The sequence below is a fragment of the Melanostigma gelatinosum genome (assembly GCF_949748355.1).
Source record: "Melanostigma gelatinosum genome assembly, chromosome: 18".
NCBI classification, from domain to species: Eukaryota; Metazoa; Chordata; class Actinopteri; order Perciformes; family Zoarcidae; genus Melanostigma; species Melanostigma gelatinosum.
Genome location: NC_136651.1, coordinates 14,971,167 through 15,040,934, shown reverse-complemented (window position 1 = coordinate 15,040,934; position 69,768 = coordinate 14,971,167). Strand labels below are relative to the sequence as shown.

The following is a 69,768-nucleotide window of genomic DNA, read 5'->3' as shown; positions in this document are numbered from 1 at the left end:
CATTTATCAGACTAATTTAAGGAATATTTGGTTTGCGGTTATTCCTTAGTTTTAGTAATAGAGCAAAAAATGTATGCAAAGTGTTCCAACAGATACGGACACATGATATGACCAGAAGTTGTGCGTTCATTTTGTAATTTATCCGACGAAATGGCGCAAAATGGGATCGACGCCAAGCTAACATATTAAATATATTTGAAAGAAATGGAGAATGTGGAACCATTACAAAGAAACAGTCCTTACTAAATTGAGAACATCTGAAACCAACATTCCTGAAAAGTGAAGGACAACTGGATTTAGTAGCATTGTCAATAACTAATAAGTATACATTTAATTCACAAGCAAATGTATATACTGCTTTTGCGACATTATGGGAAATACTCTTATTGGCTTATTTTCCAAGAGTTAGATGAGAGGATTGATATCAATCTCATGTCTGTGTCTTAAGGGGTTGGTCGGCACATTTTTTTCACTTGAGACAGAATCTAGCCTTTTCCCCCTGCTTACACTTTTTATGCTGAGCTAGGCTAAACATATTCCGACTACAGCTCTGCACTTCACTCACAGGCATTGGATTGCTATTGATCCTCTCATCTGACTCTTGGAAATAAAACATATAACTGTATTTCATAATGTTGGACTATTCCTTTAAGCGACATACGACGAAAAAAATGAAATATCATCTTACTTGTATAGAAAACTTTATTCACATTATAAAATGTCCTAAGCTGTACATACGTTTATCTGTGAGTTCTCTACATTGCAGGACACATTAACTACACATGGCATACTCTGAGTCATATACATGCCAAAACAAATAATGTATCAACTTAGACATCACCACTCTAGATTACATTAAAGAAAGAGAACAAACTTCACAAACACACATTTACAAATTACAATACACTTACATTCAATGGGGAAATGGCTCCAGTGAAGTGCTTTGGATGAATTCAATTCGTTTTTAGTGTTTGGGTTTTTCAATTCTTCTGTTTCTGTATGTGGAACATAAAAAGCCCATAAAAAGGAAAACTTAAGCTGAAAGTTGAAAATAAATCAGGGAATACTGCTCATGACATGCTGGACATTCGTGTACAACATGACTAAAAGCCCTGCTCGTGAAATATCAAAGGCGGTAAATGCGAACTTCAGAGCATATCTATTGGCTCTCAACGGCTCTCAACATGACTTCGGCTGAGCCGGTGGCTCGCAGCTAACGGCGCTAACGGTGCAAACAGCGGTAACAGTGCTGACAGGGATAACAGTGTTTATCTGAGGGGGGACCGGAGGCTATCAGATGAAACCGCTGCACGAGTCCAGTGCGGAGCTGCGGCAGCTATAGCCAGTGGGGCACGCTCACAAGCACGACAAGGCACGGGCGGCTGGTCCGGCTATGTCAACAAAGCATATATAATTATAATAGTAATTATGGCTTTACATAGCAAACTGTTGTTAGCGGCTATATCTATGCTCGGAATGTCGTATGGAGAACTTTTAAAGTGTTGGACAGAATGAACAACATACTGACGATTCAGCATTTTTTCACGAGTATTGGAGTCAACAAAATATTACAATTATAAAGCAATTTTACAAGGAAAAGTATTGATTATATGACGCTAAAGTCAAAGAGAGTTCATTTTGAGAACATATGTGTTGTGACTGGGTAAATTAGATTAGATGCCCTCACATGTTTACTATGATGGAGTATTAAAAGAAACATCTCATAATTTACAACATTGTTTTTCTCTTTCGTCCCTCACAGTGACTCTGATGCTCTGCTGACATTGGAACGACTAACTGACCAACATCATCACACATCATCGTCGCTGTCTGGGAGCTGAAAGGCTGACAGTATATGCTTAGATTATCTATAAGATTTTTTTTTTGGCATAACGTTTATTTTTACACACCTACAGTTGGATTAATTAAAAATCTTTTTTTTTTTAACAGCAAAAAGAAAAGCAATAATTATAGGAGCCAATTAAGTGCACGCATCATGACACTGTATATGAATTGCTTTGTCAACGGGGTTTCACCCCACACAGGCAAGTAGAGACTCACCTGGCAAGAGCCTCTACTGAATGATGATGAGTTGAATTACATCAGGAGGTCGTTGGGACTAAAGCGTGTCACATTGTGACACATTCAAACATGGAGGTGTGACGCAAGCACAGCTGAAAACCAAAAATGCCAGTGCATAGCCTGAATATGTACATTTGTATTCTTCCACAATAAAAAATGGCACAAAACAGAAAACAATAAGTTGGAATGGCTGCATAAGTAAGAAGGAAAAAGAAAGAAAATGCAAAGATGACTCACCTGAAAAAGAACCAGTGAACAAAATAGAGTTCTGCACAGTATTATATTTTTGATGCATTTGATCCATTACTGACAGTTAGCTCGCGAGGCTAATGCAACACTTTGGCTTCACTATTTCTCCCTCTCCACTGGGGATCGTATATGAACCATCTACTCGGAATATTTATGAATAAAATACATTTGAAAATAACCAAACCCAAACTAGATATACGCCCGAAATTCTATGCCACTAAAGGGACCGAACCGGAAAGAGCTGAGTCGCAGAACGCGAGACCCGAATGACCGACCAGCTAAAAAAAAAGTTACCATCAAGATGAAAAAGACAAATGTCATAGAATTAGATAACAGTTACTACAAGATTACAATTTCAGCTATTATGGGGGAAAATACTCGAACTGAATAAAATAATAGAATGAAATGAGATGACTGAATCTCTTATTCATGTGTTGCCTGTTGTGCTGCCTTCAGGCGCTCAGCCGGACACCATGCAGCACAGCCCAGGGAAGCGTCTCTTCCTCTGTCTGATCAGCGGGTGTGGAGTCAGATTCAACAAGCTGCTGTCGTCTGGAACACAGAGCAGGTTGACATGATGACGACCGATTACAAAGAGACAAAGTCAGGAAGACGGGGGTAGTTAGCAGTTCTGTATATATTATAATAATTAGTTGCTTTGTTTGTAATTTGTATTTTTACATAAAGACTGGAAGCAGGGTGAAACAGATAGCCTGGTTCTTATAGGATGGAAGACTCCACCTACCAGCACCTCTGATTAACACCTTCCATACAAAACCCGAAATGTAAACAGGTCAGGATGTTGTTTTGTCCTCACGGCATCCAGCCAAGATATAGATCCAGCTTGTTGCACTCACATTTCGGTTTGTAAATGGATTAAACAAATGAGATATAATCACTGGTAAGCCTTAGAGGTGGATTTTGTTTCCTATGAACCAGGCTAGCGGCTTCCCTGTTTCCAGTCTTTATGCTAAGCTAAGGTAGCATGGCTGTATTCATATATTTACAGACATGAGTGATATCAACTCTCATCAAAAAAATGGGAGTAAGTGGATTTTCATGATTTTCAGAGGCCTGAAGATGTAAAATGATCGTTTGTCACAATAGAAACAAAGTCATCAGTAACCTGATTTTGTGTAGAACTTTATAATTTCCTACCCTGATGAACATATGACAACCCCATAGAATAACCTCATGACTGCTTTTGAGGGTCCAGGCTGGGAGCCACTGCATCAGCTTTCAGTTCTCAGTATATTTCCTCATAGAGGGTTTCTTTAACCAGCAATGCTTAAGATAAATGAGTGCTGTATCTACTACTTCACTGGCCAGTAAAATCTGAAACAAAATTACAACACTTATTTTCCAAGAATTTAACAACTCTGTCCACAGTCTCCCCGAGAGCAGACGTTGTTGAATTAAATCATTTTCAAACGACTTTGTCCAAGAAAATAATCATATTTTTGTATTGTATTGTTCTTATTTCATCTCATTCCATTGATGCGTCTGTTCTTAATCACTCGGGATTATCTATGTAAACTTCAGATAGAATTATGGAAGGTATAGTGTTACTAAAGGTATTCACAACGCAACACTAATGATGCAATGGATTTCATCCATCACAAGCATTACACACCTTGGTTTTTCAGTGGCAATGGCATCGTGTCCCTGAGTTTGCTAAGTAGATTTCTCATCTCTCGCATGTCTCTGTGAAAGCAAAGAAACACTTGGCTTATTTTTCCGTTTGGATGAATTATTGTACATTCACAGCAGTAGAAAAATACAGTGAAACAACGTAAGAATTAATTTTAAAAAGCAGATGCAGTCGGTGTACCTCTCTATATTTTGAATATCCATTCCCACCAGCCACTGCTGATGAGGAAAATCGATGGGGGAGGAGGATCGGTCGTCCAGGATGGGAACGTCCGAGCTCTCATCCACCCTGAAGTCCAACCTCGGGTCTGAGTCTGTTCCTTCGGGTCCGAACAGAGACAGCAGCACTGAGGCAACTCAAACACATTCAAAGCATTCCAAAACAAAAGTGTGTGCTCTTCTGTGTTCGGTTGTTATGTATAATATTATTTTATTTATTATATTTATTTATTAATAGGTATTTTTTTAAATGCATTTGTTTCCAGTCTTTTAAATCGATGAATTACTTGTGTCATTGGTGTTTTATCTTCCTTTGTAAAACATAAATTCAACGTATGATAAATGTAACAACAGGCCTTTTTCCACAGCAGACATTTGGACCTGTCATAGCAGGATAAGCACAGGTGTTACTAATAACATTAATGGTGCCGTTCTATTGAAAGGGTCCCATTTCACCTTACAGTGCATGTGAACACATATCTCGCAGCTCTCCTTTTGTTCTTTCCTTCTCTCATCTCCAGCTGGTTCTCAAATCAATGGCTTTGTCCACAAAGTCGGAACATTTCCGAGAAGCCCATGGAGACATATTAAGAGTGAGCCAATTGGTCAATTTGGTTTGCGTGGAGCACACCAAAGAATAGAACCAATCTGTATTATTGTGATTTCTTCTTCTTTTAATTTCCAGCCGATTAAGCACGAGAAGAAGTGCGTTTCTGCCTCCCGCCGGTTTAAAACAACTCATTTGGTCTTTGCAAACGGAAACGATGTGTTTATTTGCATAAAGATAGTGGAGATAGAGCGGTCCACTTGTATTCTAATTTGTAATCAAACCAGTGTGACAGTGAGCCCGCAAGAACAATGCAAAGACCCTGAAACTGAAGCAGCTAAATGGAACCATCAATCACTTGAATCTTCACACGTGTATTTATCCCACTGTCAAGTCCCCGGTGGGGAGAAAATAGATTTTTACTGGCTTTTGATGGGGAAATATTTCATCTATTATTGACACCAACCATGCACAGAATAAATTGATTATAGGCACAATCCTCACTACAGCAATGTGATTGATGGAGGTGGTTATGAATGAGTCTGTGCTTGTGTGATTTTCACAAATCCCCAAGTTATGTTGTCATTCTGAGTGTGTTGGAATTTAGATGTGATTTGATTACGTGTCATTATGGATTGTCATCACTCTCGTATTTTTGTGGCATCATAACGTAGTGATATGTTTGAGACGGTACTTTTTCTGTGCAGCTGCAGCACCCCCAGCAGGCACATGGACTTCAGCATCTCCGTTATGAACATCTCCAGGCAGCACTGCAGCTGGATGAAGAGCCGACAGATCTCGGGGTGGATCTCTCCGTCCTCCAGACTGCAGCATGGAGAGGAGGAGGAGGAGGAGGAGTGGGGGGGGGAGAGGGGGAAAAGGGAGGAAAGGAAAACGGAGCGAGAGAAAGATACAAACAGACAGACAGAGAAGTGGGGATGTGATGTTTACATTCAAGCTGGCCAACTTCCAAAACATGCAGCAGATTTACGTTTTTTAACACCCCCCCCCCCCCCCCCATTCGTTTCATTACAAATGACCTTGCAGAGTGAACTTCTGTCAAAGTTACCTCACGGCAGGGTTTATTAACACACCGTGTTGTGCCTTATTTTGCATGCTTTTATTTATTTTGTATTCTACTTTTTACATTCATATTTTTCCTGTTTTATCTCATTAGTATAAATTCTCTCTTTTGCTTGTCTAACTCTGTAACTTTGTGAATAATAAAATGCATTATTGTATAATTGTTTCAGGTGGAAATCTGGCTTTAAGAGGTTAAACAAACTTCGAAACAAACATTGAGGGACAGGTGTTTATAAAAATGATGGGAGCTAACATCTGCTGCTCCCCCCCCCCCCATAACAACCGTCCTTTGTTTCCTTCTTACCCTGACACAGAGATGACGGTGAGGTCCTGGTGCGCTGCCCGGGCCATGGAGCAACCTTTGGACCGCGTGTGGTGCATCTGAGCCCGCAGAGACGGACAGTCGGCTGACATCTCGCCGACGGATATGACCTGCTCCCGGTACAGCGCGACGAGGGTGTTGAATTCCTGCACTGTCTGGAGAACAAACAGACCGTCACCACCGACTGCTGCTTAGACCGGAACAAACCGGCAATGTAGCATCTTCAAAGGAAAGCAAGAATAAAAATCTAGCAGTAAAACGATGCTAAGCGGTTGTTTTTGCGTCCGTTTTGCGCCACTTCTGCACCTGTGCATGATTTACAAAAACCGACTGGTAAATAACAAGCAGCTGTTCTCTGGTGCAGCGCTATACGCTTAACACAGACCACCTGCTAACCGTTAACAGAGAAGAGACTTATTTCAGTACTCGCCATCCTGCTGCCGTCCACGGCCCCCTCCGCGCTCTCCCGGCGCTCCGGCTCCGTCTGCGCCACTTTGCTGGTGGGGAAGATGCTCCCTGCAGATCTTGGGCGCTTTTTCCGCCCGTACGGTGCGGAACACATGCATGCACACCCACCACCGGAGCTCAGCCAGACGCAGTGACACAGAGAAAGAGAGAGAGAAAGAGAGATAGAGAGAAAGAGAGGTAGAGAGAAGCCCCCCCTCTGTTATGATAGCTGCCGTGTCCTCTACAAAGAAGGAATGTACCCGCTCGGACGCAGCAGAGTCGCGGGGTTTGGTTAATGCTCAAAGGCCCTCCCCGCAGGTGTGTGTGTGGTTATTCCCGGAGCAGGACCGTGTAGTGGGCCGGACGGACCCCCAGCAGCTCGCTCTGCATCCCAGCCGAGAGGAGAGTCACCTTCAGCCCCTCCTGAAGGCCGAGAGGGAGGCTCCTCAGTCTTCCGCCGCGTGCTCACGTGTGAGGAGGATTCAGAACGAGCCAACAGCAAAACAAGTCGTCACCCTCCCGATTGACGATTAACTGTTTAGGAGCATCCAGAAAATAAAAAAACAGAGCCAGGATTTCCTCTGTGACATAATTTAACGTCATCCTATATTGAAACTGAATGATGGAGGACATTGAGTGCATTAGACGGCTGCTTTCACAGCCTTTAAAGAGGAACACGACCTAAATTAAGACGTTAGTTCTATAGAAAAGTTGAATTCATATCTGGTAACACGAGCGACTATCTATCTCTCTCTCTCATATAGACAATGAATGGGAGGCTGATTATGTTTTCTCATCTTTATACCAGAATGAGCTGTATTCTATAGCTGTGGAACAGGAAGAGCGTATACTCGGATGATTCCCTGGGTGCTCACAGTGTCACGAATAATGTCTTTCTACAAGCATCGTCTTTGGAGCGGTTCCGGCTACTTGACATATTTTTTTCTTTTTTTTTGGATGGTTTGGAGTTGTTAGTTTAGTAATATTTTTGGTTTGTCCTGACCTAGACCACATGACTAACATGTACGGATTTTGAAAAATGTTAATAGTTCCCCTTTGTCACGTAATTTTCCCCTCAACTTAAATATAATTGTTCTGCTGGAGGAGTGAACTGATTAAATTCTTAGAGTTGCTAGACTTCTTTTTTTCTGTATTTACAATCATCTACACCAGGCATGTCCAAAGTCCGGCCCGCGGGCCAATCACGGCCTGAGGTCAGATTTTATACGGCCCGCGCCTTCTGTCTTAAAATGCATTATGTATGGCCCGCCAGCACAGTCAAAACGGAATGAATAAATCATACAAATTCAACATGCAATTCCTATTTTTACCTCATGGTGGCAGCACCACTCTGTAACTGTCTGGCTGTTTGAAATTGGCTCTGACCCTTGAACTGTCATGGCTACGGCAAGTAAAAAAAGGAAAGTCGATAATGAGGGCCGCCGCTTCCAGGAGAGGTGGAGATCGCAATATTTTTTTCACCGAAAACCGAAACAACTGTGTCTCCCTAATTTGTCATGAGACTGTTGCCTTGTTTAAGGAATATAATGTAAAGAGACACTACGAGACCAAACGTGCTAATGCTACAACAAGCTATCAGAGAGCGTCTGTGCTAGAAAAGTGAAGCAACTCCAAGATAACTTGGCCACACAGCAGCGGTCCCTTTCACATGAAAACATCATCAAAGTAAGCTGCGGAGTGGCCGTGGTAATTGCTAAACATGACAAACCTTTTACGGAATGTGAGGTTATCAAAGACTGTTATGAAAATAGCAGAAAACATTTCCCCCGAGAAGAAGACAGAGTTTGCTAATGTTTGCCTGGCTCGTAATACTGAAGAGCTATCATCAGATACGAAGAGACAACTTGATTTTTTTCGTGAGCCTGTTTCATGTGTGTTGAATTTAAATGTTAGACAACTTTTCATCACCCTCACTAAGTCATATTTAAGATTGTCTTGAGGTGAGAATATTGATCGGTTCCTATGTAATTAGCTTTTAGATGGCTTGTTCTTTGTTATCTGACTTTCAAGATGTGAAAGAAAGGCAGAATAGTTGTTGAGATGTGTTCAGACATGAATGCTTACATTTGGTTACATTGCTATTTGCTGTCATTGAAAATAAAATGATAAAATAACAATGTATGTATAGGCTACTTGTATTGTTTAAAATAATGTCAGCAGGGACTGTTGGCCCTTGGGCATTTTCACATTATCAAATTTGGCCCTCTTTGAAAAAAGTTTGGACACCCCTGATCTACACATATCTGGCAGATGCAGAACATTATCATGGTTGTGTCACCCAAACTCCTGAGAAACATATCGCGCCATAGACCTAAACGTACCGACGCAAAGGACGGCCATGCTTGTTTTGTTTATTTTTATTTGTTATCTCACAAATTAAGCATTTAGTTATCTTGATATTTAAGTCCGTCATTTTAGATGACTTATTATTGATCATCTTAATATTCATGGGCTACCATACATGTTTGATACTGTGCATAGCATACAGTACTGAGACACGTTAACCCTGGTTAGCCTGAAGAGGAGCTGTCCAGGCCTCTGTGGTGCTGATCAGGCTACTGTTCACACACAGCAGCTTGTTTTCCTTTCCCTCCACATCCAATGATACTTGGAATACTAGATGCAAAAAAACAGTCAGATTCCCTGTGTGTGCAGGCTCAGCCAATAAATCAGACTCTGAATCTTTATAGCTGCTGCTGGAAATAACATTTTGTTAGAACGCAGAGACTGAACCACACAATAAATGTGTCATAAAACCCAAACTATGAGCTAAAATAGTTTTGTGATACACAGATGACTTTTACAGTGGCTGTTTGAACAAAGCCTGGTGTTTTGTTCGAAATGAATATTTCAGAATAACATTGTTGGGAGGAGCCCCTTTTTCATTTAAGCTACTGGTCCTTCAAAAACAGACACAATTAGTGTTCACTGAATGCTTTATTCATATTTTTTTCCTCCCATGAATACAGTGCATCCTGTAGCAGAGAGCTTAAACTTAAAGGTGCTCACTTCCTGTTTCACATTACTTGTTAACAGAAGGCACAGACTGAGCAAAGGCACCATACTGAAATGGGTATTTTATCCATTTGTGTATCCGATTTTCTTTCTCTTCTTGCTGCTCCAGCATTGTCAGCCCCTCAATCAATCATTCACATCCATAATAACTGCTACTGTTACTTGTTGGATATTTGATTCCTGAGCATCCCTCTTCTTTGTAAATCAAAAAATGTACATATCTAGAAGCAACACTTTCTGAGAAGGGCATCTCTCTGCTAAAGATTAAAATACACCCATTGACACTGCTGAAGCTCACCGATGAACACATTGTATCTCGTTTGTTTGATTCCTTTGTTACATGCTGATACTATTTATTTCTAGGCTGCTTCCAGCCTTTATGCTAAGCTAAGGCTAATCACCTCCCGGCTCCTGCACTGTTCTTAACACACAGAGAACAGAGCAGTATCAATCTTGTACCTCTCTGAGAGGAAGGGAGCAAGCATATTTCCTTAAAATGTTCAAACATTCCTTGTTGAACAAAAGTGCCACATTGCATCAATCATGTTTTTTTTCCAGTCTGATCATCACTACCACTATTACCAAATAGTTCCACCACAAACCAAAGGTTTCACTAACACACAGCACACATTTGTAGATGTTTTCCTGCATGATGTCCAAAGTAACGGAATTAACAGAAGTAGCACTACTCTGCTTCAGGCCGTGGTCTTTTGTCTGAACTCTAGACTTACCCGTTAATTCTGTGGATCAGAACACCTCAGAGCGTATATTGCACTTACATCATGGCTGCATAACACTGGCAAAAAATAGCTCTATTTAAATCATCATCAGATTTTTAAGGTTAGCATATTGTAAACTTTTAGAACCTAACCCTCTCTAATGTTCAGATTCCTGCTCCGTGTCAAAACCACGTCTCCTCTTTCTGTGATACTTTACCACTAAAGTAACATGGTGACTTTAAAAAAAAAAAAAGAATATAAACCTGTTCTCTAAACTCTCGAGCACGCCTCTGTGTCTCAACAGAAGTAGTAGTACATGAGGAAACAGAGGAAGAGGAACGCCAGGATCCAGTTGACTGAGTGGATGAAGACGATGACCGGGCCGATGTCGAAGAGCCAGCCGCGCACGTCGGTGAAGTCCAAAGCGTCCAGCGTGAAACCTCCCTGAGCAAAGTGCCAGCGCCTCCCCGCCGCCGCTGCCCGTCTCTGTTCTCCTGAAGTCAGACATATTAAATTACCATGCCCCCACATTGCAGTTTTTAAATCACACAATAATTCATTAAATTAGTTCCTCTTAATAGTCACATCGTCATTGATTATGAGGCTAAAATACTTGAGATGTTTTTCATTGTGCCATAGTTATTTTAAATTATTTTATACTTGTAACACATTTGCAGTGTTGCGTATAATATCTATGAGAACCTGTTCCATACCAAGTCCAGTGAGTTCACAATGCAACAATCTCGCTGACTTTGTGTAACTGCTGTTTTATTGTCAGTTGAAGTCGTTCGTAGGATTGACTTGTCAACTGCTGTAAAGATAACGTTTATTCTTGCCACTTAATTGTATTTGCAGAAGATATTTGCGTCTTTAGGAGTTGCAGTCATCCAATGTGGGTCAACTTTGAGGGATATGGTGGTTAATCACACCACATTCTAACACTCTCTCATGTAGTGTTAGACATTAGGGTCGGGCAGCTGAAAAAACGGTTCAATAATAAGCCAAATCAAATTCCACCACAAGGTGTTGCACTTGACTCAGCATCTGCTCTCGAGTGGAACATAATATGACTGGGAGAGCCCAACCCCAGAACAGCCCTCGCCTCTACGCCTCAAATCTAAAATGCTGCCATATTGGCGTTTTCCTTGAGACTGGAAATAGGACAGCGGTCTGAAGTGGCATGAGATGGTACATCCATGAGCCCCGGCAAACACCTAGCCGTCACCAGTGTGGGCGTTGTACATGGAAAATAATGGGGGCCAACACGACTGAGATTTGATCTCCTTCATGAACTAAATTACTCACGGTCGAGTTAGACACTAGAGACTCCCTTATAATAAACAAACATAATATTGTGTTAATCACATTGTCATATTGCTTATTACTAATGCAATACAAGTTTGATTTAGTGCGGTGACGTCGGCACAGGTTGCTGATGAAGGCTTGCTTTAAAATCAAACTGGTTTAAGCGGACCGGACCGGAAAAACTAGAAGTTGAGGCGTAAACTGAACCATCTCTTCTCAGAAACAGCATCATGGTTACTCTATCAAAGCCATAGTCCTACTTTCTCGACAAAAGAAAACTAAAATGCTGACACAACTGCGGCAAACTCTTTCTCACCCCAGAAGGTACGGAAGCGTTTGCGACAGCTGGGCAGAGACCATTTTGCACACGAAGCATTCTGGAAGTTCTGCTTGCGGGCGTCGTACACTTTCGGGAAGAAGGTCTCGGCTGTTTGGTTGAGCTCTGAGGAGGCATGAGAACAGCATGTACAGTCACTATCAGAGTCACTTTATTTAAGGCCATTATTCCTTATACTCCTCGTACTGTGGGTCATTGCTATCAAGGCTGCGACTCACGATAAATGGGATGAATATTGTTTTAACCACACATTATCTCTACCCATTTATCCTGTGCAGGGTAAGCAGGTGTGCAACTACAGGTCACCAGTCTGCCCAGTCAGACAACTATTATACATTAAAATAGTTGTTTCAATGAACTCTGGTCTCAGATAGGAGAAGGTCAGTATGTTAGATATTCCAGTATTTAGTTTTGGTGCATGAGTCCTGGAAGAAGCCTGCCTTTGTGGAAGGTGGTGTGTGAGATGAGGGTGCGGCAGAGAGGGCAGGGCGTGTTGGTCGGCCGGTTCTTGCCGATGGTGCGGAGACACGGCTCGCAGAAGACGTGGCCGCAGGGCTGACAGCTGTAAGGGCTGAAGTAGAGCTCCAGACAGACGGCGCAGGTGAGGCCCTCTCTGTCCTCCTCCTCACTGTCCAACAGTGGAGCGCCCGCACTCTCGGCCTGGACACACACACACACACACTTTCAACAACAACAACAACAACAACCCGATCCAATAATCTAAACTAAGTATCTCACCAATGCTGTGATGTTGATTCCGATAGTATTTATGTTTTTCCCACACTTTCCTTTGATGATTTTCTACAACTTGTCATTTGACGTTCATCCTGTATGTCAGTTAATACATTTTAAACTAATTAGATGTTTATAGAGCGGCTTCCTCTGTACCTTTCTACGTCTTCTGAGAAACACTGAAACTTTCTAAGAACATTCAATAACTTTCAAGGCTTTTTTTGTTTCTTGCATCAGTCTTTAAAGGAGCTGTGATTACATTTTCTGCTCAGCTGTAGTCATTTAGAATTAGACCCACAGCGTTGTGCAGCCATCGCTCTCTCCTCCTCTGCTTCCTCCGGAGACTCTTCAGACGGTTCTTCTCCCTTTTGCTGAGTCTGTTTGAAGCTGCGGAGGCCATGAACCCTCGCGGCTGAGAAAAGAACGAACACACATATCAAGAGTCCTGATCCAACAGAATCCACGGGGGACATTAATTGTAATTTCATTTACTGAAATGAAACAAGTGGCACACAGTTTAGTGTTCAAAAGATACAGTTTCAATCCACCTCTACAGATGAAAACCACGGTTACCAACAACATGAAACAATAGCCTTAAAGTAATTATCTGGAAGATTATCATTTAAATGTCTGGCAAGTCCCCATCTATCACCGAATAAGGTAACACAATGGTCATTGAGGCTATGGTCCACAGATTTAAGCCCTTGCATTTGCAGTTTTACGAACTAGGTGTGTGCGGCCACATTCTTGGGAAAAACCAATGAATAGTTTCAGTCCTAATTAAAGCAGATTCTTTTATATTCCAGCAACATACCACCACATCCTGGTCCTGCTCGGCCACACTATCAGAGACAAACCTCCCTCTGTGGAACAGGGCTGAAACAGGAACCTCCTGCTGGGCAGCCGCGGCCTCTGGAGAAGACTCCACGTCCTCCACGGTTTGCAGCAGCGGTCGATCCAGCGGTGACCACGGCCTTCTGGAAATAAACGAACGGCAGGCGACCGCGTTGACCGGGGCGTCGTCATCAGTGTCGAACTGCTGATTTGTGGGATACGAGACGGGCGACTCCGTAGACTCGTGCGTTCCCGTCATTGCACTCTCAACAGCGGACTTGACCGTCAGGCCTGCGGGGCAAAAGCATGACGACCTGATGGCGGAATCGTCCTCCAAACTGCACCGTCTCCTGTGAGAGATGCAGTACAGAGGGCTGAAAGAAAATGACTGGGTGTTTTCACCCTCAGTCAGTGAGTTAGAGGCCTCGGCTGCACTTATGTGGGACATGACCGCAGCGCAGTTGAGCTGTAAGCTATCCAGCGCGGTCCTGTTATGTTCAGGCCTCTGCTCTCTGTTCTGAGAGCCGTCCGTCAGCAGACCAGCCCGCTCCGTCTCAGGCCTCGTCCTCCTCGGCTGGACGATCAGAACGCAGTGTTTGTGGTCGCGGTCCACGCGGCTCTTGTTGAGGTGGACGCTGGCGTCCCGGCCACAGGGACACTCGCTGCGGTTAACGAAGTTGAAGCCTCCCAAATGAGCGCCGCAGTTCTGGCAGTTCAGTTTTCCTACAGTCCACTGAGCCTAGGCAGAAACCAGGTATGGAAAGCAACATCTTGAAATGGATTGATTTTTAGAAATTTTTAATTTCCAATCCATTTGACTATTTTTTAATAATAGGATCACGTTTTTTTTTTTTTTCCTTCTCGATTTAACTTGATTATTTTTTCATTCCAAAAAAACAAAAATACTGAAAAATGCCCACGGTGACCTCTTCACTTTGCTTATCTGGTCGCCTAAACAGTCCAAAACCCCAAAACATTCACTTTACAACATATAAAAAGCAGCAAATCCTCACATTTTAGAAGCTAAAAAAGAAAATATTTAGCATTTCTGCCAGTCGATTAAATTATCCCAGATATACCAATAAATAAGTCGACTATTTCAGCAACAATAAAATCTGTTATATTTTATGGGGAAACAAGTTTGGACAGGCATCTGTGAGATTGAAGCTGCAAGATGTAAAAGACAAGTAACAACACACAGGGAGTGGTAACGAAACATGAAAAACTAAAATATCAGGTGTGTAAGAAAATATCAATACACTTGAGGTATCGCAATATTATGTTTTGTGATTCTGTATCTATTCTCAAAAACACTACTTGCACTTCAAGTGAAGATTCGGGGCACACAAGGGTTGAGATGCACAACGAGTAGTGCTATGATGTTGGACGTTACAATGAATGTGATCAATGCAAATGCAGATCCTTCTCTCAGACTTTAGCATATAGCGCTGCGTTCTTTATAATTTGACATTTTTCCTAAAACCCTAAAATATGTGCAATAGCTTGCCTTGCTTACAGTATTGCAATATATAGAATCATAACCCCTGTATCGTGACACGTATCATACTGCCAGATTATTGCCAATACACAGCACTAATATATATATATAATGTAATTCAAATGTAACTAAAATATATGAAAAAATTTATGCAGCATAATTAGAAAACTAAAAATTGTGTAAAACTTAATTCTCAGAAGTGTAAGTACACATGACAATGTAAGTTTAATACAATTGAAAATGTGAAAGTGTATGGAATCTGAATCTACATCAGAAAAATAAGTGAAGTGAAGCTGTCTTACCTCCCTTCCTCTCGTGGCAGTGAACACAATCATTCAGTCTGAAAGGGCCGTGTGCACTGTGCACACTTTATTGCTGAGCTGCGACTCTTACCTGATGAACTGAGGTCAGGATCCACTCTGGCAGCGTGTCAACATTCACGTGCCAAATGCTGCAGACAGCAGCTGAGCTTTCATCTGTGGCCTCAACCTGCCTCCACATGAAGGACACACAATCAGCGAGAACAGCTCCCATCAGACCCCGCTTCTCTGACGCCGATATAGCCAGCCATCTTTTTCTTATGACTGAAACACAAGCTGTTGTCTTTGGCTTTTCCCAATCCCCCCGATGTCCCCTAACAACTTTATAGATTATTCGCTATGATTAGGGCTGCAACTGATGATGAATGAAATCCATCAACACTCTTAATTAGGAGGGTGATTTATTTATGAAGCATTTAGTCTATTAAAACGTGAGATAATAGGGAACAAACGGCATCGCCATTTGTCATAAAACCAGAGAAAAGCACGACATCCTCACATTTAAGAAGATTAAAACACAGGAAGTGTGACATTCTTGCTTGTAAAACATATCAAAACAACTGTTAAAATCATTGGTGATGAATTTCCTGGTGACTGGCAAACTCATTAATCAACTAATTGTTTCAGCACTGGCTGTAACCATGAAAAACTGATTCATGAATTCCTCAGAAGCAAGCAATTGCTGAACACATCAGACACACAAACTTCTCACCAACCGTTGACAAACATGTTGAGTCTATGACGCCTTTGCGACACCTCCTGCAATGGAGCATGGCTCTCCCTCTCTCTCTCTCTCTCTCTCTTCAGGCTGTTGAGTTTTCAGTCAAGCTGTTGATGAGGATGAGAAACACACTTCACACCTGCACTAACATTCACTCTGACAAAAAGCACTCAAAGTTTAGGGCGCATTAACTTGATTTTGAGAAAGCACAGAAAACTCCTGGTCGGTTCTTTATTGTGCTGGAGGCTCAGCAGACATCTATCACATGCTCTTGGCTTTGCTTTGCTTGTTATGCGCCAGCGTGTAGCATGAACGCGGCCTCGACAAACTAAGTCCAACATGTTTAAATACAGACCGCTGTTGCATTACACAGAACTAATAAGAGACACTTTAGCAGTGAGCCAGTTATTTACATATGAGGAGATAAGGTATGGGTCATAGTCAGTGTTCCAGTTCATCACACAGGTCAGGGCTGGTGCAGTGCTCTGAAGATAGTTGACCCTCCAATGTGAAAATAAACGTGTTTCAGTGTTCAGGTGTTGCTTCTGTAGCAGGTTTGACAGTATTTCTCTCTCAAAGTGGTCGAACTACAACAGCAAAAGTACTCTCGTAGTTTTCAAACAGCTAACCACAATCAAAACAATCATGTCTTGCTAACTTAGCACAACAGACTCTCCTGTGGCGTTGTAAGGAAAAATAACATTCTTAAGATAATGTCGCTCAGCGTGTGAATACTTTCGTTACACGTACTCGTCTACCTGAGAGATGTGAAGACTTTTCATATCGTGGAAACGAGGCAAACCGGTGCTCAAAAATAAGAAAGTTAAAGCAGCCTTTCCGCTTTAAGCGAGGCTGTGACGTCACGTAGAGTGGGACTCTACGGAAAGTCTAATAGACCAAAAATGAGGCGCCTGTCAGTTTTAAAGGCTTAAGCTTAAAGGGTTAGTTCTTAATGATTGCAGGAGAGACAAGAGAAAGAGATAAGAAACGAAACACAGAGAGAAAATACCACTTTGCTTTACTGTACTAAATTTGTAGGAATGTACAGAACTAAACAGCAATATTAATTGGCTTGTACCGCATTAGGCTGCGCTATACTTAATGATAACTTGTAGACGACATGGTACATTTACAATGCAGTGAGTGTGAGAGTGGGCAGTGCTGGAGGCACAACAAGCACTTTCTTAGTGTCACCTAAACTAATGAAGGATGCATCACCATTTTGTAACTGTTATGCAAGTGTACCAACGGCAGGTGGCAGTGTCACACCTGGCGGTCCCAGAGCGCTGACCATGGTGCTGAAAACAGCCGAGAATAACGCGTCACTTCTTTTAAATACAAAATTAAAATTATTAGTCAGAAAAATTTGAGATTTGAAAATATCTCATATTATCTGCTAACAAGGAAAACTCTATTCAATTATTATGGTTTTAATTTAAAAAATGATGATTCTGCAGATAGGAAAAAAGTGAATTCCACAAAAATTCGATACTCACATTTATGTATTATCATTATTATTATTTTAGTTGTTGTTGTTTTTCTCACGCCACATAATTTCAATTACTTTTTTTATCATTGTGTAGAAAAGTTAGTAAAAAACAAGTGCAGACAAGTACAACACACATACGACTCAATAAAGGATACAAAGTAAGACAGGGACAAAAGCAATCTGAGGAGAATAATAACATAACATAAGATAACAAAGTTGTTCTTGTTGTCAAAGCAAATACAAGTTTGTTTACAGTGCAGTGTCATTTCTTCTTTATTCTTTCTTTATTTCTTCTTTTCGATACCATGCAGTTCACTATCATCAATACAACAAGATTCAAAACGTGTTATCTGACACAAAGGACATGTTCTGAAAGCTTATTTTCTCACCGAAATGGCAAAATCCACTTGTTTCAAGAAAATTCAATTCTTAAAAAATAAATCGGCACATTGATTTGACTTGCAGCCTGAAGAGCGACATAGATAAATAAATGAATAAATAAAAAAATAGAATAGAAAATATTTTAGTTTTTTCATGTCTATACAATAACTCCAACATCTTCACTAACTCAGACACCGACTAAACAGACCCAAACAGCCCACTCCGTTACATGCTCACAGACACATGACGCATTTTCCATCACTGGTATAAATACGCAGCATCATTCTCCGTCAGCAGCCGAGACTCGCAGTTCAGACTCTCTCTGCACGAGACAGTCCAACAGTCCACGATGCGCTCTTCAAGGTGGGACGGTGTGATGCGCAACAGGCTCTCCATCAAGTACAGGATGCCTTTTTGCCAGGGGTCGTGCTACATGCCCCGCTGGCTGGAGGATGTCATTAACTGGCTGGGCTACTCCAACTCTTTACTCAACCCCATCATTTACGCGTACTTCAACAAAGACTTTCAGAGCGCTTTCAAGAAAATAATCAAGTGTCATTTCTGCAGACCGTGACGGTCGTCGAAAAGAGGAGCAGCCCTAAACACAAACAGCCTATAAAAGAGATTGTTGTGAACACAGAATGATGATAAAACAGAGAAGAGGGCTCACAATGGTTACTGTCGATCATCACCATCGTTATCAGTGCTGAAATACTCCCAGAGATGTCCGTATATAAAGCTGTGATCGTTTGATTGAAAGCTCCGTGTTCCTCATCCTGTTTATTTCATGGCCACAAATGGAAACATTCTAGATGTATTGAGCATCAATGCCAAACACATTTTCCCAAAATTCAGCCTTAGGTATCTTTGTAAATATATAAATGTCCATAAGGTTTTAAAATAAAGTTTGAACAAAGTTTTCCTGCATGAAACGAGTGCTTGTCCTGCCAGAGGTTAAAGGATAACTTTAGTTTAGAGATCTAGAGACATTGATAGTGCTGTAGTAGTCAACAAAGAGGACAATGAGCTCACATCTTCATGCTTTTTCTGGTACTTAGGGGGTTTAACCAAGAGGGAGTTTATATTCCAGTTTTAATTTAATAAAACAAATAATGACTAAATCATTGATTAAAGGATGAGCATTTCTTCAGTGTGCAGACCACAGAAAATCCAAACAAACATGTCAAAATGACACTGGAAAAAATGTTTAACGTCTTTGTGTGGCATTGTGACTTGAAATCCTAACCTCGGTATTATACAATCACGGCTACGGCTCCAGACATCACTGAAAACAAGTTAGACGGGCAAGAAGCATGAGCAGTCGGATAACAAGACCTACATTTTGCCAGCAAACTAAATAGATAGAGGTGTGATGGAAAACAATCAGTTGTCATGCTGAATCACCATTTTTTTAAATTGTTTTACTGAAAAGAAAAGTGCTCATGAAATATGCTGCTTGGCTGTAAACAGTATAAAGTAGTATAGTGAGCACAGACTCACTCCTCTGAGCGTCTGTAAATCCATCAATATCACAGATAAATCAGTAATAAAGAACATTTTCAGTTGAGCCAAACAACACTTTCTTTCCCTGCAGTACGGCACCGTGTTATTGTGTGCTGTCACATCGAGACAAAATCTAAAAATAAAAACACCAAAGTCCGTATTGCTGGATTTCCTCCACAAGACAATTCTTAATGCTGTCTCTTCAATGCCCAATTCCTCATGTTTCACAGTCACATTGGTGGTCCTTTTTGACAAGTGACATTTCAAAACACAATTCCTCAAAACAACAGCAGACAGCAGCTTGAGGACAAACATCACCTGCTGACTAAATCATTACACATTGCAAATTCAACGACGTCACTTGTGTAATGTGCAGGACCACATTAAAGACTCCAAAGCACTGTAACGCCACATGGAACAATGCAGATGCTTGTGTATTTGCCAGGTTTCCTCAGAGACTGCGGCCAAGAGCACTTGCCTGTAATCACCTTGCCTATTGGAGGAGGTGAAGAGTGTGGATCCATTTTCTTCCACACACTCTTGACCTATTCAGCCATGTTTCCCTTACGGAGGCGCCGACAGCATGCTGCTGTCAGAGGAATTACGTTACGGGCTTCCACGGCCTCGCAGGGATAAACCCTTCCTCCTGTTTTCTTCTTTTTTTTTTGTTCTTCTCGAAACGGTTGTTGCTAACAAGCTTAAAGGAAAAAAGCAGAACAGGAGCTGCAGATGATTCTCTCTTAAAAGGAAACAACCTTACATTTAAAATAGCACTTATATGCATTTTATAGGAAATATAGGGGGCAAGACAAAAATACAGTTCATTATATAAGGAGAATATAGGTTCTAAGAATAAATTATTTTGGGAATAAACAACAGCAACTCAACAAATCTGACTAACCTTTATCTATTTTTTAATAACATAGCTCATTATGAGGGGACTTTTCTGAAAATTCAATTAAATTACAGACTTGTAAAATGAATCATAAAAATAAACTATTAGTCCTTAAGTAGGAACATTTTTGTAATGCTGGTGACCCTCTGACTTCAAAGTGAGTCAATGGAACGTTTACTGAACAGTGGCCACAAAGGCTACAATTGACATTCATGAAATGAATGCTGAATGTCAAACTACTCAGGGCTTGATGCTTTCAACCACTTGCTTGGACCAAAACTTACTTGTCCAAAATGCAAAATGTAAGCCTGTTAATAAATCAATAAAATCATACAAAGCCAAAAATGAACATGCTTTCCTTAAAGCCAAAAGACTCCATTGACAGAATCAGCTCTGTTATTCAGACATGCAGCACTGTGCTGCCCACCGTACAATAACAGCAGCACAGGTGGAGAAGGGTCATTAAGCCAGCAAGGTGATCTAGTGAAGTAGTTATATAGCATTTGTTTATTAGCCAACATTAGCCACCACAAGCTAACGGTCATCCCAAACCAAGTGACCTGCAATTGTTTATTATAAGTTGCATTGTGTTGCTTTAAGTAGTGTCATGACTCAGCAATACATTATTACCTACTCACAGGCCGGAGACACAACACGCGTCAGTAATGCTCCATCACTCTAACTCAGGGATTCCCAAAGTGGGGTGCGCGCACCCCTGGGGGTGCGCGAGCTGCCTCTAGGGGGTGCGCGAGAGGAAAAGTGTAATGGCGGTCTGATGGTGTAATAATATTAAATATTAAAAAAAAATGTAATTTTAATTTAAAAACTGTCAGGTGGGACATCTGAAGCTATCGGTCGTAAAAGAGTTCGTTAAACTGTTCTAGACACTTTTTAAGAATGTTTGAATCTTTTTAGAATGTTTGAATCTTTTTAGAATGTTTGAATCTTTTTAGAATGTTTGAATCTTTTTAGAATGTTTGGATCTTTTTTAGAATTTTTGAATCTTTTTAGAATGTTTGAATCTTTTTTAGAATGTTTGAATCTTTTTAGAATGTTTGAATCTTTTTTAGGATGTTTGAATCTTTTTTAGGATGTTTGAATCTTTTTAGAATGTTTGAATCGTTTTTAGAATTTTTGAATCTTTTTAGAATGTTTGAATGTAATGTGAATGTTTGATGTTTGAATGTGTTTGATGTTTGAATGTAACTTCTACTAGCACAGTATAAGTTATCAGACATTGCCTAGTATCACAATAGGAGGTATTAGATTATTACATCTGATAACTTCTACTAGCACAGTAGAAGTTATTAGACGTTGGCTACTATCACAGTAGAAGGTATTCGATTATTACATCTGATAAGATAAGATAAGATACTTTATTGTCCCGAAGGTAATTTGTCTTGGAAACATACATACAGTGTACAGTGTCTGCTGTTAAAAAACAATACAATACAAATAACATATTGCATACATAACTTCTACGAGCACAGTAGAAGGTATTAGATTATTACATCTGATAACTTCTACTAGCACAGTAGAAGTTATCAGACATTGCCTAGTATCACAATAAAAGGTATTAGATTATTACATCTGATAACTTCTACTACCACAGTAGAAGTTATCAGACATTGCCTAGTATCACAATAGAAGGTATTAGATTATTACATCTGATAACTTCTACTACCACAGTAGAAGTTATCAGACATTGCCTAGTATCACAATAGAAGGTATTAGATTATTACATCTGATAACTTCTACTAGCACAGTAGAAGTTATCAGACATTGCCTAGTATCACAATAGAAGGTATTAGATTATTACATCTGATAACTTCTACTAGCACAGTAGAAGTTATCAGACATTGCCTAGTATCACAGTAGAAGGTATTAGATTATTACATCTGATAACTTCTACTCGCACAGTAGAAGTTATAAGATGGTGCCTAGTATCACAGTAGAAGGTATTAGATTATTACATCTGATAACTTCTACTAGCACAGTAGAAGTTATCAGATGGTGCCTACTATCACAGTAGAAGGTATTAGATTATTACATCTGATAACTTCTACTCGCACAGTAGAAGTTATAAGATGGTGCCTACTATCACAGTAGAAGGTATTAGATTATTACATCTGATAACTTCTACTAGCACAGTAGAAGTTATCAGACATTGCCTAGTATCACAGTAGGAGGTATTAGATTATTACATCTGATAACTTCTACTAGCACAGTAGAAGTTATTAGACGTTGGCTACTATCACAGTAGGAGGTATTAGATTATTACATCTGATAACTTCTACTAGCACAGTAGAAGTTATTAGACGTTGGCTACTATCACAGTAGAAGGTATTAGATTATTACATCTGATAACTTCTACTAGCACAGTAGAAGTTATCAGACATTGCCTAGTATCACAGTAGAAGGTATTAGATTATTACATCTGATATCTTCTACTAGCACAGTAGAAGTTATCAGACATTGCCTAGTATCACAGTAGAAGGTATTAGATTATTACATCTGATAACTTCTACTAGCACAGTAGAAGTTATCAGATGGTGCCTACTATCACAGTAGACATCACACAGACTCAAGCCTTCTAGCTGTGAGGTCTCACTTTGGACCTCTGAGGTGGCCCTGAGAGGACCGGAGCTCTTTATTGCGTTCATCCTGGATGAAAATACAACCACCAAGCGTCCCAATATCCTGGCCGAGGTTTCCTATTTGCCCAGAAGAACGGCTGAGCGATGCACGGATTTATTACAGGCTCTTTACTTGGAGCGATGCCCGGACTAATTACAGGCTCTTCACTTGGAGCGATGCCCGGACTAATTACAGGCTCTTCACTTGGAGCGATGCCCGGACTAATTCCAGGCTCTTCACTTGGAGCGATGCCCGGACTAATTACAGGCTCTTCACTTGGAGCGATGCCCGGATTAATTCCAGGCTCTTCACTTGCAGCGATGCCCGGATTAATTCCAGGCTCTTCACTTGGAGCGATGTCCGGATTTCTTACAGGCTCTTCACTTGGAGCGATGCCCGGATTAATTCCAGGCTCTTCACTTGCAGCGATGCCCGGACTAATTCCAGGCTCTTCACTTGCAGCGATGCCCGGATTAATTACAGGCTCTTCACACATGGCAGAGTTGACACATGGGGCTGCAACCTCTTTATGGATGAAGTCTTCCCGAACCTCTGAAAAGCTCTGTGTGTCATCCGGACTGGACTTCATCTGGTTCTCATTTCTTCCCCTGAGAGGGCTGGCAGCACATCTGTCCGTCTCCTCTGTCTGTGATGTGTCTGGTCTATCCATGGAGATTGTTTCCCGAACCTCCTTTCCACATCTGAATAAATTGCAGATGGTGTCCCATATTTTGGGTCGTGTCAGGTGATATTTGACAGAGGAGGCAATGTAGTTCCCAAGTTCTCGTTCCTCTAATTCCATGAACAACCGCAACTTTTTTGAACCTCCAAACTTCTTACACAGTTTCTTGAAAATTACCTTGTCCAGTTTTTCTAATGTTTTGAGATCAAAATCGTCATCCTGGACTTCGATCCACATTCTTTCAAACAGACGCATCGTGATGGCCCCAAACAGAGGCAGAGTGATGGGTTCTGCAGTGGTACAGTTGTGATTTGGTTTTTTGAAAATCCGCGAAACCAGCGCCATCACGAATGAATGAAATGACCTTTTCTTTCGTGCTTCCTGTGTTGTTGCACCTGGCCAAGGTTCAGCATATGTGTCCCAAAATGCTGAGCTAGTTGTTGAATCAGAACCTTCGTTCTTTAGTTCCTCCTGTGCTGTGGCACCTGGACAAGGTTTAGAAAGTGTGTCCTCATGTACTGAGCCAGCTATTGAAGGTTCGCTAGGGCTGACAGCACATCTGTTCATCCCCTCTGACTGTGATGTGTCTGGTCTATCCATGGAGATTGTTTCAACCTCCTGAGAGATTTCCTTTTTTGCCAGATCACACTCAACACCGTTCATTTCAATGATCTTAATCATTAGATCCTTCATTTTCTCAACGATAAAGTCAATATGTTCAACCTTCCATACCATGCGTTGTGTGGCCAAACATTTGTTGAAAATATCTCCAAAGATGTCCATTTTAAACCCTGGATGGTCTGGAAAGTGTACATTTAACTGTGGCTTAAAAGATAATTCAGTTATTTCTTTCAGACCTAGAGATCTCTTGTAATATTTGTAAACACGTTCAAACTCAGCTACATGACCCTCGAGATATTTAAAATAGTCACTGAGCATTTCAAGTTCCTCACTTGCAGGATGAATTATTTCTAGTCTATCCATGGAGATTGTTTCAACCTCCTGAGAGATTTCCTTTTTTGCCAGATCACACTCAACACCTGTCATTTCAATGATCTTAATCATTAGATCCTTCATTTTCTCAACGATAAAGTCAATATGTTCAACCTTCCATACCATGCGTGGTGTGGCCAAATATTTGTTGAAAATATCTCCAAAGATCTCCATTTTAAACCCTGGACGGTCTGGAAAGTGTACATTTAACTGTGGCTTAAAAGATAATTCAGTTATTTCTTTCAGACCTAGAGCGGTCTTGTAATATTTGTAAACATGTTCAAACTCAGCTACATGACCCTCGAGATATTTAAAATAGTCACTGAGCATTTCAAGTTCCTCACTTGCAGGATGAATTATTTCTAGTCTATCCATGGTTTCGTTCAAATCTTCAATGCAGTAAAGTTTTCACTGAAGGTATCTGCTCTGAGTGTAGAAAACTATTCTGGCTGTAGGGTAACTATTCAATGTCTAGATAAAGACATCAATCACGTGACACAACAAAGACTTCTGTTTCGAACCGTTGTGCGTCAGAGGGTTCTGTTTCGAACCGTTGTGACGTCAGAGGGTTCTGTTTCGAGTCGTTGTGACGTCACATGGGCTGCAAATTCCTGCTTCACGAGGCTTGACAGGATTCTTCTTCGTGGGTATTCTTCTTCTTCTTCTTATTCTTCTTCTGCTTTTCATTTCCTGGTAGCTTGGATGCCGTGAGACACGATGCTGCCCCCTATAGTTCAGTGTTGTTGTACTGCAATCCCACTGATGTAAACATGTCAAAATGTTGTAAAAATTGAAAAGAAACTTCAGTCTTCAAAAGACTCACGAAGAAGAATCCTGTCAAGCCTCGTGAAGCGGGAATTTGCAGCCCACCATCATGGACTGGTAAACTATATTTGAAACATGAACCGTTAGCTTGGTATTTAGCCCGCTAGTGCTGCTACTTTGCTGTGGTGGCTATGAACGAAACCGTTCATAATCAATGCTGATGCTAATCAGGCTAAATGCTGATTTGTGTACTGTTGACATGTTTTAACCAGCGACAAACACGTGGTTCTCGGTCAGTTATTGGGAATAATATATATATGTATTATATGTTATTGATTAAACAAAGTTTAAATTAAATTATCGCCGTTGAATAAACTAATAACAAACAGCTGTTTCTTGTTGTTAGTACAGTTGGTATTACTGTCTCTATCAGTGAGTACTTTCAGCTGTTAATAGTTATGGTATGTCAGCTGTTAATAGTTATGTTATATATTAGTGACGTTACTTAAGTGCATTTACTGTTGTACAATTTTGAGGTACTTGTACTTCCATTTTCTGCTACTGTATGCTTCTAACGTTTCTCCACTACTCTTCAAAGGGAAATATCGTAGTTTTTTACAGATTATTCATTCAAAAATATAAATTAACAAATACATTATGATGTGTTATTATAGTTTAAGATACTCAGCAGTATTCTTTAAAAGTAGCTCCACCTTTAGCTGCAACATTAAAGTGATGAACACATTATTGCATTAAAATAACTACTTCTTTGGCGAGTCGAGTATCCCCAAATGATTTCAAGCAGGACATTTTCACTAAAACATATTGTTGTCAGAAGTATTTTGCACAGGATGTTCAGATTTGGGTTGTTTTGTCAAATAACACTTGTTAGATTGGATTAATAAACTCTTGTTTGTCTCCTAAACGTGTTCAGGACGTCACCGCTGGGTGATCTACACCACAGAGATGAACGGAAAGAACACCATGTAGCAGGTGGACGGCAGCATGGCTCTAGCTGATGTTACGAGCAGTTTGGTATAGAATCAGTACGACAATGACCATTTGGGCTAAAACTCGATCTACCTTAGACGTATTTGTAGTCGACTGTACTGTCTTGACAAGTGGATTAAACATTATTTAATAAACTACTGCTGCTTCCTCTCTTACTTGTGAGGGTTTTATTGTGAAAACAGATTCATGAAAAGCATGCAGACCTTAAAACAACATGTCTGTGATGTGAAGGGATTATTTTATTCTATTTATCGACACTTCTTGTAAAAAAAATCCCTTATAATAAAAACACAAATATATAGTTTCCTTCTTTAAAAAAGGCTCAGTTCCTTAAAAAAAAACTGGTCGATTTAGTTCTTGTCAAACACACTTCATGTTTTGTATTGCTGAGCTTCATGCAGATCCAAACTTTAAAGTGCTTCAACATTGACTCTGAGATCCTGTAGCTGCCGACTCATACATGTAACCACAGGCGTCCTGAGTGTTAGCCAATTCATCAACAAACAAACCAAAATACTACATATACTAAACAACAACATAATTAAACTAAACAAATAACTGACAAAAAAGCTATTGAGGTGTGTAATGTTTCTGTAGTGTAGTTATGCGCCAGATGAACAACGACTTGATGTACTGCAACAGGCTTTTATTCGGACGCTCGTACACACACTGTTCATGCAGTCTTGCTGACTGCCTGTCTATATCTTGTACCGCCCACAAGGTGGCGTGGTTCAGAATCAGCTTTATTGGCCATGTGTGCTTACGCATACATGGAATTTGTCTTCGGTTTCTACTCCGCTCTCAATGTACAAACACAAATTTACAATAAGCAAGAAAACATACATATAAAGAATAAAAAAGGACAGCAAAAAAGTAGAACGGATGTAGGTATAAACATTTAACAGCTATATACAATATAAGTATATATCCGAAAGAAAAAAGTATATATATATATATATATATATATATATATATATATATATATATATACACACACACACACACATGTGAACATAAACCTATAGACAATGGCATGAATTGAGGTGATAGTGCAAGTGGTGGTAATAGTGCAGTATGAATTATTTATTGTTCATCAGAGTGACGGCCAGTGGAAAGAAGCTGTTCCTGTGTCTGGTGGTTTTGGCGTACAGAGCTCTGTAGCGCCTACCAGAGGGGAGGAGGTGGAACAGCTTGTGTCCAGGGTGTGGAGGGTCTGCAGCAGTGGCGGCTGGTGGAAAATGTTCTAGCTAGGGCCATCCTATCAATTTCAGCAAACATCCCACTATGATTTAATGCAAAAAAAATGTAAGTGTCAAACACGCATAATTACTTGGCAGTTAAATATTTAACATGTATTCCAACACGAAAACAAGCAGTAAATAACACTTATATAATATAATACAACATGTTAATTTATTGAGATGCCCCTATGGACCTTGTTATAGGAGGTAAAGATCAGGAGAAGTAAACATGAAGTGTAATTATGAATACTGATGTTAAATTAAGCTATGATGAGTTTTCACTGTTAATTTAACATCTCTATTACATGTTGATGCCTCCATGACCAAGTTAAGCAGATGAGACTGAGGACAACTATGTAGAAGAAAAGATGTTCACTTTGTCTAATATGTAGCTTGACAGAGTTCTCATGTGTGTCCTGGTGTTCTCATGTTTCCTTACCTCCTCATCCCTCACTCCCTACCCTGGTGTTCTCATGTTTCCTTACCTCCTCATCCCTCACTCCCATAACTGTCCGTGCTGGATCCGTCCCCATTGTTTTAAAAAGCTAAATAAATGATTAGCATGACGTCATCCAGCTAGCCAAACCTGTCTGGTGTACAGCTAGTACAGAAGCTTCGCATGTACTGCTTCCCTTTCCCGCGAGTCTGCTGTCTGATTGTGAGGTCATGCTGATCTGATATCAGCTCTTTGGCTGCAGAATCTCCTCAAAGTTCTCCTCTCAAACGGGTCTTGGAGGAGCAGTGCTCGCGCTGGCGCGGGCGCCTGTAGAGACTTCTCCTGACGAGAACGCGCAGCGAGGGGGGCCTGATCGTTCTGGCCCACAGCTGAATCTATTTGAGGGCGCTGATTGGCTAAATTGTATGTCACTCATTTATATCTTGAATCAGCAATTGGCTAAACTGCTTCATAGACCCGCCTCTTTTGGGCCAAAACGATCAGGCCCCCCAAGCTGCGCGTTCTCAGAGTGTCGTGCACACAGACAGAGAGACGAGCAGAGAGCACACAGGAGGAGAGGACGAGCAGGAAAATAATATATTTTGCGCAGATATCATATTTTACACACATTACTGGGTACATTCCATAGTTCAAAAACACAAATATTGACAATTTGTATAATTTATGATTATTATAATTTTTTCTTTTTTGTGTGGCTCATGGTGGGGCCATGCCCCATGGCCCTCTATTGACCAGCTGCCACTGGTCTGCAGTGATCTTTCCAGCCCGTTTCCTGACTCTGGAGGTGTACAAGTCCAGGATGGTTTCTGGTTGTAGTCTGTTTCTGTCCTGTTTGGTGGCTGATCCAAACAATAACGTGAAGCACTTTCAATTACCTTGTCGTTGAAATGTGCTCTACAAATAAACTTGCCTTAGTGACTGATTGGCTCAAGAGGGAACAGAGACTTTGTGTTCTGCAGAGAGGGAACCCCGACTTGAAGTAGGATTAATTCTGCACCAGCAGCTGCACCAGCAGCTTCATGAGGATGACAGGCCAGTGTAAGGCTGGAAGTGCATTTTTGATTTGTTATTACTGCTTTTGTTATTTGTTGTTGTTACAACGCACGTGTCTATGTTGCCAACACATACATGTTGAACTGTTATGTTCAGGCCTCTGCTCTCTGTTCTGAGAGCCGTCCGTCAGCAGACCAGCCCGCTCCGTCTCAGGCCTCGTCCTCCTCGGCTGGACGATCAGAACGCAGTGTTTGTGGTCGCGGTCCACGCGGCTCTTGTTGAGGTGGACGCTGGCGTCCCGGCCACAGGGACACTCGCTGCGGTTAACGAAGTTGAAGCCTCCCAAACGAGCGCCGCAGTTCTGGCAGTTCAGTTTTCCTACAGTCCACTGAGCCTAGGCAGAAACCAGGTATGGAAAGCAACATCTTGAAATGGATTGATTTTTAGAAATTTTTAATTTCCAATCCATTTGACTATTTTTTAATAATAGGATCACGTTTTTTTTTTTTTTCCTTCTCGATTTAACTTGATTATTTTTTCATTCCAAAAAAACAAAAATACTGAAAAATGCCCACGGTGACCTCTTCACTTTGCTTATCTGGTCGCCTAAACAGTCCAAAACCCCAAAACATTCACTTTACAACATATAAAAAGCAGCAAATCCTCACATTTTAGAAGCTAAAAAAGAAAATATTTAGCATTTCTGCCAGTCGATTAAATTATCCCAGATATACCAATAAATAAGTCGACTATTTCAGCAACAATAAAATCTGTTATATTTTATGGGGAAACAAGTTTGGACAGGCATCTGTGAGATTGAAGCTGCAAGATGTAAAAGACAAGTAACAACACACAGGGAGTGGTAACGAAACATGAAAAACTAAAATATCAGGTGTGTAAGAAAATATCAATACACTTGAGGTATCGCAATATTATGTTTTGTGATTCTGTATCTATTCTCAAAAACACTACTTGCACTTCAAGTGAAGATTCGGGGCACACAAGGGTTGAGATGCACAACGAGTAGTGCTATGATGTTGGACGTTACAATGAATGTGATCAATGCAAATGCAGATCCTTCTCTCAGACTTTAGCATATAGCGCTGCGTTCTTTATAATTTGACATTTTTCCTAAAACCCTAAAATATGTGCAATAGCTTGCCTTGCTTACAGTATTGCAATATATAGAATCATAACCCCTGTATCGTGACACGTATCATACTGCCAGATTATTGCCAATACACAGCACTAATATATATATATAATGTAATTCAAATGTAACTAAAATATATGAAAAAATTTATGCAGCATAATTAGAAAACTAAAAATTGTGTAAAACTTAATTCTCAGAAGTGTAAGTACACATGACAATGTAAGTTTAATACAATTGAAAATGTGAAAGTGTATGGAATCTGAATCTACATCAGAAAAATAAGTGAAGTGAAGCTGTCTTACCTCCCTTCCTCTCGTGGCAGTGAACACAATCATTCAGTCTGAAAGGACCGTGTGCACTGTGCACACTTTATTGCTGAGCTGCGACTCTTACCTGATGAACTGAGGTCAGGATCCACTCTGGCAGCGTGTCAACATTCACGTGCCAAATGCTGCAGACAGCAGCTGAGCTTTCATCTGTGGCCTCAACCTGCCTCCACATGAAGGACACACAATCAGCGAGAACAGCTCCCATCAGACCCCGCTTCTCTGACGCCAATATAGCCAGCCATCTTTTTCTTATGACTGAAACACAAGCTGTTGTCTTTGGCTTTTCCCAATCCCCCCGATGTCCCCTAACAACTTTATAGATTATTCGCTATGATTAGGGCTGCAACTGATGATGAATGAAATCCATCAACACTCTTAATTAGGAGGGTGATTTATTTATGAAGCATTTAGTCTATTAAAACGTGAGATAATAGGGAACAAACGGCATCGCCATTTGTCATAAAACCAGAGAAAAGCACGACATCCTCACATTTAAGAAGATTAAAACACAGGAAGTGTGACATTCTTGCTTGTAAAACATATCAAAACAACTGTTAAAATCATTGGTGATGAATTTCCTGGTGACTGGCAAACTCATTAATCAACTAATTGTTTCAGCACTGGCTGTAACCATGAAAAACTGATTCATGAATTCCTCAGAAGCAAGCAATTGCTGAACACATCAGACACACAAACTTCTCACCAACCGTTGACAAACATGTTGAGTCTATGACGCCTTTGCGACACCTCCTGCAATGGAGCATGGCTCTCCCTCTCTCTCTCTCTCTCTCTTCAGGCTGTTGAGTTTTCAGTCAAGCTGTTGATGAGGATGAGAAACACACTTCACACCTGCACTAACATTCACTCTGACAAAAAGCACTCAAAGTTTAGGGCGCATTAACTTGATTTTGAGAAAGCACAGAAAACTCCTGGTCGGTTCTTTATTGTGCTGGAGGCTCAGCAGACATCTATCACATGCTCTTGGCTTTGCTTTGCTTGTTATGCGCCAGCGTGTAGCATGAACGCGGCCTCGACAAACTAAGTCCAACATGTTTAAATACAGACCGCTGTTGCATTACACAGAACTAATAAGAGACACTTTAGCAGTGAGCCAGTTATTTACATATGAGGAGATAAGGTATGGGTCATAGTCAGTGTTCCAGTTCATCACACAGGTCAGGGCTGGTGCAGTGCTCTGAAGATAGTTGACCCTCCAATGTGAAAATAAACGTGTTTCAGTGTTCAGGTGTTGCTTCTGTAGCAGGTTTGACAGTATTTCTCTCTCAAAGTGGTCGAACTACAACAGCAAAAGTACTCTCGTAGTTTTCAAACAGCTAACCACAATCAAAACAATCATGTCTTGCTAACTTAGCACAACAGACTCTCCTGTGGCGTTGTAAGGAAAAATAACATTCTTAAGATAATGTCGCTCAGCGTGTGAATACTTTCGTTACACGTACTCGTCTACCTGAGAGATGTGAAGACTTTTCATATCGTGGAAACGAGGCAAACCGGTGCTCAAAAATAAGAAAGTTAAAGCAGCCTTTCCGCTTTAAGCGAGGCTGTGACGTCACGTAGAGTGGGACTCTACGGAAAGTCTAATAGACCAAAAATGAGGCGCCTGTCAGTTTTAAAGGCTTAAGCTTAAAGGGTTAGTTCTTAATGATTGCAGGAGAGACAAGAGAAAGAGATAAGAAACGAAACACAGAGAGAAAATACCACTTTGCTTTACTGTACTAAATTTGTAGGAATGTACAGAACTAAACAGCAATATTAATTGGCTTGTACCGCATTAGGCTGCGCTATACTTAATGATAACTTGTAGACGACATGGTACATTTACAATGCAGTGAGTGTGAGAGTGGGCAGTGCTGGAGGCACAACAAGCACTTTCTTAGTGTCACCTAAACTAATGAAGGATGCATCACCATTTTGTAACTGTTATGCAAGTGTACCAACGGCAGGTGGCAGTGTCACACCTGGCGGTCCCAGAGCGCTGACCATGGTGCTGAAAACAGCCGAGAATAACGCGTCACTTCTTTTAAATACAAAATTAAAATTATTAGTCAGAAAAATTTGAGATTTGAAAATATCTCATATTATCTGCTAACAAGGAAAACTCTATTCAATTATTATGTTTTTAATTTAAAAAATGATGATTCTGCAGATAGGAAAAAAGTGAATTCCACAAAAATTCGATACTCACATTTATGTATTATCATTATTATTATTTTAGTTGTTGTTGTTTTTCTCACGCCACATAATTTCAATTACTTTTTTTATCATTGTGTAGAAAAGTTAGTAAAAAACAAGTGCAGACAAGTACAACACACATACGACTCAATAAAGGATACAAAGTAAGACAGGGACAAAAGCAATCTGAGGAGAATAATAACATAACATAAGATAACAAAGTTGTTCTTGTTGTCAAAGCAAATACAAGTTTGTTTACAGTGCAGTGTCATTTCTTCTTTATTCTTTCTTTATTTCTTCTTTTCGATACCATGCAGTTCACTATCATCAATACAACAAGATTCAAAACGTGTTATCTGACACAAAGGACATGTTCTGAAAGCTTATTTTCTCACCGAAATGGCAAAATCCACTTGTTTCAAGAAAATTCAATTCTTAAAAAATAAATCGGCACATTGATTTGACTTGCAGCCTGAAGAGCGACATAGATAAATAAATGAATAAATAAAAAAATAGAATAGAAAATATTTTAGTTTTTTCATGTCTATACAATAACTCCAACATCTTCACTAACTCAGACACCGACTAAACAGACCCAAACAGCCCACTCCGTTACATGCTCACAGACACATGACGCATTTTCCATCACTGGTATAAATACGCAGCATCATTCTCCGTCAGCAGCCGAGACTCGCAGTTCAGACTCTCTCTGCACGAGACAGTCCAACAGTCCACGATGCGCTCTTCAAGGTGGGACGGTGTGATGCGCAACAGGCTCTCCATCAAGTAACGGACGCTCTCCCAACACTTCGACAATGGAGGGCACAAACAACACGACAGCCTGGTCTCAGTTTGACAACTCTTCCAACAAAAACCCCAAACCCGAAGACGAGGAGGTGAAGCTGAGTTACCAAGTGATCATATCATTCCTGCTTGGCGCACTCATTCTGTGCGCAGTGTTTGGGAACGCGTGCGTCGTTGCGGCCATCGCCTTGGAGCGGTCTCTACAGAACGTGGCCAACTACCTGATCGGCTCTCTGGCTGTCACCGACCTGATGGTGTCGGTGCTGGTGCTGCCCATGGCGGCGCTTTACCAGGTGTTGAACCGGTGGACTCTTGGGCAGATTCCATGCGACATCTTCATCTCTCTGGACGTGTTGTGCTGCACGTCGTCCATCCTGCACCTGTGCGCCATCGCTCTGGACAGATACTGGGCAATAACCGAGCCTATAGAGTACATGAAGAAGAGGACGCCGCGGAGAGCCGCGGTCCTCATCAGTGTCACCTGGCTCGTCGGATTCTCCATCTCGGTGCCGCCGATGTTGATCATGCGCTCCCAGCCCAGCAGCATGGCAGAGGACAGGGCGAACCCCAAGCAGTGTAACATCAGGCAAGACCCCTGGTACACAATATACTCAACTTTCGGGGCTTTTTACATCCCGCTGACGCTAATGCTGGTGTTATACGGGCGGATATTCAAAGCTGCCAGGTTTCGGATCAGGAGGACGGTGCGTAAAACGGAGAAAAAGAAAGTGTCCGACTCCTGCATGGCTCTGTCCCCCGCCCTGTTCCACAAAAAGACTACCGGTGACGCGCAGGGCAAGAGCTGGAAAAGGAGCGTAGAGCCCCGGCCGCTGCCGAGCGTCAACGGCGCGGTGAAACACGCGGAGGACGGCGAGTCCCTGGAGATCATCGAAGTTCACAGCAACTTCAGAGGCAACCTGCCGCTGCCCAACAATCCGAGCTCCGTGCCGCTGTTCGAGAATAGGCATGAGAAGGCGACGGAGGCGAAGAGGAAGATCGCGATGGCCCGGGAGCGCAAAACGGTGAAGACTCTGGGGATCATCATGGGCACCTTCATCCTCTGCTGGCTGCCCTTCTTCATCGTGGCCCTGGTCATGCCTTTTTGCCAGGGGTCGTGCTACATGCCCCGCTGGCTGGAGGATGTCATTAACTGGCTGGGCTACTCCAACTCTTTACTCAACCCCATCATTTACGCGTACTTCAACAAAGACTTTCAGAGCGCTTTCAAGAAAATAATCAAGTGTCATTTCTGCAGACCGTGACGGTCGTCGAAAAGAGGAGCAGCCCTAAACACAAACAGCCTATAAAAGAGATTGTTGTGAACACAGAATGATGATAAAACAGAGAAGAGGGCTCACAATGGTTACTGTCGATCATCACCATCGTTATCAGTGCTGAAATACTCCCAGAGATGTCCGTATATAAAGCTGTGATCGTTTGATTGAAAGCTCCGTGTTCCTCATCCTGTTCTGTAATGTTCAATAAAGAAACACTTTTTCATCACTTTTCAGAAGTCATGATTTCAACACTTTATGTACATATTTACGTGTTTTAAAATTATGCAAATGATATGGTTTCCAAAATGAGTGGTGCACTAAGCAGGAAGAGAGTGGAGGTATAGGGTACATCTCTCCTCGATGATTCATTTAAGAAGCAAAAAGTATTTTCTTTGTTTTATATCAGTGTAAATAGAGATTTGTGACTGCTGGTCAGACAACAGCAGAAACGATGATGGGCTCTTGCAAATTGTGATGAGTATTTTTCATTATAGTTTCTAACATTTTACAGCCAAAAATAATTTCAATAATAAAGATATTTATAGATCATGAAAAAAAATGTTGCAGCCCGCCTCGAAATACATTGTATTTTACTCCACATGCTCAAACACTTTAATATTGTATATTAGAAAAAGAGAAATTAAGAATCCAACTGAGCAGCACTCAGCAGACACATTTACAGTATTTAGCTCAAGCTCTTATCCAGGGCACAATTCCGTATGTATTCTCATTAAACATCTGCACTGGCATCTGAAAAATCTCCTGCAACGTTGTCTTGTTCCTTAATCTTCAGTCTTTTATTCTCTGTTTGGATTTTTCAGGATTTTTCTTCTTTCCGTGCAGATAACTGTCACTCAGCACCTGCAAACTACTTACGGATGTGCATGGAAATTATGGCATTGAATATCTGGCTCACAATATGACACTTTTTTGCAATGGAAGCTGTCAAATGGAGTATGTGACTGTGTTGCTTCCAGGTGGATTCGATTTTTTTTTCTCTCTGTGTCTAATCGTCAACCATATTGACGACGGTAAGAAAGTCAAAGCCATAAGCATTGTTTAAACCCACAAAACTTTACTGTCAGAATATACCAAATATGTCAGGGGAAAGTGTCAATACAGCTATTTAAATTGGATGGAAAGGTGTATGGAAAATTTACATAATTTGAAAGTGTCTCAATAAAACTTCAATGTCCAGTCAGACAGCGTGGAAAAACATGATTTAAAAAACCTTAGAGTTACTTAAAGGGAACAACAACAAAAATCTCGATGTTAAGGAGTTAATACATATGTGGTACTTATGAATTTAAATTAATCACAGTGGGACTTTAGTTCTTGTCTTAAAGTCTTCACAGGATTGCATCCCTTGCAACAGAAAATGTGTCACCCTCCTCAAAGTGTCTTCAAACAGCATCCTGAGCCCCCAAAGCTTTCCCTGAGCTTCTGCAGTCTGATCCTCTCATATCATGCATGGATCTGCTGCTATCTCGGGGCTGATGTGATGTGAAACAAAGACAATCCTTATTACAGTTTGAAAAAAAAAAAATTCCAGGGGTGGGGGGGGTCTCCGATGTGGTGGGTGCGGGATAACAGACAGACAGTCAGATAGAACCCCCCCCCCCCCCCACACACACACACACACACACACTCTCTCATCCCCACACACGTCATGAAAAGGTTGCTGTTGACGTGGTCGAGGTGCTTCTCGTAGCGCATTTTCTCTGCCTTTTTCCTCCATCACTCACAGCCTCATAACATATAAGTCCATCTTAAAAATGGCTGTGAAGGGGGCGCACGGATGGATGCTGGAGAGGTGGTCGCCATGGCGACATATGGTGGATGCAAACACCGGGGGCCGGAGGGGCAATTACCTGATCAAAGGCCTGCTGCCAGACAGGCATAGAGGTGTGTGTGAGGGGCCCACAGCTGGCAGCTACCGCAGACAATAAGCAGGTGTGGTTTTTATTCTTCTTCTTTGGCTTAGAGTGTTTCACTGTGACTGCTGCTGTACAGTAGGTCTGTGTCCTGTGATTCTCTCTCAACAAGAGTGCCACAAAGTTTTTTTTAAAGTTGTTTTTCTCCTTTTATTTGCCAATAAGTAACCCAACAAGGTTATTACACTGACCTTTTCCAATTCTGTCTGACAGGATCACATACACATGTGTTCTGTTTGAGTTTGCTTCATTCAAGCGATGATGTTTCGATTGAATGAAATATCAAAAAGAAAAAATCCTAGTTTTATTTCATGGCCACAAATGGAAACATTCTAGATGTATTGAGCATCAATGCCAAACACATTTTCCCAAAATTCAGCCTTAGGTATCTTTGTAAATATATAAATGTCCATAAGGTTTTAAAATAAAGTTTGAACAAAGTTTTCCTGCATGAAACGAGTGCTTGTCCTGCCAGAGGTTAAAGGATAACTTTAGTTTAGAGATCTAGAGACATTGATAGTGCTGTAGTAGTCAACAAAGAGGACAATGAGCTCACATCTTCATGCTTTTTCTGGTACTTAGGGGGTTTAACCAAGAGGGAGTTTATATTCCAGTTTTAATTTAATAAAACAAATAATGACTAAATCATTGATTAAAGGATGAGCATTTCTTCAGTGTGCAGACCACAGAAAATCCAAACAAACATGTCAAAATGACACTGGAAAAAATGTTTAACGTCTTTGTGTGGCATTGTGACTTGAAATCCTAACCTCGGTATTATACAATCACGGCTACGGCTCCAGACATCACTGAAAACAAGTTAGACGGGCAAGAAGCATGAGCAGTCGGATAACAAGACCTACATTTTGCCAGCAAACTAAATAGATAGAGGTGTGATGGAAAACAATCAGTTGTCATGCTGAATCACCATTTTTTAAAATTGTTTTACTGAAAAGAAAAGTGCTCATGAAATATGCTGCTTGGCTGTAAACAGTATAAAGTAGTATAGTGAGCACAGACTCACTCCTCTGAGCGTCTGTAAATCCATCAATATCACAGATAAATCAGTAATAAAGAACATTTTCAGTTGAGCCAAACAACACTTTCTTTCCCTGCAGTACGGCACCGTGTTATTGTGTGCTGTCACATCGAGACAAAATCTAAAAATAAAAACACCAAAGTCCGTATTGCTGGATTTCCTCCACAAGACAATTCTTAATGCTGTCTCTTCAATGCCCAATTCCTCATGTTTCACAGTCACATTGGTGGTCCTTTTTGACAAGTGACATTTCAAAACACAATTCCTCAAAACAACAGCAGACAGCAGCTTGAGGACAAACATCACCTGCTGACTAAATCATTACACATTGCAAATTCAACGACGTCACTTGTGTAATGTGCAGGACCACATTAAAGACTCCAAAGCACTGTAACGCCACATGGAACAATGCAGATGCTTGTGTATTTGCCAGGTTTCCTCAGAGACTGCGGCCAAGAGCACTTGCCTGTAATCACCTTGCCTATTGGAGGAGGTGAAGAGTGTGGATCCATTTTCTTCCACACACTCTTGACCTATTCAGCCATGTTTCCCTTACGGAGGCGCCGACAGCATGCTGCTGTCAGAGGAATTACGTTACGGGCTTCCACGGCCTCGCAGGGATAAACCCTTCCTCCTGTTTTCTTCTTTTTTTTTTGTTCTTCTCGAAACGGTTGTTGCTAACAAGCTTAAAGGAAAAAAGCAGAACAGGAGCTGCAGATGATTCTCTCTTAAAAGGAAACAACCTTACATTTAAAATAGCACTTATATGCATTTTATAGGAAATATAGGGGGCAAGACAAAAATACAGTTCATTATATAAGGAGAATATAGGTTCTAAGAATAAATTATTTTGGGAATAAACAACAGCAACTCAACAAATCTGACTAACCTTTATCTATTTTTTAATAACATAGCTCATTATGAGGGGACTTTTCTGAAAATTCAATTAAATTACAGACTTGTAAAATGAATCATAAAAATAAACTATTAGTCCTTAAGTAGGAACATTTTTGTAATGCTGGTGACCCTCTGACTTCAAAGTGAGTCAATGGAACGTTTACTGAACAGTGGCCACAAAGGCTACAATTGACATTCATGAAATGAATGCTGAATGTCAAACTACTCAGGGCTTGATGCTTTCAACCACTTGCTTGGACCAAAACTTACTTGTCCAAAATGCAAAATGTAAGCCTGTTAATAAATCAATAAAATCATACAAAGCCAAAAATGAACATGCTTTCCTTAAAGCCAAAAGACTCCATTGACAGAATCAGCTCTGTTATTCAGACATGCAGCACTGTGCTGCCCACCGTACAATAACAGCAGCACAGGTGGAGAAGGGTCATTAAGCCAGCAAGGTGATCTAGTGAAGTAGTTATATAGCATTTGTTTATTAGCCAACATTAGCCACCACAAGCTAACGGTCATCCCAAACCAAGTGACCTGCAATTGTTTATTATAAGTTGCATTGTGTTGCTTTAAGTAGTGTCATGACTCAGCAATACATTATTACCTACTCACAGGCCGGAGACACAACACGCGTCAGTAATGCTCCATCACTCTAACTCAGGGATTCCCAAAGTGGGGTGCGCGCACCCCTGGGGGTGCGCGAGCTGCCTCTAGGGGGTGCGCGAGAGGAAAAGTGTAATGGCGGTCTGATGGTGTAATAATATTAAATATTAAAAAAAAATGTAATTTTAATTTAAAAACTGTCAGGTGGGACATCTGAAGCTATCGGTCGTAAAAGAGTTCGTTAAACTGTTCTAGACACTTTTTAAGAATGTTTGAATCTTTTTAGAATGTTTGAATCTTTTTAGAATGTTTGAATCTTTTTAGAATGTTTGAATCTTTTTAGAATGTTTGGATCTTTTTTAGAATGTTTGAATCTTTTTTAGGATGTTTGAATCTTTTTTAGGATGTTTGAATCTTTTTAGAATGTTTGAATCGTTTTTAGAATTTTTGAATCTTTTTAGAATGTTTGAATGTAATGTGAATGTTTGATGTTTGAATGTGTTTGATGTTTGAATGTAACTTCTACTAGCACAGTATAAGTTATCAGACATTGCCTAGTATCACAATAGGAGGTATTAGATTATTACATCTGATAACTTCTACTAGCACAGTAGAAGTTATTAGACGTTGGCTACTATCACAGTAGAAGGTATTCGATTATTACATCTGATAAGATAAGATAAGATACTTTATTGTCCCGAAGGTAATTTGTCTTGGAAACATACATACAGTGTACAGTGTCTGCTGTTAAAAAACAATACAATACAAATAACATATTGCATACATAACTTCTACGAGCACAGTAGAAGGTATTAGATTATTACATCTGATAACTTCTACTAGCACAGTAGAAGTTATCAGACATTGCCTAGTATCACAATAAAAGGTATTAGATTATTACATCTGATAACTTCTACTACCACAGTAGAAGTTATCAGACATTGCCTAGTATCACAATAGAAGGTATTAGATTATTACATCTGATAACTTCTACTACCACAGTAGAAGTTATCAGACATTGCCTAGTATCACAATAGAAGGTATTAGATTATTACATCTGATAACTTCTACTAGCACAGTAGAAGTTATCAGACATTGCCTAGTATCACAGTAGAAGGTATTAGATTATTACATCTGATAACTTCTACTCGCACAGTAGAAGTTATAAGATGGTGCCTAGTATCACAGTAGAAGGTATTAGATTATTACATCTGATAACTTCTACTAGCACAGTAGAAGTTATCAGATGGTGCCTACTATCACAGTAGAAGGTATTAGATTATTACATCTGATAACTTCTACTCGCACAGTAGAAGTTATAAAATGGTGCCTACTATCACAGTAGAAGGTATTAGATTATTACATCTGATAACTTCTACTAGCACAGTAGAAGTTATCAGACATTGCCTAGTATCACAGTAGGAGGTATTAGATTATTACATCTGATAACTTCTACTAGCACAGTAGAAGTTATTAGACGTTGGCTACTATCACAGTAGGAGGTATTAGATTATTACATCTGATAACTTCTACTAGCACAGTAGAAGTTATTAGACGTTGGCTACTATCACAGTAGAAGGTATTAGATTATTACATCTGATAACTTCTACTAGCACAGTAGAAGTTATCAGACATTGCCTAGTATCACAGTAGAAGGTATTAGATTATTACATCTGATATCTTCTACTAGCACAGTAGAAGTTATCAGACATTGCCTAGTATCACAGTAGAAGGTATTAGATTATTACATCTGATAACTTCTACTAGCACAGTAGAAGTTATCAGATGGTGCCTACTATCACAGTAGACATCACACAGACTCAAGCCTTCTAGCTGTGAGGTCTCACTTTGGACCTCTGAGGTGGCCCTGAGAGGACCGGAGCTCTTTATTGCGTTCATCCTGGATGAAAATACAACCACCAAGCGTCCCAATATCCTGGCCGAGGTTTCCTATTTGCCCAGAAGAACGGCTGAGCGATGCACGGATTTATTACAGGCTCTTTACTTGGAGCGATGCCCGGACTAATTACAGGCTCTTCACTTGGAGCGATGCCCGGACTAATTACAGGCTCTTCACTTGGAGCGATGCCCGGACTAATTCCAGGCTCTTCACTTGGAGCGATGTCCGGATTTCTTACAGGCTCTTCACTTGGAGCGATGCCCGGACTAATTACAGGCTCTTCACTTGGAGCGATGCCCGGATTAATTCCAGGCTCTTCACTTGCAGCGATGCCCGGATTAATTCCAGGCTCTTCACTTGGAGCGATGTCCGGATTTCTTACAGGCTCTTCACTTGGAGCGATGCCCGGATTAATTCCAGGCTCTTCACTTGCAGCGATGCCCGGACTAATTCCAGGCTCTTCACTTGCAGCGATGCCTGGATTAATTACAGGCTCTTCACACATGGCAGAGTTGACACATGGGGCTGCAACCTCTTTATGGATGAAGTCTTCCCGAACCTCTGAAAAGCTCTGTGTGTCATCCGGACTGGACTTCATCTGGTTCTCATTTCTTCCCCTGAGAGGGCTGGCAGCACATCTGTCCGTCTCCTCTGTCTGTGATGTGTCTGGTCTATCCATGGAGATTGTTTCCCGAACCTCCTTTCCACATCTGAATAAATTGCAGATGGTGTCCCATATTTTGGGTCGTGTCAGGTGATATTTGACAGAGGAGGCAATGTAGTTCCCAAGTTCTCGTTCCTCTAATTCCATGAACAACCGCACCTTTTTTGAACCTCCAAACTTCTTACACAGTTTCTTGAAAATTACCTTGTCCAGTTTTTCTAATGTTTTGAGATCAAAATCGTCATCCTGGACTTCGATCCACATTCTTTCAAACAGACGCATCGTGATGGCCCCAAACAGAGGCAGAGTGATGGGTTCTGCAGTGGTACAGTTGTGATTTGGTTTTTTGAAAATCCGCGAAACCAGCGCCATCACGAATGAATGAAATGACCTTTTCTTTCGTGCTTCCTGTGTTGTTGCACCTGGCCAAGGTTCAGCATATGTGTCCCAAAATGCTGAGCTAGCTGTTGAATCAGAACCTTCGTTCTTTAGTTCCTCCTGTGCTGTGGCACCTGGACAAGGTTTAGAAAGTGTGTCCTCATGTACTGAGCCAGCTATTGAAGGTTCGCTAGGGCTGACAGCACATCTGTTCATCCCCTCTGACTGTGATGTGTCTGGTCTATCCATGGAGATTGTTTCAACCTCCTGAGAGATTTCCTTTTTTGCCAGATCACACTCAACACCGTTCATTTCAATGATCTTAATCATTAGATCCTTCATTTTCTCAACGATAAAGTCAATATGTTCAACCTTCCATACCATGCGTTGTGTGGCCAAACATTTGTTGAAAATATCTCCAAAGATGTCCATTTTAAACCCTGGATGGTCTGGAAAGTGTACATTTAACTGTGGCTTAAAAGATAATTCAGTTATTTCTTTCAGACCTAGAGATCTCTTGTAATTTTTGTAAACACGTTCAAACTCAGCTACATGACCCTCGAGATATTTAAAATAGTCACTGAGCATTTCAAGTTCCTCACTTGCAGGATGAATTATTTCTAGTCTATCCATGGAGATTGTTTCAACCTCCTGAGAGATTTCCTTTTTTGCCAGATCACACTCAACACCTGTCATTTCAATGATCTTAATCATTAGATCCTTCATTTTCTCAACGATAAAGTCAATATGTTCAACCTTCCATACCATGCGTGGTGTGGCCAAATATTTGTTGAAAATATCTCCAAAGATCTCCATTTTAAACCCTGGACGGTCTGGAAAGTGTACATTTAACTGTGGCTTAAAAGATAATTCAGTTATTTCTTTCAGACCTAGAGCGGTCTTGTAATATTTGTAAACATGTTCAAACTCAGCTACATGACCCTCGAGATATTTAAAATAGTCACTGAGCATTTCAAGTTCCTCACTTGCAGGATGAATTATTTCTAGTCTATCCATGGTTTCGTTCAAATCTTCAATGCAGTAAAGTTTTCACTGAAGGTATCTGCTCTGAGTGTAGAAAACTATTCTGGCTGTAGGGTAACTATTCAATGTCTATATAAAGACACAACAAAGGCTTCTGTTTCGAACCGTTGTGCGTCAGAGGGTTCTGTTTCGAACCGTTGTGACGTCAGAGGGTTCTGTTTCGAGCCGTTGTGACGTCACATGGGCTGCAAATTCCTGCTTCACGAGGCTTGACAGGATTCTTCTTCGTGGGTATTCTTCTTCTTCTTCTTATTCTTCTTCTGCTTTTCATTTCCTGGTAGCTTGGATGCCGTGAGACACGATGCTGCCCCCTATAGTTCAGTGTTGTTGTACTGCAATCCCACTGATGTAAACATGTCAAAATGTTGTAAAAATTGAAAAGAAACTTCAGTCTTCAAAAGACTCACGAAGAAGAATCCTGTCAAGCCTCGTGAAGCGGGAATTTGCAGCCCACCATCATGGACTGGTAAACTATATTTGAAACATGAACCGTTAGCTTGGTATTTAGCCCGCTAGTGCTGCTACTTTGCTGTGGTGGCTATGAACGAAACCGTTCATAATCAATGCTGATGCTAATCAGGCTAAATGCTGATTTGTGTACTGTTGACATGTTTTAACCAGCGACAAACACGTGGTTCTCGGTCAGTTATTGGGAATAATATATATATGTATTATATGTTATTGATTAAACAAAGTTTAAATTAAATTATCGCCGTTGAATAAACTAATAACAAACAGCTGTTTCTTGTTGTTAGTACAGTTGGTATTACTGTCTCTATCAGTGAGTACTTTCAGCTGTTAATAGTTATGGTATGTCAGCTGTTAATAGTTATGTTATATATTAGTGACGTTACTTAAGTGCATTTACTGTTGTACAATTTTGAGGTACTTGTACTTCCATTTTCTGCTACTGTATGCTTCTAACGTTTCTCCACTACCCTTCAAAGGGAAATATCGTAGTTTTTTACAGATTATTCATTCAAAAATATAAATTAACAAATAGATTATGATGTGTTATTATAGTTTAAGATACTCAGCAGTATTCTTTAAAAGTAGCTCCACCTTTAGCTGCAACATTAAAGTGATGAACACATTATTGCATTAAAATAACTACTTCTTTGGCGAGTCGAGTATCCCCAAATGATTTCAAGCAGGACATTTTCACTAAAACATATTGTTGTCAGAAGTATTTTGCACAGGATGTTCAGATTTGGGTTGTTTTGTCAAATAACACTTGTTAGATTGGATTAATAAACTCTTGTTTGTCTCCTAAACGTGTTCAGGACGTCACCGCTGGGTGATCTACACCACAGAGATGAACGGAAAGAACACCATGTAGCAGGTGGACGGCAGCATGGCTCTAGCTGATGTTACGAGCAGTTTGGTATAGAATCAGTACGACAATGACCATTTGGGCTAAAACTCGATCTACCTTAGACGTATTTGTAGTCGACTGTACTGTCTTGACAAGTGGATTAAACATTATTTAATAAACTACTGCTGCTTCCTCTCTTACTTGTGAGGGTTTTATTGTGAAAACAGATTCATGAAAAGCATGCAGACCTTAAAACAACATGTCTGTGATGTGAAGGGATTATTTTATTCTATTTATCGACACTTCTTGTAAAAAAAAATCCCTTATAATAAAAACACAAATATATAGTTTCCTTCTTTAAAAAAGGCTCAGTTCCTTAAAAAAAAACTGGTCGATTTAGTTCTTGTCAAACACACTTCATGTTTTGTATTGCTGAGCTTCATGCAGATCCAAACTTTAAAGTGCTTCAACATTGACTCTGAGATCCTGTAGCTGCCGACTCATACATGTAACCACAGGCGTCCTCAGTGTTAGCCAATTCATCAACAAACAAACCAAAATACTACATATACTAAACAACAACATAATTAAACTAAACAAATAACTGACAAAAAAGCTATTGAGGTGTGTAATGTTTCTGTAGTGTAGTTATGCGCCAGATGAACAACGACTTGATGTACTGCAACAGGCTTTTATTCGGACGCTCGTACACACACTGTTCATGCAGTCTTGCTGACTGCCTGTCTATATCTTGTACCGCCCACAAGGTGGCGTGGTTCAGAATCAGCTTTATTGGCCATGTGTGCTTACGCATACATGGAATTTGTCTTCGGTTTCTACTCCGCTCTGAATGTACAAACACAAATTTACAATAAGCAAGAAAACATACATATAAAGAATAAAAAAGGCCAGCAAAAAAGTAGAACGGATGTAGGTATAAACATTTAACAGCTATATACAATATAAGTATATATCCGAAAGAAAAAAGTATATATATATATATATATATATATACACACACACACACACACACACATGTGAACATAAACCTATAGACAATGGCATGAATTGAGGTGATAGTGCAAGTGGTGGTAATAGTGCAGTATGAATTATTTATTGTTCATCAGAGTGACGGCCAGTGGAAAGAAGCTGTTCCTGTGTCTGGTGGTTTTGGCGTACAGAGCTCTGTAGCGCCTACCAGAGGGGAGGAGGTGGAACAGCTTGTGTCCAGGGTGTGGAGGGTCTGCAGCAGTGGCGGCTGGTGGAAAATGTTCTAGGTAGGGCCATCCTATCAATTTCAGCAAACATCCCACTATGATTTAATGCAAAAAAAATGTAAGTGTCAAACACGCATAATTACTTGGCAGTTAAATATTTAACATGTATTCCAACACGAAAACAAGCAGTAAATAACACTTATATAATATAATACAACATGTTAATTTATTGAGATGCCCCTATGGACCTTGTTATAGGAGGTAAAGATCAGGAGAAGTAAACATGAAGTGTAATTATGAATACTGATGTTAAATTAAGCTATGATGAGTTTTCACTGTTAATTTAACATCTCTATTACATGTTGATGCCTCCATGACCAAGTTAAGCAGATGAGACTGAGGACAACTATGTAGAAGAAAAGATGTTCACTTTGTCTAATATGTAGCTTGACAGAGTTCTCATGTGTGTCCTGGTGTTCTCATGTTTCCTTACCTCCTCATCCCTCACTCCCTACCCTGGTGTTCTCATGTTTCCTTACCTCCTCATCCCTCACTCCCATAACTGTCCGTGCTGGATCCGTCCCCATTGTTTTAAAAAGCTAAATAAATGATTAGCATGACGTCATCCAGCTAGCCAAACCTGTCTGGTGTACAGCTAGTACAGAAGCTTCGCATGTACTGCTTCCCTTTCCCGCGAGTCTGCTGTCTGATTGTGAGGTCATGCTGATCTGATATCAGCTCTTTGGCTGCAGAATCTCCTCAAAGTTCTCCTCTCAAACGGGTCTTGGAGGAGCAGTGCTCGCGCTGGCGCGGGCGCCTGTAGAGACTTCTCCTGACGAGAACGCGCAGCGAGGGGGGCCTGATCGTTCTGGCCCACAGCTGAATCTATTTGAGGGCGCTGATTGGCTAAATTGTATGTCACTCATTTATATCTTGAATCAGCAATTGGCTAAACTGCTTCATAGACCCGCCTCTTTTGGGCCAAAACGATCAGGCCCCCCAAGCTGCGCGTTCTCAGAGTGTCGTGCACACAGACAGAGAGACGAGCAGAGAGCACACAGGAGGAGAGGACGAGCAGGAAAATAATATATTTTGCGCAGATATCATATTTTACACACATTACTGGGTACATTCCATAGTTCAAAAACACAAATATTGACAATTTGTATAATTTATGATTATTATAATTTTTTCTTTTTTGTGTGGCTCATGGTGGGGCCATGCCCCATGGCCCTCTATTGACCAGCTGCCACTGGTCTGCAGTGATCTTTCCAGCCCGTTTCCTGACTCTGGAGGTGTACAAGTCCAGGATGGTTTCTGGTTGTAGTCTGTTTCTGTCCTGTTTGGTGGCTGATCCAAACAATAACGTGAAGCACTTTCAATTACCTTGTCGTTGAAATGTGCTCTACAAATAAACTTGCCTTAGTGACTGATTGGCTCAAGAGGGAACAGAGACTTTGTGTTCTGCAGAGAGGGAACCCCGACTTGAAGTAGGATTAATTCTGCACCAGCAGCTGCACCAGCAGCTTCATGAGGATGACAGGCCAGTGTAAGGCTGGAAGTGCATTTTTGATTTGTTATTACTGCTTTTGTTATTCGTTGTTGTTACAACGCACGTGTCTATGTTGCCAACACATACATGTTGAACTGTTATGGGATACAGTAACTTCAAAGCAGCATCTTGGAAAGTGAACGGTTTAAATAATCCGGTTAAGAGAAGCAGAGTAATGTCAAAAATGAGACGGTAAAACCACCAAATTATATTTCTACAGGAAACGCATTTATCCCAAAATGAACATGAAAAATTAAATTTGGATCCAAGAACACATTTTATAGCTCATTGAAAACCAGAAACAGAGGAGTCGCGATATTATTACATAATTCGAATAACTTTGACTTGGTTAGGGAGATCAGGGACAGTGAAGGCAGTGATGTTGATTGAAAACAAATTGACCTTATCTGTGTCTATTTACCACAAAGTGATCATAGTAGTATGAGAAAAATACTTGAGCTGATTTCCTCAGAATCACAAGGCACACTAATATGTGCAGGAGACTTTAACACAGTAATAAGTAGTAGATGGGATACATCTAATAAGAGAAATATGTCCCCGCAGTCCTTAGCCTGCATCGGTTCTCTCTGAGTGTTACACAGTTAAAGCACATTGAGGTCCAGTGAGGTCCAGTGAACTCAGCGCCTCCGTCGCTCACGGCTGTCAGAGTGTGAGTGGCAGCGCTCAGAGCTGGAGCCATCTGCTGAGTCACGTCTATCTCCTGCAGCCATCCTTCCTCTGCACACTGCCAGTCAGAGCAGATGTCACATCAGAAGGAATGAGAGACACACATGTGTTTGTTATGTGCCGGGACTTTGACTCACACAGTTTGTGCTGGAAGAAGAACTCAGATATTGTATATTATTATATTATAATCATTGATGCATTAAAGCTTTAATGTTGAAGCTGGTAAAAGTAGAGCTCATTTTGAATACTGTACTTTATATACTGCGGGGTAGTTGGTGAATTTCCCCGTGGGGATCAATGAACTAATCTTAACCTACAATGATACATTATAAGTTATTGTTATATTGTATTTTGTGTTATTAGTCAGAATCTACAAAGTAACCAGTAACTTAGGTAATCACATAAATGCTCTGGAGTAACAAGTGCAATGTTTGCGTCTAAAATGTATAAATGGAAATACAGGAAAGTACAAGTACCTCAAAATTGGACAGTGCAGTACTTGAGTAAACCACCACTGGTAATAATCCATATTACACTTGATACATCTGAATGTATCACAATGAAGGCCGTGTGTTCTTCTTTGCTGCATGATCTTAACTTTAAATACACTTTATATTACACATCTGTCATTTTCCCAATAATCTAAGAAATAACACATTTTATGCTCATTACAGGGAAAATAGAACAATGTCCTTAAAAGAACTTCTTCATTTAAACCCATGTAAATATTCATGAATATAATTCATCATCGTAAACTTTATCCTTCCCACATGTTGAATGTGTTCCTGTGTTAGCTGCTGTAGTCTGACTCGAAGGCTCTCTAGGTCACACCAGTAATTACTTAAAGATAACAATAACTAACTCAATGAACACTGTCTCTGTTTTACCTCTAAGTTCCAAACGGTTCTTCCAGAGCGCTTCCTGCAGTAGAACGTCATTAGAAACTAGAAAAAGCATTTCTTGCTGAAAATTAATCGCAAAAACATTGCTGAAAATAGATATCCAATTCAAAAACAAATTGCAAAAAGCTGAATGATTCAAAAAGTTACTACATCGACTTCTTATATACAGGCTATTGTTTCAACTCAATAGTCAATCAAATTAAACGTACACTGACGTCATCAGGAGACGTTTCGCCTCCACTTCACCGCACTTGCCTCTCAGTTTTACCATTAAAGGACTTGTTTTGGTAGCATGCAGGGGTGATGACACTGAGGCCAAATTGGAAAAAATTACCATTTCCTCTCACTGTGGCAGCAGAGATGAGAAGAGGACAGATGCAATTACCAACAATCTGCACTTTGAGTCAAGTGCTTCTGGGACAAACAGTCATTTAGGGAGTCAGCATCAGATTGATGAACCAGCAGAGTGTCAACTATCAAACAAATCTGTTCCACACAAAACGGTCTTTACATTTATTTCAGGAACAAGGACACGCAGTTTAGTTAAAGGTTCTCTATCAGGAATTCAGAGCATATCTATATCCTCCACACGGCTCTCAACATGGCGACGGTTGAGCCGACGGCTCGCATCTATGGCAACAGCACTAACTGGAAAAGTTAACCGAGGCCAGCACAGCGATTTTGGGTCTATTTTTGTCATTGAATTGTTCCATATTAAAGGTCCGTCTCTGAAGAAGGAGTGAGAGCCGCTGCAGCGGGCCAGCTGCTTAGAGACAGCGGAGGGAAAACAGGGTAGAGCCGCCATATTTTCACATCTTACTCAGTGAATTAAGGATTTATTTAGACCAGGGGTCTCAAACTCCAAACTAGCGGGCCAAATCCGGCCCGCTACGTCATTTTATGTGGCCCGCGAATCTGCCAGCAAAAAAAAAAAAGTTTAAAAAAAAGAATCTTTTTTTTTAAACTTTTTTAAGTTAGACGAATAATAATAAAAAATATCCCCATAGTCGAAATTATGAGATAGAAAGTCGAAGTTATCAGATAGAAAGTCATAACCAGAAAGTCAAAATTATGAAATAGAAAGTCAAAATGATGAGATACTTAAACAGTTAGAAGCAGCTCTTTGGCTGGTTACTGTACATTTGACATGGAAATGTATTGTGAGTACATTGAAGACTACTTTAAACTGTGAATGCAGAGAGTTATTTAACAATATGTTTTGAGTAGTTACATTTACAACCGGCCATTTGTGGGCGACCATGATGCTGATGTGGCCCGGAGTGAAAATGAGTTTGAGAGCCCTGATTTAGACCAAACAAGCGTTGATTGTTGGAACAGTGGAACGACTAACAGACGACTGGTCTTGGTGTGTTTGAATGATGTGCGTTTTACGATGAGGTAGTGTCTTAGATCGTAGTAAAAACTTGAATTCTGAAGGTGTACGCTTGTATCTTTTGGTTTAAGTGCAAGAATATTTGCTTCTTTGACATTTTCTGGTGGAGAAACTGCAAAATATGAATGGATGAGTGAGTGAGTGAGTAACAAACCAGTTATAATAGGTGCTTTACGTTATACTATGCATGCATGAATTGCATTTAAAAATGTCATACCCACCTGCTTATGAGAACCAAAAAATCGATGACAGTGGCCCAAGGTGTATTTTTACCGCAGTATGAAGAGTTTCTGTGAGCATTCTAAAATGGATAAATAACAGTTGAGATGTAAAACCCCAATTAATATTATTGAGATCCAGAACACAAACACATTCATCCTTCCATGACCTCCCCTCGTTTGATTTAAGTGCAGCAGCCGTATATTGTTACAAATGTCTTTCCTGCTCAGCTTACAACCAATTACGAGACAATGCTGCAGTACATGCAGGGATTGAGTTAGCTGGCTTTTAGTATGGAGACAGCGGCCTCACTGACGGACTTTGATACAGAAGAGACTGAGGAGGAACGGCACACGAGGTCTCGGTTTTCAGCAGAAAACAACAAACTAGCGCCAAGTAACACAGCATCGCTCATGAATTTACAAACTATTGTTGAATTATAAATGAGAGGCATGCTGGGTAAACATTGTTCAATAGAAAGAAACTTCAACTTAACAGCTTGTTAGGGCCAAGGTGGATGCTCGGGCTGTCATATCCACAAAAGACAGATGTTGTCTGTGTGTCGGCTGGGCTGCTTTAGAGAACGATCAATCTGTAAATGTCTTAGTCTGAGTCACAGAGGAACACGTTATTAAGATCTTGCACCTTGCACCTTGCATCTTTGTTGTACTGTGATTTTGAATGTGTTAAAGAGACAAATGAACAATTTAAAAAGCATGTCTGAGATTGTGAGAATTGTTTGAATAAAAAAAACATCTTCTGAGTCATGATGTAAGACTGTCAGTGAAGGAAATGCAAAGTAAGACTGCTACAGAGAGAGAATCAGAGGAAACACAGAGAGTGGCAGGGAGGGACCCTGCCATGGAAAACCGGCTGAGGAAATGCCTCCCATTCGGGGAACAATGGGCTCTCCGACAATGACTACATTGAACAAATGAAGACAATGCTGTATATCTCATGAATATTAATTATCAGCATTTAAGGAAGAAAAAATTATGGTCAGGACTCTCTCACAGATAATATATTTGGTTGTGAGGCATTACAGAGGGAGAAAGTTTGGTCGACTTGTGTTTTTGTTGTTGTGGAATGCAGGAACACCTTCAGAGTTCACACCATATGAACTTTATATCAGGTTTCTCTGACGCTGCCGTGTGTAGCGCCACACTTTATCAACTCATCTTTCATCACTTAAGCTGTGAGCTGTAAGCTGTGGGCTGTGACTAAAGTCTTCTTTTCTTTTGGAAAATACACATTCGTCTGCTGGGGAAAAATAAAATGAGAAGATAACACTTTAATATTTATAAGCATAAAAAAAGATAGCCTCTCTCTGTCAAATTGTCAAAATAATATATATATATATTTATATAAAACAATAGCATGCTGATTTACACAAGGTTATGTACCAAGCTACTTTTTGACAATTTCCTGGAGTCCAGTGCCCAGCATGCTCTGTATTGTGGTTAAAGTTCTCCTGAAAGCCTACCGTTTTACAATTTCAGGAAAGTTCCACGATGGAGGTTTCTCTGACTTAATTTAAAACAAAGCAAACCATGATGAAGATTGTCATCTCTCAAATGTAAGCACTCCTCTCTCTACATAATTAGAGTGAAAGTTGTAAACCTCACTGATCTTGGTCTGATTGGTTAACAGAAGAGCAAAAGCTGTGGTTACTGTATTAGGTGTTGTAGCAGGTATCAGCCGTGACACACTGTAACCCTACCAGTAACCTCTGATAACAGGCATTCTGTTCGCAAAGTTGCTATTAACAATATAAACCAACACACTAAAGATGATACTGGAGATTGTGAGACTCTCAATGATGAGCACTTATCAAGGCAGAGCATATAAGCATGAACTTTCTTATATACCTCCAGAACAAGTGTCAGAAAACACGTGAGATTGGAGTTCATTTGGGAAAGAAACTTCCACTGTAGGACTGTCACATACTTCTTCCACCAGTCTAAATTAAGATACAACTCCACTTTCCAATGGACCAAAACATAATTACAGATGTTTTGCTCCTGACTGCAATTTTCTTGCAGAGGTCTGGCACAAAGTCCAGTACACAGCATCCTGCACAGCATAAAGCACTCTCACCAAACAATCATCTCCGGGTGATAATCAGTTCCTCAGCAGTGTTTTTAGTAATCACCATGCTGACGTCTCCAGTCATGTTCTGCCTCAAAGGTCAGAGAGATGAGTGCTCAAAAAGGATGACTTTCGATTGGTTGGAGAGGCTGGCGAGCCTGGAGGGCCTGAAAGCTCCGATCCGAGAGTACACATCTGCGTCTGAGCAGGCGCCCCACGACAGGTGAGGGCTGGGCGGGGTGGTGTGGATCACAGGCAGGGGGAGAGGGAAGGCCAGGACGGGAGGTGTTGGAGCGAGAGCGGGTGGAGTCTGCAGCAGTGGTGGAGGCAGGACAGGATGTGGAGGGAGTGGCAGAGGGGGCGGAGAATGCACCGGTGGGGACGGAAGTGGGGTGATGACGGCGTTTTCCACGGTGGTAACGGTTTGGTCCGGTGGTGTAGCTTCAGGGACCGCTGGTTCCTTGGTTAGCAGGTCCTGACACGACGCAGCGTGTTTGAGTGTGTAGGTGGCGGAGCGGTAGAAGCTGTAGTACTCTAGCGCGTGCCTTGCCCTGGCCAACATCAGCCTGCAGGACACAACACAAGTCAGACACAAGCCAGCACAAGTTTTTGTATTGTTTTCCTTTATTTATATACATAAACTGTATATAAGAAGTGGCCGGAGTGACCGAGACGACACGCATTGGTTTTGAAGCCTCGAGTTCAACATTTTGGATGTCGCCATCTTGGTTTTTTGCAACCAGAAGTGACACCGGAGGGTGGAGCTCAGTGCAAACAAACGCTTAATAAGACATTTTTTGGCAACCAAAAACGTATAAATCACTTTCGTGAAGCCCAAAACACACAACGAAAACACAGACAACTCCGAGACCGGACAACGCTGTGGTAGCAACCTGTCCATCACAAGATAGCTGCTATATTAATAACGCTAAGTGTGTGTCTCAACTATAGAGCCCATATTGTAACACCTGAAAGCTACCCCTGCAAGCCAATCAGACATGAATTATTCTTTGATTAAATGCACAAAAAGCTGTGAAGAAAACAGACTAACAGTGAGGAGGGTGTAGACAGCAGAACGGATTTGGTCTCATGGGATGCGGATCAAGTTGCTTTTGTTACATCACGTATTGCTCCGCGGCATGCACACACCTGTGTCTCAGCTGTAAGAGTTTGTACAGCAGCAGCAGAATTAAAGCTCCAGCCAGAATCACCAGAAGCACGGCCACCCTCGCATCCAAGCTCCAGCATGACTTCCCAGCGGGTCCGGGTGAGCTGCAGGTCCTGGGGGGTTGTGGTGTCTGGAGGGGTCCCTCCATAACTCGCTTAGGATTGATGATGGCCTGGACCAAGATGGGCTGGAGGGTGTCCAGCAGGTTTGGGTGTCGGCTCCCGACTACATCAGTCTCGGGCTGGGGAGGGATCTGGAGAGAAGTGCTGCTGGTTGCCCGATGACCAACTGGCATCGCTGCCAGGTTTGATCCAGAGGGGCTGAATAGTTTGATGTGACACACTCACAATGAGAAGTCTCGGAGGAAGCGGCTTCAGAAGGCTTTATTTAGTGTTGGATGCTCTGTAACATAAAAAGGCTCCCAATCACTGCATGTTTCCAAATGAAGCATCTGACACAAGATAAAGAAAAATGTGCCTTTTGTGTGATTTTACATCTACTGTATACTCTATACTGAAAACATCTGCCTGCTGTGGCCGAAAAAACGACACTATGAGAGCAGTGAGAGTGAACCAAAACAGTAAACGACAGTCTGAAAACTCACAAACTCTGTTCAGCCGAGGGGAGCTGCAGAGTCAGCTGATGGGTTCAAAGCTAGGCCATCGGGTACCTAAATCATCATGATTTTATGAACAACCACGCACTAAATGGCTAATAATCTGAATTTATTTGAACTGTGGTTGTTGGTCATGTCTTTGAACAAGTGTATTGATCTCAAATGAAATTTACTGTCTATCAATTGGAAAAATATAAGACAGAAAGCAAAATTCCACTTCTAAAGGAAAGCTGTCTTGAATTCAAGTAATGTTTGTCTGAAAATGCTACCAAAATTGAAACTTACTTCATTCAAACGTGACGGCGTTGCAGCAGGTACATTTAAAACAGAACGAAACAGAAAAACTGAACACAACAAGAGCGCTGGTTAAGAACTGAGTGGCTTTCCAGGACCAAATGCAAAGTCCTGAGCACACACCAACGGGAGGAAGCCAGTGAAAACAGCAGGAAACAGTGCACTTCCCTAACACAGTATACAGAGACATGATTGGAGAGCACTTCCTATCGCCATGGATACAGGAAACTGGTCAAGGATGTCTTTTTTTCCCCCAGAGGACTACATTTTGAGTTTTGAGGGTCTGAAGAAAACACACACGAGAGCACACACAAACTCAGATTAGTAGCGCACAACGGGTCTGCCTGGAAAAGAGACACTTTCTAGGCAAGTCTTTCAGACGAGCTCTAATCCCTGCTTTATAATATCATTGCACATCAGCCATCCATTTAAGATAACAAAGCAAATTGAGCCTCATATCAAGTATCAGCTGTTGGGATGAAAGTCAAAAACTTAAGCTACAAAAATAAGTCTTGTGTTAAGGCTTCTTTACTTTGATAAATCAGGGAACAAAACACCAAATAGCGTCTCTAGAGTAGTAGAGCCACACGTACAGATCTGACCGTCAGATCGGAGCTTTATCTGGGGGGGGAAATACGAACAAATTGAACAAAAGCAAAGGGAAACTGCTGTTTCAGTGGCACCGACGCAGCCCACATTAGTCCCCGGCTGTGCCAGTGCAGGTCAACGGATGCAGAGAGACGGCGGCTGCCGTGAAAGGCTGGCCTGCTATCTGATTGAGCCAGTATTCAGGGGACGAGTAAATGACACGCGGGCACAGAACAGAGGCTCGCTCCGACGCAAGTCCTGCTCTCATTTATCTGTCTAATACGTTTTGACGGCGGGCCAAAGCCGAGAGGGACACACTCTTAGCTCTCACTCAATATCCCTGCCTGGCACCCTCACAATCCTCTGATATTGGAGAACAGAGTAATATTAAAAGATCTGTTATCAGAAGCCCAATTGTAGTACGGCGGGAGGGAGCTGATCCGCCCAGACAACCTGCTAGAAAAGGATTCTGGACCTGTACTGTTTGTTAAAACCACAAAGACGAGAATAGAAACAAGTGTCTTCATGCTGATACCTTCAATTTGTGTGTTTATTCTTCATGGCTTTTCACAGTTTTTGGGTAGGTTCGTAAGAACAGGGCATGGACAAAAGAAAATGAACATCTCATTGCCAGGGTTCTTGCATTAGCAGTCCTTGTCATCTTCCCCCATATGCTATGTTAAACAACTAGCAGCTGGAAAGTTCCCATTGCCTGGATGAACTTGAATTAGTTATTTTCCCAACACCAGTGAGTGCTGGGAGGAGCGGCTTGTCACTAACATCGGAATAGCTCGTCCACCTTAACGTTAACATGTTTGTTGGGATGTGTTTGTGTTTCGATGGGTTTTCAGTCTTAATGGAGTCAGTAACTCTCTTCTCTTTATAATACCTGATCACAACATCATTTGCAAACAAACGTTGTTTTATTCTACACTGTGTTTTGTGCTTCCTCCATGTAGTAACAGTTTCATAATGGCGATTGAATGTCCTGCCTCTACAACCTCCCTCCTCTGGTCCACTTCAAGCAGTGAACCTTCCCTCTGTTTGGTTGAACGGCTCTGTTCTCACTGAGCACTCAAATGTGTCTGAATACAGATAGAGATGCTCCCAAAGTGACCTGAGAATGTACAGAAAGAGGATATTAACACCCTTTTACAAAGGCTCCAACACCTTCATGTAAAAATACTCCATGACAAGTAAAAGTCATGCATTCAATATGCTACTTAAGTAAAAGTACTCGAAGTACTATCAGTAAAAGTACTCCTTAATACTGACAGATCATCTCATCAGTAGCATCTCATTGTCGAGCTTCTTTCAGCGGTGAATTTCATGCGGTTCACATTTACTGAAGAGGGGTCTGTGCACCACCTTTAGCTGGACCAAACTGAGCTGAGCTCCGGATGATGAAGAGTTCATCCTGATCCATTCCCCCCCCCCCCCCCCCCCCCCCATCTGGATTTGAGACTACGTCACCGTTCAGAGTACCGGTAGTTGTTTTTAGATGAATGTCAGATACAACTCTCTGATGAATAGTGGAGTACAAAGAGCAATATTTCACTGGAGTAGAAGTAGAAAGTGCCATTAAACAGAGATACTCAAGTAAAGTACAACCACCTCTGTAACTCACATTCTGCCTCTCCGGCCACATTCCCACTGCCCACTGCCTCAGACCCGTTCATTGTGTGTCTCTTCCTGTCCACCTGATGCCCTCTGACTTTCCCTCCAGTTCCAGTCACCTGACCTTCCCCTCTCACTCACCTGTTCCTACTTCCCCTCATCAGTCACACGAACCGTTACGTTGCACAGAGAGCATGAAGCATGAAACGCCTCCAAACCACAGGTGAAGTGTTGATGTCCAACACACTCAGCCACCACCGTCTACACTTTGAACTGTGGACCCAAAATGCGTATCAAAGTCAGAACAGCATGAACAGACCTGCTGCTGGTATTGTGGAGGTTTGATGCTCCACAGTTAAAGGTGGTTCAGTCAGGACGCTCATCAGTGTTTTAACTGCTACTTTGTTGTAACTCAGCGACCACAAACCTTCCAGGGTTAAAGTCGTTCTCAACAGAATTCAATGAGCACCTCTTTGTCCTAATAACGCGTGGACTGTCCTCGTGTGTTCCTGGTGTTTCTCATGTCCTCATTAGAGGGTCAAACCTCCAGAGCTCTGCTGCTGTTGTTACCCACATTCTCACCAAAACACTTCTCCTTCAGTTCTTAGAAAAGATAAAATGAGGAACCAGCAGGTCTCAGACCAGTGAACCATCATCTTATCTGCTACAGTATCAACATACTGCACCACGGACATCAGGAAACATCTCCATCAATCCTGTTTGTTTTCTGATGAACACCATCTGAAGAAAACAAGCTGCTTTTGCTGCAAACATTTATCTTCAGCATCAATCTTCACACCTGTGTCTTCCTCAGTCTTCTTCTTTTTGACCGTGGGACTGAACATGATGTGCCCTTGTTGGTTTGCTTGTATGTCAGTGTCACAAATGCATCATGGGACTGAACTCAGAGTGAACTTGAGACTCAGCATGAGTCTCAATACAGTAATGCTGCATCAGATTGGATCATTGATGCAGAAACATATAACTTTGAGTTATAAGAGTTGAGTAAAACAGAACTGAATGAGAGAAAAGTGATTAAAAAAAGCAACAAGTGACGTATGAGAGAACAGAGTGATGAGGAAGTGACACTTTAATAAGTAGAGGAAGTAGATTCAACATTCGTCTTTAAGACGGAGCAAGTTCAGAGACGAGTAGAAGAAGCAGAGAGACAAGAGACGGAGAGGAACCATGTCTGAATTCAGATGGATTAAAGCCTCTTTATTTCTGATTCTGGTGCTTCAGTTTACAGGTAAGAATACATATAATGTGTATATGACTACAGAAACATTAAAAAGCTTATTTATTAACATCATTAATCTCATTTTATAACCTAACCTTCATTTAAAGAAGACAGACAAGTAGTGTGTTTATTTCCATCGAGGTGAATAGTGAGTTTAATGAACTCTTATAAACCAACGATGAGGCACATTTATAAACTGTTAAAATTATCTTCACACTGACATGAAAAGTCATGTTTTTATTTCTCTTTGTTCTTTTTATTTCTCTCTCATCTTCTCAGCAGCAGCAACAGGACAACTTGTCCTCTACGTCACTGTCAGAGATGGAGATGAAGTCACTTTGCCTTGTAACAGTGTGATGTATGGTAGTAAGAAATGTGACTCTAAGTGGGTCTTTGATGTTGCAAGAAGACCAGCAGCAGTAGTTCTGGTTGAAGATGGGCAGATTGATGAAGAAGCCAAAGCTAAATCAGACAGACTGAGTGTTTCAGAGAAATGTTCTCTGGTTATAAAGGATGTCACAGATGGGGATGTTGGTCGTTATATCTGCAGACAGTACATATTAGGTCAAAGACAAGGTCCAGATGCTCTGGTTCTTCTGCATGTTGTTACCAGAGGTGACAAAAATTCTCCCTCGGGTGAGAAAACAGGTGAGAACATTTTAAAGGAACTGACATATGCTTTATTTCACATGTTGTAATTGTGTTAGTTTGTTGAGTTGTGTTAATGTGTTCAGGTGACGACACAATAACAGCAACAACTGAGTCAACACCAACTGAAGACGACACTAAAGCAGCTAACACCACGACAACTTCTGCAATCGGTGATGCTTCACCAAAACTACAAAGTACCGGTAGTGACTCAACATGTATGTGTTTTTGTTTAGAATCTCTCCTCACATTAACAAATGTATTATTCTTTTTTTAAGTGATTTATTTGTTGCTGTTCAGGTGTTATTATTATAATTTTTTTCGGTAGAAAAGGAGAAACAAATTTTCGTTCTGCAGTTAAAGACATGGACGGGTTTAAACTAACTTTTCTCTGATGTTGATGAAATAAATCTGTTTTTCAGAAAAAATTGTTGTACTGATTTAAAGGAACATTTCAGAATTGTTATGTAATTAAATGTGAATAAAGTAAATTTTTTCGTCTAAAAGCTGCAATAATATCTTTATTTGTGTATGTTTTCATTCTGGTTCCAGGCTGGTGGAGGTTCATCTTTGTGTCTGTTGGATTAGTAGCACTCATAATAATAGTTGTGCTCGTCAACATGTGGGCAAGAATTAAAGGTGAAGAACATCCACATATTAAATATTATAAAAGAGGATTTTTACTGTTGAAACTAAAGTCGACTCTTTCTTTTGTCTCTTCAGAGAAGAAAACACAGATGGATCAAATCGCTGTGAGTTTTTTTACAACCTAATAATGAAATGTTTTGTTTTTACAGTTGGCACTCTTCAGTACATTCTTTTACAGAGTATTTTCTCACTGAAACACTCGTTGACAATGTGGAGGGTTAGGGAGACTTTTGGGAGCTAAAACCAAAGTGTAATTTAATGAACTGTGTGTCTTTACTTTATTTCTTATTTCCTTGTGATAAGTGTGGAGCAGTGGAAGCCTACAGATCACAGAAGTGGGATTGGAAAGTGTGGGTTTGATTGTGTTGTTCCTCACAGGTGCGTTATGATGGAGAAGATGATACAGTGACCTATGACAACATCAGACCTCCTGATGGAGTTTCACCAACACATCTGCCTCCATTAGACTCCACTGATCTACTCGTCATGATTCACTCAAGTGGTTATAGATTGGAAATAAGAAAAATAAAATTGTCACAACAAACGTCAACGATAACTACACAACACATGACCAAATCACACTCCAAATGTGATGCTAACGCTAGCTGTTGTGTGACCAACATATAATGTTTCAAGTGCAGATCAGCTACATCACCATCTTCATCGTATCCCAGCTGCTGCTGATCTCGAGCCATATATTGTCCGTCATTGGGCTGTTGAGGTCGTCGCTGTGTTTCTGGTACAATATTGGGTGATGAGAAACCAAATTGATAAACCAATCCCTATTATGGCAGCAAGCTGCATGGAGCTGGTGGTATGGCATCTCTTGGAACAAAGGTTTTCATTGGTCAAACATATTTCAACAGGTGGAAATCATCTGAAATTGAGGTCCGTCAGAATATGTTCGACAGTGATCTTTTATTATTTTATTTTAGTCCGGTGTCTTTTATGCATCAGCTGTAAAAATGTTTCTCATCTGCAGCCTGTTCAGAACACAGCAGCTGGATTTTAACTTAATTTAACAGGAAACAACATTTAACTTTTGTTAACTTCCTTTATTTGTCTCCCAGCTGAACATTTCAGAGCTGATCTTAACATTTACTGTTTTATTTCTGAAGCTACAGCAGCTTGAGCTCAGTTGCATGTGTCTGTGTACAGAAGAACTCATTTTAATCCACTTTCATTTAAGTGAGCCTGGGCCCTGGCTTGAGGAATTGGAGCATAAATTTAGCGACAAATAACTGTACACACACTGCACAGCTACGTTCACAGCTAGAATTATAATTTCTAATTTCTCGAACGCACACTCGCTTACGTTACACACTCAATCTACGAGCGATTCCTTAATGTAGTTATATTTTAGTAAAAAAAAAGGCAGATGCTGTTGACACCCAGGTGTCAAAAGCCAACAATACTATTTGCAGCAGGGCAGACGAGCCAATATTACCACCCTGGTATATATATAGCATGGCAGAGACAAGCACCAAGGTAGCCAACGATGCTCTTTGGACCTGACATTACTGCATGTGAATATGCCTACTTTTACTAAACCTAACTAAGTAGTTTTGTTGCCAAAACCTAACCAAACTGTCATTCAAAACTAATAATAATAATAATGAAACAATTTAAAAATAATCAGTCAACTGAGTGTAAAAACAAGCTTTTCCAGGGAGCAAATCCTGAGTTTGACGCTTTCCTCCACCACACTCTCTTACATACATGCTAACAATTGCTAAATGAAGTTGGTGAAAATAGCCAATTAGCTTCTGCGTGACTATCGTCACAGTGCAAAATAAATCCTTAGTCCGGATGGGCCCACCGAGCAGAAACCCTGATATATACAAAAGTGTTTAAATGTGTAATCTATACATCTAATAAACAACCAAACTTAGGCAGGTTTTTATGTTTTTTTGACCACCAGATCACAAATGAATGCTTACTGGCATATATTCTATACGTGTGTTGCATTATTATTGTTACGGATTCCTTTTCTGCGTGATGATGACGATGATGTGGCGACGATGACAACACACTAAAAATGACGAAGGCAATGACGAGGATGGCGATGTAAGGAGGACGTTGCTGAGGAGGATGAAAGTGAAAATGAGAACGATAATGATGATTGTGACGGTAATAAAGAAGAGAAGGACGATGATGCTGATAATGAGGAGGATGAAGATGCCGCTTTAACGTTGATTGCGCGCATATTAAAGACTGCGTGATGTGAAATGAGTTCAGTTGAGAGAATCGTCTACTTTATGATGATCAATCTATTCATGAGCTCTTCATGTGGAGAGCTCATGTGTGGACAGGCTGACGGAGCCAGCGGATGGCTGAAGTAGGAGTTCAGTGATTGGACTTTTGTTTTTTTTCGTGTGTATGGCTAAAGACTACCAGGGAGATGTTAAGTGCTCTTTGACTGGCCGTCCACTGTTAACCTACACTGTTAAATAGAAAGCTGTTCATCACATCCCGCTCACTGCAAACACCTACAAAGTCTTTAAGTGAGTGTGGGGGAGGAAAGACAGGAAATGGAGCTTGTGAGCATATCATCACACAATAGACTGTCTATGGGGGTGCATGGAGGTTTAATGAAGAATAAATCATCAATGTTTAGTTATGCAACCGCTTTATGTTATTAATAGAAAATGTGACTTTGAGGCTTGCACGATTTGACCCGTTGGTACGGTATATAAAGGGGCTAATTAAGGGGATCACATGGCCAGATGTGACCCATCCATATTAGGTACAGTTTTCTATTCTGCTCCGCAGACAAGGTTGATCGAAAGCTGCTGATACATTGCTTCCTGCTCCCCAATAAATTAATCTGAATATGAAATTCATAGGTGGTAGGCCTTTATAGTGAAACTGAATGTGCAAACAATGGCATTTACCGATAATATAAACGTCACCAGAAACGTACTAGATATAGAGGGGCCGTTCAGTTGAATATGTCTCGTCTACCTGACGCATTGATCCTCCATGTGACTGCGGTTTAGAACTTAGAATCTGTGGCCCCTGCCATGGCTCTGACATAGCCCAAATGTGCTGCGTATTAATAAATCCATGGCGCTGTCCGTGGTGCTAAAGTGGTAAACGGATTTGTAATTGAGACTTTAAAATATATATATAGCTGGGTGGGGTAATGTGCCCCCTAAACCTGAACTTCCTGTGAAGGACGCTTATTTTGAAAAGGCACCATGCATGTACCGGTACTTAGCGTATATCGACACACCATCCCTGACACCAAAACTGCCACTTGAGGGGTACGTGGAGCTTCATAGTTTGAGGCTTCGTGCCACTGACCAAGCTACGTTGTTTGATGCATTGGTGTGAGAATGTGTTGCCATTGCGACTACCTTGGGTAGCTGTTAGACCATCTTTCCTGTGAAAAGTGATTTTGAAAAGCAATGTCCAACTATGACATTTATTCTGAAAAACTGGAAGTTTTGAGTTGCATTCAAAATGTGATGTATTTATTAATAGAAGTAATGTATTTTGAATTAAAGAAGACTCAATTTAAGAAGTAATTCAGCGTACTCTTATTCATTTTAAGTCTCAATAGAGTGATTAGGCCTTATCTGTCAAGTTAACCGTGAGAGGGTAACATGACTTTATTATGTAAAGTCCACCCGAAAATAGCATCCACCCTGGCAAGCTGCAACAACTGCTGCATCAGGGACTGAGCACTGAGCTTTAATTGTTAATAATATCAAGTACAGTTCATAGATAGATAATGTGTTTGTGGAAGGAAATTATAAACTCCGTGATGCATCTCTTACATTGATATCAGGAAATTTAACCCATTGCTGGAACTCCGACAGCTCAGGAGCAAAGTGTCCGTCAACGTTGAGCTCAATAACGAAGCACACGGCTAGCAGATAAATATCTGAGGGCTAAAACTGTTTCAGGCAAATTTGCGATTGAGGGATGTCTAAATTAAATTGGCTTGACAGGATTAGATGCTACCTTCTTCATCAAAGCATTATTGTTTTCTAAAACCAAGCTAGATGATTCATAATCAGGAGAAATAACGGGAAAACTGTGATTACATTCATTGTTCATGTGATGTTTATATTGAACAAAGGGTTAAAGACACTTGCTGTTGTTGATCTGAATCCTAATCCTTATTATTGAAAAGCTCATTCCAATTCAATGAATACCTTTTTTGTGTTGCTTAGATGTCTGGTCTGTGCTGGCCACACTTTAGCGGAGCAATTACAGTACTTTGCTGTTTCAGAAATGAAGCTACTTATATTCTGTTTATTGCCACCAACCAACAATGGATTGATCATATAGCTCGTCTACCAGTATTCATGTCAAACAATGTCTTCATCCATCATTAGGCCCTGCAGTGGGCTGTGCTCCATACATATACTGGACCCCTTGACAGGCGACACTAGTCTCTAGCCCTGACCGTGGCTGGCCCCACTGGCTAGATTAGGCTGAATGCGTTGTCCAACCTCCATCACTATTCTCGTCACTCAGTGTATCTGCTCTTAACCGTCTGCAGGTCATCCAAAATGCTCCCGCCAGATTACTCACCAGGACAAATCGACGGTCTCACATCACCCCCGTACTCCGATCTCTCCACTGGCTCCCTGTAGCATCTAGGATCCACTTTAAAATTCTCACCCTCACTTACAGAGCACTTCACGTCCCGGCTCCTACATATGTGACTGAATTACTTCACCCTTATTCACCCGCCCGCGCTCTCAGGTCAAACATGTTAAATTAGCTGTCTGTCCCACGCACTCGCCTTAAGACCCGTGGGGACCGAGCTTTTGATAGCACCGAGGTTGTGGAATGCTCTGCCTGCACCCTTACGCTTCACAGATTCTGTGAATTCATTCCAGAATCAGCTCAAGACACACGTGTTTAGAAACTCATGTCCTAGGCCTGCTTTTAAACCATGTTTTAATTTTGTACTTTCTGTGTTTGTAAATTATTTGCCCTTATATGGTCATATTGTGTTTTTTATGTTTGTAATTCTGCCCCTGTTAAGCACTTTGTGACTTATGTCTGTAAAAAGCGCTTTATAAATAAATCTTACTTACTTTTCCTCTAGTTCCACTAGACTTACAAATAGCCAATAATAAGTGGGATGATACACTTTTACATTCCTGAATTATATCCCTTTGATCTGTCCTACCAAACAAATGAGCAACCCCATGGTAACCCCATTTTCGTATGCGATATAGATATGAGATCAGTGGCGGCTGGTGGAAAATGTTCTAGGTAGGGCTGTGCCACATCCAATCAATTGCTGGCTGGTATTTTTTGTTGTTTTCCCATGTTTACAGTCGTTATGCTAAGCTAAGCTACTTCTAGCTAAGCTTCATATTTACCATACAGACATGACCTGATACGAAAGCAAATACGCGTATTTCCCAGGATGTTGAACTGTTCCTAAAAGACTGCTGTTGTAAAGTGCAGCGACAAGAAAACAGATGTTATTCTGCTGCTGCATAATTGATGTCGGCTGCATGATATTTAATATTAGTACATTATTTTAGCACCTTTGAAACTTTACGCGAGTAATGATTGCAGCCTGGCAGGGCCGGATCCAGCATTTTTTAAACACTCGGCTAACGAGTCCAAATTTCTCCAGTGCAACATATATCTCCTGCAAGAAGTATTTCCCCACACGAAAATGATGTTTCTCGACAATGGTATGTAATTATATTGGAGGATAAGAAATCCCATTGGAATCTATTGAGTGTCTGCATTAAAAAGAGCATCATTTTAAGATATGTAGCCAAAAACGTTGAAAATGATTGGAATCATCTTTAACAATGTGAAATATGTGTTTAATCATAGAATGGAAATTCCATTTGATGTATGTAAATTGCCAGAAATATTACTTACAGCATGACCTCAGAGTCCTCAATGGTAGCTACGGCCCTGCACCCTGCATGGTGAACTTGTCAAAACCTGCTGACGACAGAAAGAAATGCAAAGAAGATATGAAAAAAGCTTCGATACTGTAAAATAAATGATAGGTTTGTCTTTTATTGTTCAACACCAGCACACACACAGAGATGAATGAATTTAAAAGAGAGCACTAATTGTTTAATTGGCGTGCAAAGTGCCGCTGTTAATGGCACGACGCTTTGCACAGTCCTCCTGACGTCTGTCTGTCCGTCAGTTAGTCTGCGTCCTGGTGGCGTTCCGCGCTCCCCACATGTGTGTCTGCGGCCCCGGGCCGCGCGCTGTCAGATCAGCTTTCCACGGCAGACAGCACAAGGTCAGCAGACGACGACCCTCGGCCGGGGCTTCCCTGGGGTCGCTCAGCTGCCCAGATTCATTCTCAGACAGCCGGCTTCCTGCTCTCATATGGCAGCCGTCAGGGTGGCACCATTCTAAAGCCACACGAACACACTCACAGCTAAATATCTTCCATTTAAAAGCCCCCTCTCGACATTTTGGGAAATTCACTGATTTGCTGTCTCACTGACGGTGAGATATCGATATTTAGTTTCATCTCGTAGCACTCAGAGACAGCTCAGTGCTTTACGAGCTGATGATGGTATCGCTTCTCTATTATAGTTCTGCAACTCATTATTTTCATTACTGATTCATTTGACTACTGTTTCCACACAATCGTTTGATCTTTAAAAACAATGCCACGTCACAATTTTCTTGACGGACAATTGATGTCGTTGATGAGGTTGCTTGTATTATTCAAAATCCAAATTCATATTAGGTTTACTGTCAGAGTGGTATCTATCTCATCATCTTACTTCCGGCAAGAATAAGATTACTTCCCAAAATGTTCCATCCATCAATCTATTCCATCAACAGCAAATAAATAAAAGTAATGTCACATGATAACTGAGCTAGACGATGAGATGTGATGAGATGAGAGCCCCAGAAAAAAACTCGTAAGTGGACATTGAGCTTAAATATTTATGTCAATACAGAAATGTACACAACCTAAGGACTGTCACACATTGCACCATCATGTCTCTTTTATGTGTCAAGAATTGTCAACAGTCGGAATATAATAGTACGTTACACGCAGACGCCAACACAGCAGTGAGGAGTCCATCTCAGATCACCAGGCCATGACCCCCCCCCCCCCCCCCCCCACACCGAGTAACACCACACAGGGAATGAAGCGTAGAGGACAAAATGCGAGCCGCTTAGGACTCTTGATTGCAATCATTGGACAGCTTGGGCGGAAATTGGTCCTGCTGCTTAATGTGTCTCCGTGTCAGACAGTAAACACTGAGGAGGACTGAAGAGGTTCAGCTTCCAACCCCTCAACCCTCACGTACACACACACACACACACACACACACCTACACACACACACACACACACACACACACACACACAAACACAGACAGGACGGGCTGCTAATGTCCCCAAGAGGCTGCTCTGGTCATTACATCCCAAGAAGAGAGAGAATGAAAGAGGTTCAAAGCAGAATTGATCATCATTTATTCCATTCACAACACTCAGTATGGAGGGGAATGGAATCACATGCCTTCAGTGCTCTGGTGTCAGCAATAAGAACAGATACAATAAAACACAAAGACAACAGTGCAAGTTATTTCATTTTGATTGGCTATTTGCCAAGTACTGTTGTCTACATCTGCTCGTAGTTGGCAGTTTGGAAGTTTGGAAGAAGATAGTTAAAGGCCACCATTAAAGATATGGTTTATATTTTACAGCACGAATTGGAAAGTCTGCCTTGGTCGCCAAAAAACGCGGGATATTGTTGTCAACCAACTCTCTGGTAAAAATCATGCGATTTAGTACTCAGGATCTCAAAGGATCCTTCATAGAGGATTACCAAACACGAAAGCAGCAGGTTAACAAACTAGCTACCCAAAATGACAGCGCACACAAATGGGGAGTTGAGCAGCACATCATGTCCATTTTAATGACGTGCTTTTCTGGTTTTGCATCTGTTCAAAGCAGTTGCTGATTGATATAACACTTTGGTAAGAAAAAAAAAAAAAGTAAAAAACATAGAACATTGAAACAGGAATACCAATGCTAAAGATAATTATGGTTTGGGTCTTTGTCATAGTTTTGCCCAGTGTTTGCGTGAAATAGTGAAATAATCGCTATACCAAGCAGAATAAGCAAGTGCTCGCATAGTCAGTCACAATAGCTCTCTGAGCCTCTTGCTCCTTCCTCTTACTGGGCTGTTTTGCTCTCAGTATTGTGCATCATAAACCTTTACGTGCATTTTCTTCAACGTACTTTCACTGAGATGAAGAGTTTTTGCTGTAAAGGTTGAAACAGATTATCCAAACATGTTCAAACAATCAAACAATATCAAGACTGCAGTGGTTACTCATCACCACCTTTGACACATTGAGGCCAGGTTGACATTTTTTTAGACAGCAGTGATTATAGCTAATAAGCTGTGGAATGAAAGATTAATAGCGTTGCCCTGTTGCTCTATTTGCTGCTGTTTTGTCATTGTTGCAGCCTGGTGTGCTTCACAATGATTTCAATGAGGATTTGTAGAAGTATGAGGAAGTATAAAAACACACATTTACAAATGTGAGAATCCATTAACAACTTTTATACCATGGTCTGGATGAATACTTGATCCTGATTGGCTGCAGGGTATTACTTAATTCCTAGTAGTGGACACCTACTAAGTTGTTTTCAGAAAATATTGATTTGGGGACAATGACATGGCCGGATAGATATCTAGTCTTGTTGTTAAATGTAGTGTCAAATTATATTTACTGTTTGTCAACCATTTGCAATGTTGTTGACTTTGAATCTTGCTAGCATGAAGCTAACTTTCTGGCTCGTAGCTTAGCCAAAGGGTTCTATGAGCTGAGCTGTTGAATATCTCCCAAGTTGTATCTACGGTCTGTCCTATTTACTGGAGCATTGAACGTTTCCATTGCATAAGGACCTTGTGGGATGGTAACGATTGTTCCAGGTAGTTGCAAACCCCTTAGGGTTACCAGGGAAACTGAGTGTATGGCTTGAGGAAAAACATTTTTAGTTGCAAAACATATGAAAATAAAAATGAGCGATGTTAACCGCAGTATAAATGAGATAATACCCCTCAAGGTGTACATTATCAGGAATTAATGGACTTCACGGAGCCAACAGTCCGGCATTATCCCTTCCGTAGATTGTCCCGATGTATGGTCACAGTAATAGTCCACATTTGTACACTTCACAACTCTATAAGGCGTTTTACTTGTTCAACCCTTAAAACCTCGAGATCTGAGTGTGTACTTTAGGATCAGTTGTCACGCCTGGTGATTCAAAGTGGACGTTGGTGTCACACTTGGTTTGGCGTGAATGTGGAGATGAGATGTGGGTTAAAAGGCTTTCATTAGTCTCTAACCAAATGCTTAATAAATGCTTCACACTCATTAAGCTTCGGGTCGATCGACTTCATCAATTACAAAGCTTATTTCCATATTCATGTCGGCGACGTCGGGGTGAGGGTTTGAATTATTGTCAAGGTGCCTTTGGACAGGTCTTACGTTGAGGATGTCTGGATCATTTTTACAGTTCTGCAGTGCAGTCCCAACCATTACAAGTTTGTTCATGACCTTGGAAACAGCAGTGGTGTTGGCTCCCGGAGGAGCAGCGGGGCGAAGCTCTGCTCCTGGCCTGTGGAGAGGCTGCTTCGGCACAGAGCTCTCCTCAGCTCCTTCGACTACAGGTCGAGGGCATCAGCGAACTTGGGTTGAGAATAGCTGATATAGAGGCATTGGTATTAAATTGACTGTTTTATAACAAGTTAAGAGTTAATTGTAGTACCTTTTAAGAATGTTGTTGTATTCAAATACAGCAGTAACGCCACTTGTTATGTAATTCAAATTAGTCAAATAGAAACAGCAGAATAGCACATGAAAACATGAATGATTGGCTGCTGAAGGATATACTCCATATACGACAGTGAATGATCAATAACCCTAAAAAGAACTGAATTTAGTGTAAAATACAAAAGTTTGCTGTTACATCACAATACACACAAAACGTATGAAATATACATGAATAAAGAGAAAGATGACCTTTTATTGGGAACATTATCAATTATTGATGTCTTTATTTCTATTCGTAAAGCTGTCAGAATAGACGATATCGGTAATATCGGTCTGACAAGGTCGAAACTTAGCGTTCAAACTTTCCAAACTACCTCCTTTGTCGTGTATGAATCACCTGATCACCAAATCGCTTCCAACAACCCTCTACTGTGTGTCTG

General features: G+C 40.9%; 5 protein-coding genes and 2 long non-coding RNA genes across 10 annotated transcripts; 3 read left to right on the top strand and 4 right to left on the bottom strand.

Annotated features, from left to right (window-relative positions):
- Window positions 1–2,693: 2,693 nt before the first annotated feature.
- On the bottom strand, window positions 2,694–6,915 carry LOC306792072 (regulator of G-protein signaling 7-binding protein B-like). The gene is made up of 6 exons (XM_079289066.1): window positions 6,579–6,915; window positions 6,135–6,303; window positions 5,442–5,572; window positions 4,163–4,301; window positions 3,965–4,035; window positions 2,694–2,883 (listed from the first exon to the last, which is right to left on the bottom strand). Exons 1-6 carry the CDS (start codon window positions 6,712–6,714, stop codon window positions 2,792–2,794), a joined length of 738 nt encoding a protein of 245 aa, XP_079145192.1. The 5' UTR covers window positions 6,715–6,915; the 3' UTR covers window positions 2,694–2,791.
- Window positions 6,916–9,560: 2,645 nt separating this feature from the next.
- On the bottom strand, window positions 9,561–16,954 carry LOC306792844 (E3 ubiquitin-protein ligase RNF180-like). 2 transcript variants are annotated; one of them, XM_079290191.1, is made up of 8 exons: window positions 16,860–16,954; window positions 16,097–16,208; window positions 15,454–15,549; window positions 13,543–14,301; window positions 13,027–13,140; window positions 12,437–12,656; window positions 11,976–12,101; window positions 9,561–10,848 (listed from the first exon to the last, which is right to left on the bottom strand). In XM_079290191.1, exons 2-8 carry the CDS (start codon window positions 16,151–16,153, stop codon window positions 10,652–10,654), a joined length of 1,569 nt encoding a protein of 522 aa, XP_079146317.1. In that variant the 5' UTR covers window positions 16,154–16,208; window positions 16,860–16,954; the 3' UTR covers window positions 9,561–10,651. The 2 variants fall into 2 exon arrangements, with proteins under 2 accessions (XP_079146317.1, XP_079146316.1); XM_079290190.1 differs by having other exon boundaries at window positions 15,454–15,644; window positions 16,860–16,897.
- An 8,475-nt stretch (window positions 16,955–25,429) lies between these two features.
- LOC306792846 lies at window positions 25,430–26,594 on the top strand. The gene is made up of 2 exons (XR_013772847.1): window positions 25,430–25,563; window positions 26,381–26,594. It is a non-coding gene; the product is annotated as an uncharacterized lncRNA (long non-coding RNA).
- A 733-nt stretch (window positions 26,595–27,327) lies between these two features.
- On the bottom strand, window positions 27,328–32,205 carry LOC306792845 (E3 ubiquitin-protein ligase RNF180-like). Of its 3 annotated transcripts, none has more exons than XM_079290194.1 (5): window positions 32,099–32,205; window positions 31,338–31,447; window positions 30,695–30,790; window positions 29,284–29,542; window positions 27,328–27,739 (listed from the first exon to the last, which is right to left on the bottom strand). In XM_079290194.1, the coding sequence occupies exons 2-5, from the start codon at window positions 31,392–31,394 to the stop codon at window positions 27,705–27,707; spliced, it is 447 nt and encodes a 148-aa protein (XP_079146320.1). In that variant the 5' UTR covers window positions 31,395–31,447; window positions 32,099–32,205; the 3' UTR covers window positions 27,328–27,704. The 3 variants fall into 3 exon arrangements, with proteins under 3 accessions (XP_079146320.1, XP_079146318.1, XP_079146319.1); XM_079290192.1 differs by lacking the exon at window positions 27,328–27,739 and adding an exon at window positions 28,707–29,199; XM_079290193.1 differs by lacking the exon at window positions 27,328–27,739 and adding an exon at window positions 28,707–29,199 and having other exon boundaries at window positions 32,091–32,173.
- Window positions 32,206–33,638: 1,433 nt separating this feature from the next.
- Window positions 33,639–34,889, top strand: htr1ab (5-hydroxytryptamine (serotonin) receptor 1A b; the record flags this gene model as incomplete). The annotated part of the gene is made up of 1 exon (XM_079289917.1): window positions 33,639–34,889. One exon carries the CDS (start codon window positions 33,639–33,641, stop codon window positions 34,887–34,889), a length of 1,251 nt encoding a protein of 416 aa, XP_079146043.1.
- Window positions 34,890–43,707: 8,818 nt separating this feature from the next.
- On the top strand, window positions 43,708–44,872 carry LOC306792595. The gene is made up of 2 exons (XR_013772824.1): window positions 43,708–43,841; window positions 44,659–44,872. It is a non-coding gene; the product is annotated as an uncharacterized lncRNA (long non-coding RNA).
- Window positions 44,873–52,848: 7,976 nt separating this feature from the next.
- Window positions 52,849–54,922, bottom strand: LOC306792346 (uncharacterized protein; the record flags this gene model as incomplete). The annotated part of the gene is made up of 3 exons (XM_079289417.1): window positions 54,818–54,922; window positions 53,898–54,318; window positions 52,849–53,314 (listed from the first exon to the last, which is right to left on the bottom strand). The coding sequence occupies exons 2-3, from the start codon at window positions 54,209–54,211 to the stop codon at window positions 52,849–52,851; spliced, it is 780 nt and encodes a 259-aa protein (XP_079145543.1). The 5' UTR covers window positions 54,212–54,318; window positions 54,818–54,922.
- Between the last annotated feature and the right edge of the window lie 14,846 nt (window positions 54,923–69,768).

Coding starts and splice junctions, on each gene's coding strand:
- LOC306792845 (XM_079290192.1), bottom strand. CDS start 31,394: ATGCTCCATTGCAGGAGGTGTCGCAAAGGCGTCATAGACTCAACATGT. Junction 29,543..30,694: donor TCCTGACCTCAGTTCATCAG/GTAAGAGTCGCA, acceptor GTTTCTGCCTAG/GCTCAGTGGACTGTAGGAAA. Junction 29,200..29,283: donor TGAACATAACAGTTCAACAT/GTATGTGTTGGC, acceptor ATGCACTTCCAG/CCTTACACTGGCCTGTCATC.
- LOC306792072 (XM_079289066.1), bottom strand. CDS start 6,714: ATGTGTTCCGCACCGTACGGGCGGAAAAAGCGCCCAAGATCTGCAGGG. Junction 6,304..6,578: donor GGACGGCAGCAGGATGGCGA/GTACTGAAATAA, acceptor TTCTCCAGACAG/TGCAGGAATTCAACACCCTC. Junction 4,302..5,441: donor GCTGCAGCTGCACAGAAAAA/GTACCGTCTCAA, acceptor TCGGACCCGAAG/GAACAGACTCAGACCCGAGG.
- LOC306792844 (XM_079290190.1), bottom strand. Junction 13,141..13,542: donor AGCAGGACCAGGATGTGGTG/GTATGTTGCTGG, acceptor TTCTTTTCTCAG/CCGCGAGGGTTCATGGCCTC. Junction 12,102..12,436: donor ACACACCACCTTCCACAAAG/GCAGGCTTCTTC, acceptor ATGCCTCCTCAG/AGCTCAACCAAACAGCCGAG.